The 60,948-nt window shown below is 40.8% G+C and overlaps 4 protein-coding genes across 8 annotated transcripts; 2 read left to right on the top strand and 2 right to left on the bottom strand.

Moving 5' to 3' along the window:
- Window positions 1-3,767: 3,767 nt before the first annotated feature.
- On the bottom strand, window positions 3,768-8,581 carry LOC306704824 (cornifelin homolog B-like). Of its 2 annotated transcripts, XM_079171359.1 has the most exons (5): window positions 8,495-8,581; window positions 6,332-6,429; window positions 5,593-5,706; window positions 4,921-5,075; window positions 3,768-4,181 (listed from the first exon to the last, which is right to left on the bottom strand). In XM_079171359.1, the coding sequence occupies exons 3-5, from the start codon at window positions 5,696-5,698 to the stop codon at window positions 4,059-4,061; spliced, it is 384 nt and encodes a 127-aa protein (XP_079027485.1). In that variant the 5' UTR covers window positions 5,699-5,706; window positions 6,332-6,429; window positions 8,495-8,581; the 3' UTR covers window positions 3,768-4,058. The 2 variants fall into 2 exon arrangements, with proteins under 2 accessions (XP_079027485.1, XP_079027484.1); XM_079171358.1 differs by lacking the exon at window positions 8,495-8,581 and having other exon boundaries at window positions 6,332-6,463.
- Window positions 8,582-19,958: 11,377 nt separating this feature from the next.
- Window positions 19,959-30,578, top strand: ncf1 (neutrophil cytosolic factor 1). Of its 2 annotated transcripts, XM_079171283.1 has the most exons (12): window positions 19,959-19,969; window positions 20,067-20,134; window positions 20,274-20,354; window positions 20,473-20,548; window positions 21,980-22,145; window positions 22,274-22,332; window positions 22,836-22,958; window positions 27,442-27,549; window positions 27,620-27,737; window positions 27,850-27,963; window positions 28,410-28,585; window positions 29,310-30,578. In XM_079171283.1, the coding sequence occupies exons 2-12, from the start codon at window positions 20,078-20,080 to the stop codon at window positions 29,459-29,461; spliced, it is 1,230 nt and encodes a 409-aa protein (XP_079027409.1). In that variant the 5' UTR covers window positions 19,959-19,969; window positions 20,067-20,077; the 3' UTR covers window positions 29,462-30,578. The 2 variants fall into 2 exon arrangements, with proteins under 2 accessions (XP_079027409.1, XP_079027408.1); XM_079171282.1 differs by lacking the exon at window positions 19,959-19,969 and having other exon boundaries at window positions 20,075-20,157.
- Window positions 30,579-32,664: 2,086 nt separating this feature from the next.
- Window positions 32,665-47,199, top strand: st6gal1 (ST6 beta-galactosamide alpha-2,6-sialyltranferase 1). Of its 2 annotated transcripts, XM_079171431.1 has the most exons (9): window positions 32,665-32,861; window positions 34,057-34,151; window positions 39,775-39,981; window positions 40,892-41,260; window positions 41,347-41,611; window positions 41,737-41,834; window positions 42,423-42,524; window positions 42,624-42,798; window positions 43,053-47,199. In XM_079171431.1, exons 2-9 carry the CDS (start codon window positions 34,140-34,142, stop codon window positions 43,322-43,324), a joined length of 1,500 nt encoding a protein of 499 aa, XP_079027557.1. In that variant the 5' UTR covers window positions 32,665-32,861; window positions 34,057-34,139; the 3' UTR covers window positions 43,325-47,199. The 2 variants fall into 2 exon arrangements, with proteins under 2 accessions (XP_079027557.1, XP_079027558.1); XM_079171432.1 differs by lacking the exon at window positions 39,775-39,981.
- A 5,685-nt stretch (window positions 47,200-52,884) lies between these two features.
- On the bottom strand, window positions 52,885-60,587 carry LOC306705519 (heterogeneous nuclear ribonucleoprotein A/B-like). 2 transcript variants are annotated; one of them, XM_079172292.1, is made up of 9 exons: window positions 60,501-60,587; window positions 59,159-59,475; window positions 58,048-58,216; window positions 57,473-57,631; window positions 57,172-57,303; window positions 56,123-56,255; window positions 55,468-55,614; window positions 54,816-54,906; window positions 52,885-53,880 (listed from the first exon to the last, which is right to left on the bottom strand). In XM_079172292.1, the coding sequence occupies exons 2-8, from the start codon at window positions 59,449-59,451 to the stop codon at window positions 54,836-54,838; spliced, it is 1,104 nt and encodes a 367-aa protein (XP_079028418.1). In that variant the 5' UTR covers window positions 59,452-59,475; window positions 60,501-60,587; the 3' UTR covers window positions 52,885-53,880; window positions 54,816-54,835. The 2 variants fall into 2 exon arrangements, with proteins under 2 accessions (XP_079028418.1, XP_079028417.1); XM_079172291.1 differs by having other exon boundaries at window positions 55,453-55,614.
- Between the last annotated feature and the right edge of the window lie 361 nt (window positions 60,588-60,948).

Here is a 60,948-nt window from a genome sequence, read left to right on the forward strand (position 1 = left end):
TGGTTTTACAGCTCTTAAAGACTCACAAAACATAAAATAAACTACTACTCACACACACACACACACACACACATCACGGAGGGATCAGATAATTCTTGCCCTGCATGCCCTTTTGCCCCGGCCCTCTGCCTCCCCTACACACACACACACACACACACACACACACACACACACACACACGGCAACATCACCGACCTGCACCTATCCGTCTCCCGCTATCAGCTGCTCCCTGCTGCCGTTGTTTTGAGAGGTCAGAGCTGTTTGTTTGCCCGGAGGCCTTGCCGTTCTGATAGCGTGTGTGTGTGTGTCGGACTACGCCTCCCTCCTCAATTTAACCTGAGCCGTTATCAGCCGACTCCCCGGCAACTCCAACCTTGTCTTTTTAAAAGGAACACTTCCCCCTGGAAATTATGGACAGATAGACGGCGTCTCTATCTGTCATGGTGGAAACCTCAGGACAGACAGGACGACACGTACACCGGGTTCAAATCCATCTCATGACCTCTGATTTACATCTCAGGATTCTCTCGTTAACATAATCAAGGCTCTTCCGCACTTTTTACAATTTCTATGGAAAAATACATTTCTGAAAGGAGCAGGTTGAAGATGATTTAATGAGCATTTTGCGCCCCCGCTTCCTCCATGACCCCTGATGAAAGCGAAACGTGAAGGTCTAAACAGTAAAGTTGTTCTCTGTACTCCAGGTGTCGCTGGAGTTTTGACCTCCTCACACTCTTTCCCTCATGCACCCCGGAGGTATACGCTTCTTCCTCCCCAAGCATCTAACAGTTGTTGTGTTTCCTGCGGACACACTGAGTGGAGGTCAGACGGGTCTTGTGGCGAGAACAGGTCTGAAAATCTCTCCTTAATAGAAAACTAGGAGAAAAATAAGGTTGGAAACCCAAATGAGCTGCAGACGTTGAACCTGAATCCCTCTGCTGCGAGTAAACGAGACATGCTAGCGACTCTGTGATGATGTGTTCTGTGCCGGAGCGCACTTGCATCGTCATCTGTGGGACATTTGTTCGCTTAACTTACCCTCATGCAACGGTTTGTATATCTTCTGAAAAGTTACTCCTTATAATTAATGCGTTTTCCTAAGAATATGTGTAAACTGTTCAACAACTGTTCGGTTTAAGTAAGGTTTAGGAAAAGATTGTGGCTTCGGTTAAACTAAGGTATCTATATATAACTATAAGATATATAGAAGTGATGGGTGAAAAACACAACAAGGATAATTGATAATCAGACTTATTCTGCACTAAAATGTTTATGAGTTTGACTGTGAATACCAAAACAAGTTCTTCTGTTGTGCTTATTTATTCAATATTTCCAAATAATAATAAAAAATGACACTAATCCCATTTGGGCTTTCACAAACCTCCGTCACCTCAGCACGGAGTCAAGTGAAGTGAAGCCGTCCGTGTGACCCACAAGAGTAACGGGGAAAAAAGTGTTATAAAATTACTCCCCCAACACTGGATCAAACCCAGCGGGGGGGGGCAACCACCTGATTAAGCAACATGGAGGAAATGAGAGAAGCAAAGGGGTCCAGGACGGAAAGCCTGAGAAGAAAGAATGGGAGGGGATGACCGAGGGGGGGGGGGACAAGCGTTGCACATATGTGTGTGTGTGTGTGTGTGTGTGTGGGGGGGGGGGGGTGTCGGAGGGTGTGCGGGGTTAAAGTCACAGATTTTAAATCAGTTCTTTGGCCTTTAACGGGCGCAACAGAAGCCCACTATGAGAGAGCAGAACAAAGGAGGGCAGCGGTGGCCTCGACCAATTAACATTCCTGCGGCCTTTACGAGCCGCCTGGACCCGCCCCTTCACTCACACCTCGTAAAAGTCACAAACATCAATTCTTGCGAACCATAACTGTCATTATAATCCCATTAAAAAACAACCCGCTGAGCAATTTACAGTGGACACCATGGGCCAAGTGTGCCAGCGGAGGGGCGGGATCGTCTGGACTAACGGGAAGGTTTATTGGGAGTAATTTGACAAAATATGACATGACAGTGACTCCATAAGTTCACAGCGCAAACTGAACACAAAATGAGCTCAAAGCTCTTATTCGCCGTCCTCTTTGCAAACATCCAGCTGACCACACAGTATTGGTGTCATTTAAATCCGTCAGGTTTTGGCCACTAGGGGCCAGAAAAAAACACTAAAACTAGTTGACAAATACATAGCCACCACTTTTATAATTGCATAGTACAATATTTGCTCTCCCCCAACTCCTGACAAAGAACATCTGTCTCTTTAGCTGCTTAATGCTCCACTTTTTTCACCAACTACTTGCTAACTTTGTCTGGTTTTTTTCTGCTGGAAACAGATGTCTATAAACGTTAGGTGTCTGAAACTCTCATGCTGATTTTAAAACAAAACCAAAAGGTTGTACGATTATTCTCTTTTATTTCAGCACAAATGCATATCGTAATATTAGCATTCCACACCTGAGGCACGCCAGCTGGAGGCAGTGGGGTGGAGGCCCGTTTTTTTCAACTTCATATATTTTTGTTTTCCTGGAGAAAATGAGCTGAGTTAAGTCTGAAAAATACTATAATTGCCACCATACAGAGGGTGGACAAAATAACAGAAACAATCTAATTTAACCCTGTAGCGAAGTTAAAGTCATATCCTGTTCGTTTTTGGTTGAGACCTGATTGAGACACGATTCAACCTGTGATTTACAAGATGTGGACAAAACAATGACGGCATCAAAACAATACAAATGTGGAAGTGAATGAACTGGTAGTGCATTATTTTACATGTGCAGAGGAAGTAAGTATTTAAGTATTAAATAAGAACTATGTCATTTGTTGCCAGTTCTAGAGAAAACAGGGTTTTCCCAGAAAGAAAAATATATATATATATATATATATATCCATTATTTATTAATTACTGGAAGCTGTCCTTCCTATAGATATGGAATTGCTTGCCTGTGGACACATTTACATTTTTTTCTACGCTAGCAAATAATCGTGAGTGTACCACTTCTTCTGTATGTTCTCTTATAGTAGTAATAGGAAACTGTGTCACCACTAAATCATAATACCAAGGAAGCTGCTGAGTGCCACTTAGCAGCGTGTGTCAGCTTTAATAGGTCCGAGAGTCCCTCATTGTCATGAAGTGAGATTTCAAAGCAGCGCGTGAGACGTGACTTAAGATGCTGCACATCATTGGTCTGATGCTCTGTGACCCCACACGGCCTCAGCCGGCTTATTGTGAAGTGTGTGGCTCCCTCTACCAGCTGTGTGAGGCTTCACATTCCTATTTGAAGTGAACTGAAGGTAATTCAAGTTAAAGGTGGTTTTCTGTACATTTTCTCTGCAGTAATGCCCTTTGTGTCTTATACATTTGTTAATTATATTTATACATAAATATATATATACACACACATTTATTTATTTTAGGGCTGTGTGGATATACAAAAAAATAACACATTTTATCAATTTTATTAAAAATAAATCAATAATTAATGAAACTCAACTCGTTAAATGGTGACACTAACAAATTTGCCAAAAATCTGAAAAATATTTAAAAAGTAAACGTTTAAGTTGAGATTTATTTCAAATTGCACTTTTGATACATTGTAGCATTGCCAGTTACAATAACAATGCTAACAAAAAGCAATACAAACTTTTACAGCATCTATAAAGCGGGCTGCCTGATAATAAAACAATGCTTTTATACTTTTATACTGAACCCAGCAGAACGCATCAGTTAATCAATGTTCTTCAAGAACAGTTGACTACAAGTCAGAGGACAGTTTGAATGTAAGAGCTTTATTCTGAGGTGGAAAAATAAAAACACAAGGGAAAGACTTCAAAAAATAACATTTCTTGCAGTTATTTTATGATGCTGGGAGTTTAATGTAGGTTAGCCATCGAAGCTAACCTCAATAGATTTGCATCACAGGGCGCACATTCATGGCTAGAGTTATTCAGTCTTTTTGAGCATTATTATTGTCTCTCAAAGGTCTTCAGTCTAGAGTGCAGTTATAACATGTTACGGGTGAAGCAGGTTGCGGTGAAATATGCGAGAGGAGAGAGAGGTCATGTGGTCTTGGCGCTGATTAGAACGATGGGGATTTTTCTTCTGCTCATCTCTCTGGACATCTGGCACCAGCTGCAGGACATACAGAAGGTGGCGTACAAACAGTCCCTGCACATGGTGTCCTGCAGGAGGAATACAATGAGGTCTGGTCAACAGGCGTATCATCTGATCTACAAGGTGGATCTAAGACATCTTTCCTCCCTCTGCTCAGTAATTCTTTCTTTATGTTGTCAAAACATGCTACCTTTTATGCACATCCACCGGCCAAAACTATGAGGTCAATCTAAAGGATCAAAGTCTGGAAAATGGTTCATATTTGAAAAAAAGGAAAATAGAAAAATATGTGCATGTAGGAACCCTTAAATCTGGGAAACTGAAGCGTCATTCTTGGTTTAATTGATATTATATAAACCTTTGCTATGCTGTTATTTTGTACATGATAATAAAGGTTCTCAAACATCCAAAGAGTAGCTTTAATAACACGTTACATCATGTTTCAAGTTTAAATCAAGTAGTTTTGTTTGTAAACCTTTTATTATCGGGACAGTTGAGAAAACACAAGTTTTCAAAGCCCAATGCAAGGTGGGTGATATCTGTCATAGTGTTGGGAACGTAACCCATTCATTCAGTACGCTCTTCTTCTTTTCACTATATGGGAATTGTGAAATATATCAGTGCCGGTAACACCGGACACTTCCTGAGCTTCAGTCTTGTTATATTAGTTAAAGAGGCCTAGTAAATGATTTATTTTAAACATTTAGTGGCTGACATTTCTCCATTAAATCACAGATTGGGATGGGCTCGAACAGTTCTGCCAACAACAACAACAACAACAACAACAACACAGAGTTGTGTCCTTACTTTGATGCCGTAGCGGTGCCGCATGGAGACCCTCATGGACATGGTGATGGGAGGGATGATGCCGAAGATGTCCAGCAGGGGGAGACAGGTGCACTGGCCGTATTTCTTGGTGGTTTTACAAGCGAAGCAGGGACAGCACCAGAAAGCGAAACAACCTTAAACCAGGAGAGACACGAGCAGAGAGCCAATGAATAAAGACAAAAGAGACACACATTGTTTTGAGATACAGATCGAGATATGAGGAAGTGAACGGATCAGCTGATCGTTCTCAGTCTTCTGTCTTTCCAACGATCAGATTTGTTGTGATAATCATAAACATGGATTTTTGAGTCTGTTTCATTTTGGAGTTTCTTTGGTGTTCAAATTAACAAATTAGTTACAGATTGAATTGGTGAGTAAATATAATACCAAGTGTTTAATAAGATAAAGTGAACGAAGTAAAGATACAACTTTATTGATCGTGAGTTTAATCAAAGATTACAACAGAAGAATAACAAAACATAATAGAATAAACATATATGAGCAATACAATTACTATTATTAAGTGTAAAATGAGTAATACTGACACCATTGAAAAATAGAAGAGCAATAAGACGAAGGTCAATAAATACTGATTAATAATAATGATTTCATAAACGCATTCATCAGCACTCGTGTGTTGATTAAACTCACACTCGGGCATGTCTTGACAGCAGTCACATATCCCAGATCCCCACTCATCAGATCCTTGGGCGTCCATCATAGGCTGAGGCTGCCTGATGACCATCTTGGAAGTCATGACGGCTTCTACAGGAGGAAACCAAGGACGTAGAGTTCACGTTTACGCGCGTTCACTAATGTCGTATAAACTGCAAAAAACCTAAAAAAATTGTGTGAATTCGTGGGAGCTGAATATCAACTGTGTTTTTGTAGTTTCAGGAGGATGTTGTGGTTTTAGAAGAATAGAGGTTTAATTAATGATAACTCACTCTTCAGAAATGTAGGAGGATAACGCTTAAATAAAATGCTAAACTCAGGACATAGTTTTGAGATTTGTTTGTGTTTTGTCTCTTTCCGATGTAGAGGAGCTAACATAGTGTGAAGACACACTATGATACGAGATAGTCCACACAAGGTGGGAGGGCTCAAACTAACACAAGACTCTAGTCCAGGAGACCGCGGTTTGCGTCTCGTGCAAAACTAAAGCTAAGTCTAAATAGCACACATTAGACCTATGGACACACAAATAAACAAATCTAAATTCTAATAATATTTCATAGCAAATTGCTTTGAAGTTAATTTCATGAAGTGCTTTACAAAAAAAACTAAAAAAACAATCATCGCATGAAAGAAATAATTTGACACCCATATGGACAGGTATCTGTGTAATATAATGGAGGTGTGCTCCTAAACAGCACAGGTAAGGTCTCACCTGTGTACGTGTGCGCTGAGGAAGCTCTGAGTCCGATGTCTTGTGAAAGCTGATATCTGCACTGTTATGCTGTCATTTCTCAGTCTCTTCTGAAACACCTGCAGACAAACAGAACACCTGAGAGAACAAACTGGACAGACCGGTCCATCCTGTGCTCCTCCGGCTTTGCTATTATTTATTCCAACAAGCAGAGGGCGGGGCCAGCGCCGCCCAAACACACGTCATGACATTGTTTTCCCTCAAACACAACGTTCATGATGTGAACTTCCTGTGATTATAGGATGTCGACATGCTAATCAAAGACAAGCAGTGAGCGGTGTTTGAGCGTATTTTAATTGCCGAGGTTGTGTAAAACGGCTCGTTCACAGCTGGTATTACCATGTGATCTCTATCCGGATATATTATCCGCTTACAGCTGCTCACAACGTCTTTGCATTGCCATGAATACCTCGGCATTTAGGCAGTCGCCATCTTGGTTTTGGGATTTTTACATCATCCCAGTGTTATAGCTGACAGTTTGAGTTTGACTTTGCTCATCTGTTGTTTCAACCCGATTGCAACAACATGCTTGTTTGCATCCAAAATGATCCATATCACTGATTATAAAGTTACTTATGCAAGAGTTTCCTCTCCTCTATCGTTTAGTTAGGTTTTAACAACTATAAATTACTTGGTTAAGGTTTCGAAAGTCAAAATCACACACGCCTGAGTAAGCCCAAGCACCCACCCTGACCTGCATGAGAGATCATACACCGGTATAAACACTTCACACGTCTTTTGTACTTTATCTGGCAGGAACAGTCTCTTCATGGTGAACTTTGGTTTGTAATCATGGGGTTGGGGAGCAGCTACATTTATTTTTTTATTTCATGATTATGTGAATAATTGAACAGGTAGGAAGTGAAGCAACTTGTGGTTTTGGGACCAAAAAGGTCACCTGTTTGTTCTCCTTCAGGAGTCTATAGGCAGGAATCGCGAAATAAAGAAACCTGTCTCATCCTTTAAAAAAAAACTTTTAATGACGCACAACAGCAACTGTGAGCCACAAGCCACAGTGAAAGGCTGTGGCTTTACAAAAACCCTCGGGGAGATACAGGCTGTAGTCAACTGAACAAAGCAGCAACATAAAGATGATGACAAGTAAAAAAGTATAGAAGGGCGTTTCAAATAATATTGACAGACAAATGCTGAGGAATATGTTGGTGGTTAGCTCTTTCCTCACCAGAGCCTGTAAAGATTTAAGAACGCTGCCTCAATACTTCCTGGAAAATGGAATGTGACAAACAAACAAGGCAAAGATTCAAATTCACATCGGCAGTCAAAAACAAAAAGGCCATCTCCGTAGACACACGCCCCACCCTGCATTCCTGTTCGGCTGACGAAGAGAGCCGAATGCCTGAGTGATTACCTGCTCTAAATCATTTAAAGAGTGACACATTCAGTGTTCCTCACTGGAGGATTAACAGGAAACACTGAGTGCAATGTCATTCACGGGAGCATTGTGCCCATAGAAATAAAATAGAAGTTGAACCGACATTCCAATAAAAACCAAAGTATAGCGGGATGGTCGGAGCGGCGGCCATTTTAATGCGAATTGTAGGGGGTCGACTTCCTAAATCGACCCGCGGCAAGTTACGTACTCACTGAGGTTAGGCTTAGCAGTAACGACTAAAAACGAATTACTTTATCCACACACTCTTGGCACAGCTATTGCCAAACTTTGTTCAGTAACCAGTGTGGCATTAAAGCGTGGTGGAAGTAGCTAGCTAGCTTGTTGGTGAACGTGACAACTTTTTCAAATCACTTGTGGTCAAGAGAGAATGTCTTTGCACAAAGGGTTCAAGCATGAGATCCCATGGTGTGTGTGTGTTGAACCACACACAGAGGCGATGACGCGCTGAACCCTGCTCCTCTGTTGCAAAGAATGGTTGTTGAATATGTGGTCACTCAACGGAAATGCACACCTTAAAGCTTGTTGTCCGTCGGCTAAGCCGGCTAACTTGCGGACAGTTGGCTAGTTAGCTAATGAATTGTTAGATTTGTTCTTTTCAAGGGATTTGTTGACAATAAGAGTTTGTATTCAGCAGCTTTCCCCATTACCTTTGACCCAGATCGATGGCTACCGTGAGGCAGCATAAAGTGAGTGAACTGACCGAACTGTACCATGACGTGACTCTCGCTGGTTCTCCTCCGTCCACAGGGCCCACGTGTTTCCAGTGTGGCCGATGACCTCGGGTGTTTCCACTCTGCTGATGACCCTCTGCCACGCCCACCTCCAACACCTGCAGGGAAAGCAGCCACGCAAACGGAGTAACAGGCAGACAGGGCCATCGCATAATAATGCAAAAAAATTAAATACATACATTCTCAGCTGTCGTTTAAAAACGTTCACACAGCCCGTATCTATTATAGCTTTTAGTAAAGTATTCCATAATACATTTTTTTAAAGCTGTGTGGCCTGCGTACGGTTAAATGTTGAACCCAAAAACCCCATAAGAGTAACAAGAAGAACTTAACGTTGTAAATGTTAATATAGGTGTCAGCTCTGTCATAGAGGGGCGTGGAGTTAGATGCCAAAACATGCTTTAACATAATGGTCGATGACTAAAGTGGAAGACTATCAAGATTGTCTTTCATGTCTAAGGGGAACTTTTAAATACAAGAAAATTGGTGGATGTGATAACTCCTCTCAAATCACTCGTAGGAGAATCTCTCTCTGTACAAGGGTTCCAGCATGGAGTCCAATGTGTACATTGAACACATACAGGCGATGATTTCTGGTTAAACCAGCTGAACTCAGCAGGTGAAGACCAAAGAGCGAATGTCTGAACAGTGCAAACAGAGAGCAGAGCAGCAGCCCCGAAGACTGAGGTCACAGTTCATCCACAGTCAATATAATCTTAATCTTTTGTCCAAAAGCCCAAAAAAAAGTTAGTTTTTTTCCGGGGTTGTCCAAGTTCAGCAATAAGCCAGATGAGTGCAGATAAAACAGGAAGATTGTTTTAATTAAAAGCTGCATGTTCAGCAACCCTGTCTTCTAAGTGTTCTGCTTGTTAACAACTAATTTGCAACAAATATATTTGGAAAGAAAAGCAATGGCGCTCTAAATAATAAGGGCACGTTTTCACGGACAACATTTTTTATTTGTTTTCCCATAATATCCATTTTGGCTTAAGCCTGCATGTTTTTTTTGCCACTAGGGGGCAGTGCAACACGTAAACACTGATATAGTGTAGTGGCGAAAATGTTAGCAAACAGTGTTAAATATCAAGTAGACACGGAGCAACATTCATTTAAAATGATGTTTCTGGCCGCCTGATGAAGTCTAATGTTAACTATCTTTTAAGCTCTGTTTTGGTCTCCACCAACTCCTGAGAAAAACATCTGGCTCTTTAGCTACTAGTTGATGTGAAATGCTAAATGTACACAGTATGACATGCATAGAAACAAACATAAATGAAGTAATTTACTGTGGCACTACTACTGTTGCACATTTATAGTTGTGCATAAGCCAGTTTCTCTTTATTTCATTTCATTACCGATATCCACCAAAAGGTCGATAATATTTAGAACTGAACTTTGCACCAGTAAAGCTCACTTAAATGGGCAGAGAGGGGGAGAGAGAGAGAGAGAGAGAGGGGGAGAAAAAGAGAGAGAGAAGAGAAGGGGGCCAGACAGAGAGCAGTGGTGACTCAGTCTCAGTCCCGAGAGGAAAGAACAGACGACAGAAATGAGGATCTCCCACGGAAATCTGGTATTACCTGAATCTACAGTTGTGTGACAATTTCTATGTAAAAATCAATGTAGATGCAGAGACACTGGGGCTGTTTGCATGGTTGCTAAATGCTTTTAGAGAAATCTTTACATAATTATGCAGATAAGATATCTGATGAAGAAACACCTCTGAAGCTGGTGTGAGCGCACACGTAGCTTAGTTGGGACATTTACACGTGTGATTATTACTTACATGGAGTCAAATATAATGGTTACCATCCTCTCTGACTCCTGGAATGTCTTGTTGGGTAATTTGCTTGCAGCTGAGGTTGTTGGTTTAGCTTTTTGCAACTTTTTGAAGCTGTTGAGTCTCAACAACCTCATCAATCCTTCCTGATTACAACAGAGGGGATGAATGAAATGCAATCCTGTCTTTATTTCCCTTTAAGTAGCTTAAAGGTTGTACAAATCTTCTCCACTGTCTGAAAACACCAGGTGTATTCTGCATGACCTTGTTTCAGCTCTTCACTGAAGCATTTATGATGTTTTCACTGAGTGAAGTACTTAAACTCAAGACTTTTTTATTTTAATGGTTGCCCCATTCCATCAAATGGAAATTATGTATTTTTTCCCCAAATTGCAGGCTGATAAGATTGGGTATAGTTTGGAAACCTTTGGATCTCAACTATTATTTAAATATTTGTCTTCCAGCACCTCTGCAGCCCAGAGCCAGCTGGCACATCCGGCACTTCCTCAGTCTGGTCTCCACAACTGACGGATTGGACACATTTGACTCTTGTCCAAACTTCTGCATCAACCGCTTCAGCACCAACAGGTTCGTTTAGCTCGGTTGGTTCATTTACACACTGAAACACGACTAAACACAGATGAAAAGGAGAAAAAGATCTTTCTAGGACTTGGTGCTCTGACACTGACCGTGTTGGTTTCTCTTGTAACACTGTTTCATGGGACCTCTGCCTCCTCCTAGTGGAGAGCTGATGGAGACACAGGGACTGTCTGAGCTGCAACCCTAACCGTGCCTTCTTTTTCTTTTCCTTTTAATCTAAAAATGCTTTCTTAGCGTTCCAGGATGACCTCAGGCTCCTAAAAGGGTTTTTTAAGAGATGTTACATTTTAATTATTTTGGAGTATTTGGAAAAACATATAATATAATAAACTTTTTGTACCAGAATTGTATTTGTGATCCTTTGCGTGCATTTCGACCCCCATGTTTGGAACCAGTCTAATCTCATTTAATATTATGTCATCTAATCTAATGCGTTAATGTGATTTGCAGGTGCTTTAGTACCTGCAGGCGTTCCTGAGACTCGGGACATCAGGGGGATGGAGGGCTGCAGTAAGCCAGAGCCTGCGCCTCCTGGCCCGGGTGGGACGTCGGCCGTGTCTGGGCCTCTACTGTCAGGCGCCCTGGAGAAGCTGCACCACCAGACGGACTCCGTCCTCACTGCGGCCCGGCTTGTCCGCAGAGGATGGACGGAGGAGGGGAAGAAGACAGGGTGGCAAGTTTCCTATTTCAACTCCCCACGTCAACCCCCTGTCTCCGGGTCAGGTGGAAATCAGGGTCCAAAATGTGCTGAGATTTTCTTGAAGGAACCCAGGAGCAGGCGGGTCCCCGTCGTGAACAACGGGAAGACGGCTGGGGACAGATGGACGGGCTCTGACAAACCGAGAGACGAAGCAAAACAGACTGAAGGTTCATTCTCAGCTAACAGACAGACGGGCCTTCGTGTCGTGGTGTCTGGCTGTCGCACCACATTCAGACAGTCCAGGAGGTTTAAGGCCCCGATGCTGCCAGTCATTGCTGAGATGTAGACAAAAGGTGGCCTTTGTTCCAGAAAGGACAATGAAATAAAGGCACGAGCATTAAAAACATTCTTGGTTATGATAAGAGTATAGAATCTGACTTTATTTAAACTTTGTGTTAAATGAAGGGCTTTGTTAAACATGCAAATGTAACTGTGACAAAAAATTGACAATAAACAACATTATTTTAACGATCTGTGTCACTGAGATCGGTCGTGTCAGTGATTCCGGTTTTACAGAGTTATTTTCTACTCCTTTAGTTATTTATTCCTGTTTGTATTTTTCCACTTTTTAGATGCATTTATATAAATAAAGCTCATTAAAATGCCAATGTTATATACTCGGAAGCTGGTAATGAAAAGCAAAAACTGTTTCCGCCCGGTCTCGAACCGGGGACCTTTCGCGTGTGAGGCGAACGTGATAACCACTACACTACGGAAACCATATAACTGGTGCGTTTAGGGACAGGAAAAAAATAAGTGTTTTCAGTATATTAAAGCGCCCTGAATGATCTGTGTCACTGAGATCGGTCGCGTCAGTGATTCCGGTTTTACAGAGTTATTTTTTACTCCTTTGGTTATTTATTCCTGTTTGTATTTTTCCACTTTTTGAGATGCATTTATATATATAAAGCAACAATATTATATACTCGGAAGCTGGTAATGAAAAGCAAAAACTGTTTCCGCCCGGTCTCGAACCGGGGACCTTTCGCGTGTTAGGCGAACGTGATAACCACTACACTACGGAAACCATATAAGTGGTGCGTTTAGGGACAGGAAAAAAATAAGTGTTTTCAGTATATTAAAGCGCCCTGAACGATCTGTGTCACTGAGATCGGTCGCGTCAGTGATTCCGGTTTTACAGAGTTATTTTTTACTCCTTTGGTTATTTATTCCTGTTTGTATTTTTCCACTTTTTTAGATACATTTATATATATAAAGCAACAATATTATATACTCGGAAGCTGGTAATGAAAAGCAAAAACTGTTTCCGCCCGGTCTCGAACCGGGGACCTTTCGCGTGTTAGGCGAACTTGATAACCACTACACTACTGAAACCATATAACTGGTGCGTTTAGGGACAGGAAAAAAATACGTGTTTTCAGTATATTAAAGCGCCCTGAACGATCTGTGTCACTGAGATCGGTCGCGTCAGTGATTCCGGTTTTACAGAGTTATTTTCTACTCCTTTGGTTATTTATCCCTGTTTGTATTGTTCCACTTTTTTAGATGCATTTATATATATAAAGCAACAATATTATATACTCGGAAGCTGGTAATGAAAAGCAAAAACTGTTTCCGCCCGGTCTCGAACCGGGGACCTTTCGCGTGTGAGGCGAACGTGATAACCACTACACTACGGAAACCATATAAGTGGTGCGTTTAGGGACAGGAAAAAAATAAGTGTTTTCAGTATATTAAAGCGCCCTGAACGATCTGTGTCACTGAGATCGGTCGCGTCAGTGATTCCGGTTTTACAGAGTTATTTTCTACTCCTTTAGTTATTTATTCCTGTTTGTATTTTTCCACTTTTTGAGATGCATTTATATATATAAAGCAACAATATTATATACTCGGAAGCTGGTAATGAAAAGCAAAAACTGTTTCCGCCCGGTCTCGAACCGGGGACCTTTCGCGTGTTAGGCGAACGTGATAACCACTACACTACGGAAACCATATAAATGGTGCGTTTAGGGACAGGAAAAAAATAAGTGTTTTCAGTATATTAAAGCGCCCTGAACGATCTGTGTCACTGAGATCGGTCGCGTCAGTGATTCCGGTTTTACAGAGTTATTTTCTACTACTTTAGTTATTTATTCCTGTTTGTATTTTTCCACTTTTTTAGATGCATTTATATAAATAAAGCGCATTAAAATGACAATATTATATACTCGGAAGCTGGTAATGAAAAGCAAAAACTGTTTCCGCCCGGTCTCGAACCGGAGACCTTTCGCGTGTTAGGCGAACGTGATAACCACTACACTACTGAAACCATATAACTGGTGCGTTTAGGGACAGGAAAAAAATACGTGTTTTCAGTATATTAAAGCGCCCTGAACGATCTGTGTCACTGAGATCGGTCGCGTCAGTGATTCCGGTTTTACAGAGTTATTTTCTACTCCTTTGGTTATTTATCCCTGTTTGTATTGTTCCACTTTTTTAGATGCATTTATATAAATAAAGCAACAATATTATATACTCGGAAGCTGGTAATGAAAAGCAAAAACTGTTTCCGCCCGGTCTCGAACCGGGGACCTTTCGCGTGTGAGGCGAACGTGATAACCACTACACTACGGAAACCATATAAGTGGTGCGTTTAGGGACAGGAAAAAAATAAGTGTTTTCAGTATATTAAAGCGCCCTGAACGATCTGTGTCACTGAGATCGGTCGCGTCAGTGATTCCGGTTTTACAGAGTTATTTTCTACTCCTTTAGTTATTTATTCCTGTTTGTATTTTTCCACTTTTTGAGATGCATTTATATATATAAAGCAACAATATTATATACTCGGAAGCTGGTAATGAAAAGCAAAAACTGTTTCCGCCCGGTCTAGAACCGGGGACCTTTCGCGTGTTAGGCGAACGTGATAACCACTACACTACGGAAACCATATAAATGGTGCGTTTAGGGACAGGAAAAAAATAAGTGTTTTCAGTATATTAAAGCGCCCTGAACAATCTGTGTCACTGAGATCGGTCGCGTCAGTGATTCCGGTTTTACAGAGTTATTTTCTACTACTTTAGTTATTTATTCCTGTTTGTATTTTTCCACTTTTTTAGATGCATTTATATAAATAAAGCGCATTAAATTGACAATATTATATACTCGGAAGCTGGTAATGAAAAGTAAAAACTGTTTCCGCCCGGTCTCGAACCGGGGACCTTTCGCGTGTGAGGCGAACGTGATAACCACTACACTACGGAAACCATATAAATGGTGCATTTAGGGACAGGAAAAAAATAAGTGTTTTAAATATATTAAAGCGCCCTGAACGATTTGTGTCACTGAGATCGGTCGCGTCAGTGATTCCGGTTTTACAGAGTTATTTTCTACTCCTTTAGTTATTTATTCCTGTTTGTATTTTAGATGCATTTATATGAATAAAGCGCATTAAAATGCCAATATTATAAACTCGGAAGCTGGTAATGAAAAGCAAAAACTGTTTCCGCCCGGTCTCGAACCGGGGACCTTTCGCGCCCGCGGGGGCGGGGGCCTAAAATAGTAAGCCTTAAATCTCTTAACTTTTACCATTCATTCTCTATGGTAGTTCTTATCACTACGGGTGTCATATATTTCTGGCCACAAGCGAGATTTTGGGGGCGCTGTTTCTCACCTTCCATACCAGTAAGGAGACCCTGCTTTCCCCTTTGAGTGACAAACGTCCCAGCATCACATAGACTACAGTAAACAAACTTTACACGGAGTTTTATCACGGCTCTATCTTCGGACAAACATATCAAACGTAGGTACAGCTCATTGTTTCTAGTACTAAATGAAAGCTTCTCAGTTGTATTTGTGGCTAAACTGTTTTTATAGTTTATTTACGTTTTGCTGTTTAGCATTGTCAGGTTGTAACTCTGTCTGTTGTTAGCTAACGTAGCGTTAGCGCATCTAGGTTATGTATGTGACGTTGTGTTCATTTGCTGTATGTATGTAACGTTCTATTGCAGCATTAACAGTGTGCATTTCAAATGGGTAAATACTACAATATATGTCTCTTATGGTTTCAAGTGCTATGAAAGGTGAGCACTGAACACTTTGGTTTCCTGTCTGTGTGATATATAATGCTGTTACCTAGTTATTACAAATGCTGATCGACGTTAACACAAGGACAGGCGGACGGCAGGACCCCTCTGATGAGGCCATGAGAATTAAAAACGACACGTCGCTTCAGGACAAGTCTCCCGCTCAGAGACATGATCTGGTGAAGACCAACGGTCTCACTGTGGTCCTTCAGCGGGGAGGCGATGTGTCAGACCGACAGGAGGTGATGGGGGAGTACGTGCTGCAGTTTGGCAAATACAAGGGTAAATTATTCAGATGGCTTCTAGAGAATGATATTGGCTACACCATCTACCTGATGAAAAAGGTAGAAGAAGCGGAGAGAGATGGGACTTTCAACCCCCAAGGGAACAGTAAGGACAGCCTGCTGTCATTTCTGGACTATAGCAGGAGCTTCCAGGAAATTGAGGACCTGAGGGAGTACCTACTCTCCAGGAAGGCTGCTTCACCAGTGGCATCAGAGGGTGACAATATTGTTGGCTTTGGAATCAGGGCCAAGGACACCTGGAGGCAGATCTGGGAGAGCAGGGCTGATGGTTATGCTGCCTTCATTTTAGGAGTGAAGTGCATAAAAAACAGCAGGATGTGTAACCTGCAGCAGTACATCCTCAAGCAGCAGAGGGCTGAGTCATGTACATTCTGTAGCTCATCATTTGAACTAAATACTGGAGGTTTAGTTTGGGTAATGTGGGAATCGAACTGGCTCATGTTGGAAGGGCTTCTGGTCATGAAGATGTCTTCTACAGAAATGAAAATGAAATTAATCGATCAGGATTTGTGCCGCAGATACAAAGGTTTCAAAGTTGATCCCGAAGTGGAAAAATGTGTTTCCGCCCGGTTTCGAACCGGGGACCTTTCGCGTGTGAGGCGAACGTGATAACCACTACACTACGGAAACTGGCGTACTCTACGTGATGACGTCATACATTAAATACAGTAACTGATTTTGTGTGTAATGTCAAAAAACGTCCAGCAGATGTCACCATCTCCCCACTAGAGGGGGTTTGTTCGTCTATTGGATCCACGCATTCCACCACACGAGCACGAGCCATTCAAATACTATTCATAAAAACGCCACGATAGACAAATGAACAGTAGAGGTAAACAAACGAAGTTCACTTACCAAATGCTGTCTATGCTGACAAAGAGTTTAATCCCAGTGCATCAGTTCCAGTAAGAAGTCCAACCGGATCCGCCGCGGGTCGGTGGTCCGCCGCTGTTCGGTCGTCGTCTTCGACCGACGTTCGGTTGTCTTCCGCTGCCGGTCGCTTGTCCGTCTTCCGCGGCCGGTCGGTGGTCTGTTTTCGACCGCGTTCGGTGGTCGTCTGCGGCCGTGGACCGGCGAAGGGCGGGCCGCGGTTGTGAGTTGTAGATCCACTCGAGTCTCTCCAAAAGTACCGACGCTCAGTTAAAATGAAACACATTCACAGCCATAACATGTGCAACGCTTCTGGCTGCATACAAATCCTTTTCCTGGCTGGGTCAGGGCTGCTAGCTGTGGGGTCGATTCTTACTGTCCAGTTTGTTCAGAAATGTCCTTCTTGAGAAAAGCGTTCCCAGTAACTCCGCCACTAAATCCGTTTCTCCTCCTTCCGCCATTTCATATTAAAAAAACAAAGCTAGGTAAAATGTCTTTCAAATATTTCCACTTGAACTCTGTCTGCTACAAAGCTCTGCTAGCAATCATGTTTCGCGGGCACATAGTCACGTGCCCGCCCAAAATAAATCCCCAAATAAAGATCTGATTGGTTGAATCAACAATATCGTCCCCATTTAATTTAAACTGCACATGGCAGCACTGGGTGAGTCTGCAGGCTGGGGCCTCTCTTCTTACTAGAGACACAGAGGTGAAATCTGATTGGATAAAAGCTCTACTTAAAACAAGCTGCACTGGAAGCAGAGCAACTGAGGAGCACAGTAGCTGTGCAATGAGAAAATAAGATAATGGGAAAAATATTTTTATAAATTATAATACATATAAGAAAAAATTAAATGTATTTAAGAAAAAATATTAAATTATAAAATAGCTATAACTTTGTGATTCTGTTTAGGCCAGCAGAGAAGGCTTTGCAGGCCCTGACGGCCCGCCACTGGTATATATATACATGTATATGTAGTTTACCATATAGAACTAGTTTGAATATGTGTGTGTGAATCTGTGTATGGGCGGATCAGTATGTATGTATGTATTATTCATAATAAGCAGTGAAAATAAATTGTGTGATTCTCTCTAATCTTATCATGAGTCCACCTTAATCATTTTCTACAATAATGATATGCTATGGTGTGTTGCTATGGTATGCCATATAAACGTTACGAACAGCACGGCATGCAGCGGCTTTCCCGATGTTCTCCGCATCGCCGACACTGTACAAAAATGTACCACTCGCAAAAAAGAGCGAGGCTGCATCCAGTCGATGCTCGGCTGCAGCGTGTGGTGTTCAATGTGTGGCTCGAGAAGGTCTCGTAAATAAATGCTTCCTTGTTGGCAGAATCGATAGCGCTCGTACAGGAAGTCATCATGATGTGATAACGGATCTTGGCGATGTCGAAGAACTCTCTCCCTATGAAACGTTAATCTAACTAATAGCCTCCTTCATCAATGGGATCTCTGAGGAAGGGAGCTGACACTTTTTTTTGGGGGAGTGGCAAGTTTATCCAGCTCACTTAAGTTAGCCTGCGCTGGAGCAGGTTCAAGTTTATGGATGTGTTGCTATGGTGATTTTGCCAAACTTGCTTCGTGGAACCGAAAAGCCTGACTTATGTAACCCTAACCCTAACCCTAACCCTAACCCTAACCCTAACCCTAACCCTAACCCTAACCCTTATCCTGAAAATTATCCGGCTAACTCAGTTAGCCAGGTACGAGGAACAGGGCCCTGATCTGTTACATAATTCTTATTTCCATCAACCGATTGATAATTTGTTCTTTAAAATGTCACAACATGGACAATATTGATTCCCGGTTCATGTTTCGTCCGACAAAACAGCCCAAATCCAAAGACCTTTACTTTATAATGATGTAAAACAAAACTATAAATATTCATGATTGAGAAGCAGCAACAAGGAATGTTTTTGGTATTTTTGCCTCAAAAATGACTCAAAACCAATGAAAGTAGTTGCGTGTTAGTTTTGTTTTGATGGTAAAAGTTGATTTCCACTCTTCACATTCAGTCATTTTTATTTTTCTGCATCGGTGACCGTCTGAAATATAAATAAACCAAATCTCTGTTCCTCTGCTGCTGAAGGAGGAAGTTGATTCGTGTGGGATTGTTTGCGTTTCTTTTCTGCTCGTGTTCCTCTTCGTCTGTCTGCTAAACAAGTTGAGCTGAAAGTCACAGGAGAGACACAAAGATCAGAAACAACTGAGACTGTTGTGGATCAACAGAAACAGCTGAGAGGGGAATTCTCAACTTCCAGGAAACTTTTTATTTTACAACCACATCAGTAATAATAAAGATGATATATTCAATAACAAACTACAACCAGACACACACGTTCAGATTATAATGTTTACTATGTTAAAATCAGCTGTAAAACATATTTCTCTGTGATTCTGCGTCTTTAAAATCAGACAAACCGAAAAACAGGAAGTTCATGCTTGAGTAAAGGCATTTAAATATGTTCCTGCTCTGTTTTCAGATGTTTTGTAGACCAAGATATTATTTTACTATCGCTATTCAGCGTTAAGAGGAAGTATTCAGATCTTTTATTATTAATACGACATTCATAAAACTACTATTATCTAAAGATGTGGAGGAGTGAAGTCTAATGACCTGTGTGCTGTTGTCACAGCTTCTCCTTGCTTGGTTGACGCTGTTAGCTGCAAACCACCGGCTCAGCTCGTCGCCATGTTGAGAGCCATATGGAAGCAATAGATGTGCTCTGAATCTTGAGTTTTAGCATCTTTAAATAAATTTAAAAGTACCAAAAATAATGCTGAATATTATACATTTTATTATTGTATTATATTATTGATGGATTCATGTGTTCATCACTTTAATGTTGCAGCTAGACTGGAGCTGCTTGTAGATTAATCTATAATAATAGTTCATTTATTCGTGGATTTACAATTTATATTAATAATCAGAGTCTGTAAAGTAGCTAAAGAAGCAGAAAGTTGCATAAAAAGGGGAATACTTAAGTAGCAAATGCAGTATTTGAGTAAATGTACTTCTACCAGTACTTCTTTCATTATTATATTTAAATATTAACATCGTCATTTTTTCAAACAGATGTTGATTAAAAAGAAAAAGTAGTTCCTTGTTTCTTTTTACTCTGCGATAAAGTGAAATGACTTTCGTCGACGTGTAAAGAGGTAGTGACTCTTTTGGTGCGTTGACACAGACACAGACACACACACACACACATACACACAGTATATAAGCCCTGTACTCCGCTGTGTGTCCTCTCAGTTGTCGGTTTTATGTCACCATGGAGGAGACCTACGTCAGACACGTGGAGCTGTTGGGCTTCGATAAACGTTCGTACCCGAGTCAGCACTACGTAAGCTTCAGATACGCGCTCTCAGCTGATTCAGAATATAGAGACGTTGTGTTTAAGTGTGATGTAATGTGTGACGTAATGTGTGATATGTGATATGTAATGTGTTATGTGTGCAGGTGTACATGCTGATGGTGAAATGGAGCGACCTGTCAGAGAAGCTGATCTACAGGACGTATCCTGAGATCTACACCTTGCACGTGAGCTCCCCTCTGTCCTACAAAATAAAAGTTCGGCTGACCAAATGTTAAGTCTAAAAACTGATTTAAGATGTTAGCTCTTTGATAAAGAAAAGTTTGGATGGTTTTTTGGTCGCAGAAATTGCTGAAGGAGATGTTTCCCATCGAGTCCGGTGAGATCGAGAAGAAGGACAGAATCATCCCGTCACTACCAGGTCATAATAATAATAGTAGTAATAATACTACTACTACTATTAATAATAATAATGTTGCCTATATTTAAGCTGTTTGCATGTAAAATAATGCAGATTGTGTTTGTTTTCCTGTCGTCACGGTTGTTCAGTTTTAGTTTTTTAGGACGTCAGCAAGTGAAGAAGCAAAACTAAGTGAAACACTATTAATCACAGACTGGTAGTAAAAAGATAACTGGTATAAATGTGAAGCAGCTGCATGAGACGTTTTCAGGATGTTGTTTTTTTTGTGAACCGTTCTTTCAGGAAGCACCTGAGGTTGTTCAACACATGCATCACTTCTCCTTTCTGTGTTTGTTGAAGCAACAGAGAAAAGCTGCAACAAGCCTGAAGTCACTGATTTCAAAATGAGGGGTTTTTTGGGTTAAAGTAAGAAGTGACAAGACTGAAAATGAAGAACAAGGAAAGTACAATATGAAGAGACAGAAATAATGTTTAAAATAACAAACACGCTGATTAATTATCTATTATTACAAGTTTAATAGTAGTGGAGCTAAAAAAATAAAGTAAACCAGACTCCAATGACAAAAACAGTAATTTGACCAGTTCTCTCAAAGAAAGAAAAGATTGTCTTCAGTGTCTAGTTGAGCGAAGTCGCACAGTAACAAACTAACTGAGTCTGGTGTCTTTGAAGAGAGCACAGACAATATTATGAATATAGAGTCTACACTCAAACATGTATTTAGCATGTTGGTTTGTCATCATGCTAACATCCAGCATTATGTAGCATTTAGCATCTAGCGTTAACACATTAGTGTGTTAGCTTCATGAAAGTTTTAATTACAAAACTAAACGTGTTGCAGCGTAAAGACGAAACCTCAATTCTGATGCAACAGCAGCTTAAACAACGGAAAGTCTGGAAACTTCCACTTCTCAAGAGCAGTGGAAAGTAACTAAGTAACTCAGGTACTATGAGGTACTTTTACTTTACTTGAGTATTTAAATTCTCTGCTTTCATACTTCTACTTGACTACATCTCAAAGGGAAATGTAGTTTTTACTGCACAACAGATTGAGATTTTACAAACATCTGGAATCTCTGACTAGATTCCAGATGTTAGAACGGTTGGAATATTTTTTTGGAGTATTTCTATACAGCATTAAATACAGAGATCACAATCAATACTTTGTTATATTTCTCATTCAAAACTCAAATGAAAAAACATCCAATTTAATGTATTTTACAATAAAATGGACTGTTCTCACTGTAAAGACGTAGATTTCACTGTTTGTTACCAGGATGATTTATTTGTAGGATCAAATAAAAAGACATTTCTTTCTACAGAATCTTAAAAAGCGTCTCTGGGAAACCGTCCTCCAATTCCTCTGTTGTTGTTGTTGTTGTTGTTGTTGTTTATTTTAAATAACCTGTGACTGTTGTTGTTTGTGTGCTCAGCTCCGCGGTGGCTGATCAGTGAGAAGTCACCAGAGACCAGACAGAACACGCTGGCTGAATACTGTCACTCACTCATCAACCTGCCGCCTCACATCTCACGATGCAGAGAACTCGGAACCTTCTTCAGGGTCAGGAGAGAGGACGAGAACCCCCCCAACCCAAACACGTCAGTGTCACACACACACACACGTCTACGTCCACTACAAAGCATTAAAGATGAATCACTTCTAAAAGATTAATAATTCAAACAATAAAGACAAACTGACAAATGAAAACTATAATTTTTCTCTTCAGGCTGAAGAGAAACGAGACAGTTGTGATTTCCAAAGAGTCGACCAGAGGAAACGTATCCGGTGAAAATAATATTTATTTATAAATTGTCGTATTTTCTGTTTTATTTGCTTCATATGCTTATGTTTTATGCTTTATAGAAATCATTTTGAGTTGCCTTCGTTTATGAAATGAAATGCTGCAAAGCTTCTGAAGGTCTTTTCTTTGCATGTTCTTCTTTTTTTGCTGAGTAATTCAAATATACACGTTCATCTATAAATGTATTTAATGTTTTAATAATGAGTTGTAACTGTTGTACTTTCAACAACGACTGGATTTTAATTTTATATCCAGTAAAAGTTTTTGTGTTTTTTCTTGATTTTGCCGAACTTGTCCCCATCAGTCGAGTCTTTATGATCTATGATTTAATATTGCTTTGTTTAGATCTTGGACTCCAGATATGTGGATATACTTCAGGTTTTGGCTGTTTAACAAAATGGAGTGTTTTCACTGTAAAAACGTAGATTTCACTGTTTGTTACTGTGACCAAAAGAGATAATTATGTTTATAATTGTTTACCTCTCAGAGATTTCCGGCCCCATCATATTGGACACCTACAGAGTGATCGCAGACTTCGAAAAGACGTCCAAACACGAGATCAACCTGCACACCGGAGACCTGGTGGAGATCGTGGAGAAAAACCAGAACGGTGAGAAGAGCTTGACTCTGAAACATCAACGTCGACTTTGTTTATTTGTAGCCGAGATCAACAAAGAGTTTAATAAAGATACAAAGTCTCAGTTTGAATGAGTGAGACCAGGGCCCTATTCCTCGTACGTGGCTAACTGAGTTAGCCGGATAATGTTCAGGATGAGATTACATAAGTGAGGCTTTTCGGTTCCTCGAAGCAAGTTTGGAAAAATCACCATAGCAACACATCCATAAGCCTGAACCTGCTCCAGAGCAGGCTTGAGCTAGATCCGCTGGACAAGCTGCCACTCCCCCGGAAAAAAGTGTCAGCTCCCTTCCTCAGAGATCCATCGATGAGGAAGCGATATTAGTTAGATTAGCGTTTTATAGGGAGAGAGTTCTTCGAGATCGCCAAGATCCGTTATCACATCATGATGACTTCCTGTACGAGCGCTATCGAGTCTGCCGACAAGGAATCATTTATTTAAAGACCTTCTCGAGGTACATTGAACACCACACGCCATCTACTTTCTCACGGACTGTATCACAGCCTCGCGCTTTTTTGCGAGTGGTTCATGTTTGTACAGTGTCGGTGATGCGGAGAACATCGGGAAAGCCACTGCATGCCGTGTTGTTCATAAAGTTTATTTGGCGATTAAGAAACTTATGGATGTGTTCATTACATTACCATGGCACATATTGTACTGATCACCATTCTGAATAATGTTTGTGTGCTTAGTTTTTACTTGCTCCCGTGTCCTCTTGATGGCTGGTTGAACTACATGATGGTTGAAAGCACTCATAATGATATGACAGTATTATTAGTACACCATAGCATATCATTGTTGTAGAACATGATTAAGGTGGACTCATGATAAGAATAGAGAGAATTACACACAATTTATTTTCACTGCTGATTATGAATAATAGGCTACATACATACTGATCCGTCCATACACAGATTCGCACACGCATATTCAAACTCCTATTCTATATGGTAATCTACATATACATGTATATACACACATATATATATATAGTACACGATACATACGTGCATACACCTACATATATCCTCATAAGTATCTATTAATTCGTATCAATTAGATACTCTTTGGGCTTGTTTTTATCTACTTATTCTGAAAGAGTTGATATAATTATGTTCGCTATAGATCTCATTGGATGATGCATTCCATTAAGCCTACTGCCAGCAGGCACATTTAAAGAAATATCATCTGATTGATTGGGGTGATGAGGCGCTTAAAATTAGCCTATACATTTTCCAAACACTTGCGCATTTAACGAAGTCTGCGATATTTTGCCATGCTTCTCGTCTCGCCCTCGCAACGTTAGATTTCGCCATGATTATGGTCTTGAATTCCTCATATGCGTTCATGATCATCTCCTGCTCGTCAGCGGAGAAAAAAGAGGCTCTTTCTTTGAGTTTATTTGCCGTTGTACTGTTAGAAAATCATGGTTTCGGTGATCTACGCTTCCCCCTTTTGAAGTAGGACGGTCACGCGCAACAATCCTGATGACTGACATCTGGTTCGAATTAACGAGACTGTTTGAGCGCGGATCAGCCTTTGAGGAACCGAGATAGCCTGATGTCAATCATCGAGTTAATTTAAGCTGGATAATAGGACATTTGATTGACTTAGTTGAGCCACGTACGAGGAATAGGGCCCAGGTCTTGAGGTTCCTCGTAGTAACTTTAACGTTTAATAAGTGAGACCGGGTCTTGAGGTTCCTCGTCGTAACTTTAACGTTTAATAAGTGAGACCAGGTCTTGAGGTTCCTCGTCGTAACTTTAACGTTTAATAAGTGAGACCAGGTCTTGAGGTTCCTCGTAGTAACTTTAACGTTTAATGAGTGAGACTAGGTATTGAGGTTCCTCGTCGTAACTTTAACGTTTAATAAGTGAGACCAGGTATTGAGGTTCCTCGTAGTAAATTTAACGTTTAATAAGTGAGACCGGGTCTTGAGGTTCCTTGTCGTAACATTAACGTTTAATAAGTGAGACCGGGTCTTGAGGTTCCTCGTAGTAAATTTAACGTTTAATAAGTGAGACCAGGTCTTGAGGTTCCTCGTCGTAACATTAACGTTTAATAAGTGAGACCGGGTCTTGAGGTTCCTCGTAGTAACTTTAACGTTTAATGAGTGAGACCAGGTATTGAGGTTCCTCGTAGTAAATTTAACGTTTAATAAGTGAGACCGGGTCTTGAGGTTCCTCGTCATAACATTAACGTTTAATAAGTGAGACCAGGTCTTGAGGTTCCTCGTCGTAACTTTAACGTTTAATAAGTGAGACCAGGTGTTGAGGTTCCTCGTCGTAACTTTAACGTTTAATAAGTGAGACCAGGTCTTGAGGTTCCTCGTCGTAACTTTAACGTTTAATAAGTGAGACCAGGTCTTGAGGTTCCTCGTCGTAACATTAACGTTTAATAAGTGAGACCAGGTCTTGAGGTTCCTCATCGTAACTTTAACGTTTAATAAGTGAGACCAGGTCTTGAGGTTCCTCGTCGTAACGTTAACGTTTAATAAGTGAGACCAGGTCTTGAGGTTCCTCGTAGTAAATTTAACGTTTAATAAGTGAGACCAGGTCTTGAGGTTCCTCGTAGTAACTTTAACGTTTAATAAGTGAGACCAGGTCTTGAGGTTCCTCGTAGTAACTTTAACGTTTAATGAGTGAGACCAGGTCTTGAAGTTCCTCGTAGTAACTTTAACGTTTAATAAGTGAGACCAGGTATTGAGGTTCCTCGTAGTAAATTTAACGTTTAATAAGTGAGACCAGGTCTTGAGGTTCCTCGTCATAACATTAACGTTTAATAAGTGAGACCAGGTCTTGAGGTTCTTCGTAGTAACTTTAACGTTTAATAAGTGAGACCAGGTATTGAGGTTCCTCGTAGTAAATGTAACGTTTAATAAGTGAGACCAGGTCTTGAGGTTCCTCGTAGTAACTTTAACGTTTAATGAGTGAGACTAGGTATTGAGGTTCCTCGTCGTAACTTTAACGTTTAATAAGTGAGACCAGGTCTTGAGGTTCCTCGTAGTAAATTTAACGTTTAATAAGTGAGACCAGGTCTTGAGGTTCCTCGTCGTAACATTAACGTTTAATAAGTGAGACCAGGTCTTGAGGTTCCTCGTCGTAATTTTAACGTTTAATAAGTGAGACCAGGTGTTGAAGTTCCTCGTAGTAACTTTAACGTTTAATAAGTGAGACCAGGTATTGAGGTTCCTCGTAGTAAATTTAACGTTTAATAAGTGAGACCAGGTCTTGAGGTTCCTCGTCATAACATTAACGTTTAATAAGTGAGACCAGGTCTTGAGGTTCTTCGTAGTAACTTTAACGTTTAATAAGTGAGACCAGGTATTGAGGTTCCTCGTAGTAAATGTAACGTTTAATAAGTGAGACCAGGTCTTGAGGTTCCTCGTAGTAACTTTAACGTTTAATGAGTGAGACTAGGTATTGAGGTTCCTCGTCGTAACTTTAACGTTTAATAAGTGAGACCAGGTCTTGAGGTTCCTCGTAGTAAATTTAACGTTTAATAAGTGAGACCAGGTCTTGAGGTTCCTCGTCGTAACATTAACGTTTAATAAGTGAGACCAGGTCTTGAGGTTCCTCGTCGTAATTTTAACGTTTAATAAGTGAGACCAGGTGTTGAGGTTCCTCGTCGTAACTTTAACGTTTAATAAGTGAGACCAGGTCTTGAGGTTCCTCGTCGTAACTTTAACGTTTAATAAGTGAGACCAGGTCTTGAGGTTCCTCGTCGTAACATTAACGTTTAATAAGTGAGACCAGGTCTTGAGGTTCCTCATCGTAACTTTAACGTTTAATAAGTGAGACCAGGTCTTGAGGTTCCTCGTCGTAACGTTAACGTTTAATAAGTGAGACCAGGTATTGAGGTTCCTCGTAGTAAATTTAACGTTTAATAAGTGAGACCAGGTCTTGAGGTTCCTCGTCATAACGTTAACGTTTAATAAGTGAGACCAGGTCTTGAGGTTCCTCGTCGTAACATTAACGTTTAATAAGTGAGACCAGGTCTTGAGGTTCTTCGTAGTAACTTTAACGTTTAATAAGTGAGACCAGGTATTGAGGTTCCTCGTAGTAAATCTAACGTTTAATAAGTGAGACCAGGTCTTGAGGTTCCTCGTAGTAACTTTAACGTTTAATAAGTGAGACCAGGTCTTGAGGTTCCTCGTCATAACGTTAACGTTTAATAAGTGAGACCAGGTCTTGAGGTTCCTCGTAGTAACTTTAACGTTTAATAAGTGAGACCAGGTATTGAGGTTCCTCGTAGTAACTTTAACGTTTAATAAGTGAGACCAGGTCTTGAGGTTCCTCGTCATAACGTTAACGTTTAATAAGTGAGACCAGGTCTTGAGGTTCCTCGTAGTAACTTTAACGTTTAATGAGTGAGACCAGGTATTGAGGTTCCTCGTAGTAACGTTAACGTTTAATAAGTGAGACCAGGTCTTGAGGTTCCTGCTGTTGCCTTCAGGTTGGTGGTTCTGCCAGTGTGAGTCTAAGCGAGGCTGGATTCCTGCGTCCTACTTGGAGCCTCTGGACGGACCAGAGGAGGCCGAGGAAGATGAGCCGAACTACGAAGGTAAGCTGATGACATCGTCGTGTTGATTAAATAAAGTTTCAGTGTTTGTGACGCGTTTGTTCCTCCGTAGGAGAAATGTTCGTCAGCATCAAAGCCTACAAGAAGGAGCAGCCGGACGAGATCTCTCTGGAGATCGGAGAAACTATAGAGGTGATTCACAAGCTGCTGGATGGCTGGTGGGTCGTCAGGTATGACACACACACACACACACACACACACACACACACACTCTGTCCGTTTAACATCTTCTAAAATGAATCCTACAGTTGTAACTGTTAGTTAATCTGGATATTTTCACAGGAAAGGAGATGAGACCGGTCACTTCCCCTCTATGTTCCTGCACAAAGCCGGAAAGAGAGAGATCTACGAAGCAGAGAGGACCAACCTGCAGGGACACAAACCACCTCCTCGCAGGTACGGACACATCACTCAGATTTAAATTAGTTAAATTAACCTTTATGTTACCACAAAAAAACATAGAAAAGCTTCTACACATCTCACACACACACACATTTCAGGAATTAGATCAGCACTTTAGAAACAAACAAAAGCAAAGAGTTTATACAATCAAATGAATCTGCTATAAAATAAAGCACTTTACTTTATTTAAAATAAGTTTTAAAGTGAAGCCCTTCGACTGTGAGGAGTTGATGTTTTGCTCAAAGTTCCTCTTTGGTCACTTTGCTGTTGAGTCACTTCAGACTAAAGAGAAGTTCAGTCTGTTGCACAAGAATTCCTCCTTAACAATATTTAAAACACACACACACATCCCGTCCACGACAGAGCATTAAAGATGCATCACTTCTAAATAACTTTATTGACATCACCACCACCTTTACAACTGCATGTCCTCGTCTCAGGTCCACCATCCGAAATGCAAAGAGCATCCACAACAAGGCTCGTCAGCGGCTCAGCCAGGACGCGTACCGCAGGAACAGCCGGCGCTACCTCCAGCAGAAAGGAGGCCACCTGGCCGAGCCCACCGGCAGCTCCAGGAACACCGGCAAGTCACCGCTGAGGGAGAGAAAGAACCAGGGTAAGGAAGACACGGTTCTAGGGTGGAACATTTAATATTAGTGTCTGACAATCACAGCAGTCTACCCACAAAACACGCTCTGAACACACCTCATGTTTATAAACCGGTTGAAGCTTTTGTATAACTCATATAACAACAATGATAAAATAAGAGGAATTATACCTCCGGTAGGTCATAGAGCAGTTTGCAGATGATGTTAACCTGTTTGTTAAGAGACGTAGGAGCTTGGATAAAGTAATACAAGATTTAGAAAGATATGAGAGAGCTTTGGGAGCAATATATACATATATATATAAAAAAACTCATATATATTATAATATATATATATATATATATATGAGTTGTTTTACTTAGTAATTTGTGAGGGAATTGTTTCATATATTTGTTACTTTAATCTCAGAAATGCTGAGGTTTTTCTTGTGTATGTATGTTCTCAGACAATATATTTTATTCTCGTTCATTTGTGAAATTTGTAAATTTTTGCTTGCATATTCATGACTTAAGATCTCAGAGAATATTGAAGTTTTTTCTAGTTAATTTGTGAGTTAAATGTACAACTTGAATTGGTTCTCTGAATATTATCCCGTTCCCAGGCTACATATTTATTATCATAGGTATGTATATGTATATACTGTATATAGGTAAGGATGAGAAACAATGGAGAAGACATTATGGAAAACCAAAACCAAACACTCCAAACAACAATGTTGTTTCTAACCGACAGACAACATTCCCGAGACGTCCAGCTCCGGTTCGGAGAGCGAACCGAAGAAGGAAGCTCCGGTCGTTCCTCCTCGACCGAGTCCGGAGCTCATCCTGGAGCGCTGCAGCGACAACACCCGCAAGAAAGTCAGCATCCACAGGTCCAACACATAGAATGTCGCATTAAAAAAAGACAAAAAAGAGATGCAATGGGAGGTCAGTTTGAGGGAGAAAGGCAGGCGGCCATTGGAGTGTAAACGTTATGGAATTTAGGGAACATTAGTGATTTTGGGGGGGGAAATTGTGACTTTAGAGTATGATGATAATTTATTTTATATGTTTTCTGTGAATATACCAAAACCAACAACGTGTTATTCCGTCTCTCATTACGGTCTGAGATTATAATAGATTAAGGAGGGGGAGGGGTGTAATATTCAGAAGAAAAAATAAGGATTTTAAAGATTAAACTCGGACATTCTCAGAGATTAAAGAGGTTACATTCTACGAGAAAAAGTTTAAGTTTAATAAGTTTAATAAAAAATAAAAAAAGAGATTGACAAGAAAACAAATATCAACAGATCAAAATCTTGACTTTGCTGCCAGCTGGTGGTCATATTAAGAATAACAGTGTGGCAGACGGCTTTTCTGATTTTTCTAATTCTGATTTAATAAACCCCAAACATTTCTGAGTTTAAAAAACAAAACATTCCTGGTTCCTAAACAAGATCTCAGGCCAATTATCTTGTGATCCCAATGTTCATTTTTGCAGCTTATATTCATTTTACAACCCTGAAGCTGTCGTTTAGTGATAAGACATCATTTTAAATAACAGTTTTATTTCTTATTTATAAATGTGCTGTTTTCTTCTAAATATATCTGATTATCTTGTCTAGTCAACCAGTGGAGACTCCAGGAAGTAGCTGGTCCCAGGCTAGCTGTTTCCAGTCTTTGTGCTAAGCTAAGCTAACATGGTTGAAGTCTGTATAGCATATTTGTTTTAGAAAGCGAACGAGCATATTTCCTGTTATCAATGTCAAACTATTCCTTTAAAACCTGATCACCAAAAACTATATTTAATTTCTCCAGAAAACATTTAATTATTAAATATTTAAGAAGCTGCATTTCTTAGTTAAAGTTGAATTATATTTGGTCGCAGTGTATTTATATTGAGAAAATAATTATATGTATGTTTTTGCCTATAATAGAAGATTTTAGATTTATTTTCGAGCATCAATAGAGCTTTGTTTTATTTTATGTATTTGCTTAATAAATGTATAATAAAACATTTATATCTGCACTCTTTCCTCAAATTATTCTCTGCATACACTTTGAATTACAGATTATCTGCTTATAATATTTAAAAAAATGTATAAATATTTATTTATAAAATGTATAAAATTAAATCTATCATTTTCACTCTGTTTCTGCTGTTCATAGTATAAAGTACCAGAAGAAAAAAAAGTAATGTGCTTGACTAAATGTACTTACATATTAAATATTAACCAGTAGGCCTACTTTTGCTTGGACTAGTGAAGGATTTGAATACTTCCTCCACCACTGAGTATTTCCACACTGTGGTATTACTTCAGGTATCGTGCATATATTGTCGTTAAATGTATAACAAAATATGAAAATATAAAAGCATCCAAAACGTTTGACCCCGACGTGATTTGAACACGCAACCTTCTGATCTGGAGTCAGACGCGCTACCGTTGCGCCACGAGGTCCCACACTACACAGCCTGATCTGTCATTATTTAAACATGGACGAACAATTTTCGTAACTCTACATGTTGAAACTTTCAACAACTGTACGAAAACAGCTAACTAAGCCAGCTAAAAGACAGTCAGCCACAGAGCGGGGAAGAAAATAACCGTTAATTCATAATGTTACCTGTAGCGTTCATTCTTAAATGTCCAAAAACGTGGAGCATTGAGATAGTGAACACGGAACAAGTAAGAAGAAGCACTTAACGTTTGGCTACGATAACCAGATTTTCCACTCCGTCAATGAAATAAGACGAAAAGTTCGCGCAGAACGTCAGATGTGTGCATAACACGCGAGTAGTGGTAGGTGGGTTGTACTACTAAAATGATGATGTCATCACTGCGTTTAACCTTCCCTGGTGGTCTAGTGGTTAGGATTCGGCGCTCTCACCGCCGCGGCCCGGGTTCGATTCCCGGTCAGGGAACTCATCTTTTGCTTTATGACTTCTTTTGTTGTATTTATTACATTAAATGAAGCTTTACCTCGGGCCTACATCTTAACAGTATTTATTGCACTGCTAGAACATCTACATTTATATTTATTTCTTTATTACATATATATATATATATATATATATATATATACAATTTTAAGTACATTAGCGTAATCAAACCAAAATGAAAGGACATGGTTTATGTAGAGAAATACATTCCCATCATCATTGTTTAAATATAGTATGATGACAGTATTGGTAATAGTGATGACATTCAATAATCAATCAATCACTGGTACAGGATAGATTGGTCTGTCTGTCTCTCTTTCTCTCTCTGTCTTCATCATCTTCTCTCTGCAGAGAAATTGCGTGTCTTGGTTGCTGCAGAGAAATATGTCAAGTTACACAGAATTCAGTAAACCAGGACAGGATATCAGGTGATTATCTCTTCCCTTCAAAATAAAATATATATAAGAGTAATACGTCATTTCTCAAACCAAGCAATGTGGAAGTTCCTTACAGGCAGTGGTGGAAAAAGTATTCAGAGCTTTTATTGGAGTAAAAGTATCATTACTATAATATAGTAATGTTGTGTTACAAGTCAAAGTCCTGCATTAAAATTATTTAAAAGTAAAAGCACTCATTTTGAAAATTGGCCCATTTACTGAAATACTACTATACTTTACTATTATTCACATCCTTTTAATGATCGTTTATTTCTTTAATTTTGTATTTGTATCGGATTTTTATGTATAAATGTATTCATGCTTACTATTTTATGTCCTCTATAATATATGTAGCTTGAAAAGGGGAAGCTACTTAAAATCTAAAATATTATGATTAATTTTTTGTATGATCAATCTTAATCGGTAAAGTAAGAAGTATCTAAAGCTATGAAATAAATATAGCTAAGTATATTTATGATGTACAATTTATGTACAATATTTCCCTCTGAGATGTGGAGTAGTAGTAATATTGTAGTACTTAATTTAAGTAAATGTACTTCCATTTTGCTATCAACGTCAGACTATTCACAAACTGTATTATTTGTACTACTATTTCTATGTCATGCCATTACATAAGGAAGAAACCGTCACAAGCCATCTACCGCTCTTATTTTGGAAAACCTCGACGGAAAGGCTGTCTTCTTCTTCCTGTCGCTAGCTTGACTCTCGGTGCGGCGGCGGAGAGGAGAGAGGGAGAGAGAGGACTCGCAGACGCTCCGGTTCTCCAAATGCCACCGGACACCGACAGCGGCCTCGGACCGGACCGGGAAACATGGCGGCGGTAACAACAACAACCTGCTCGGTACCGTGGCGACGATAAATCCAGAGGAAGGACGCGCGGTAGACGGAGGCGCATCACTTAACACAGGTCAGCGAATATCAGCGTCACAACGCAGATGAGCTAAACACAGATAAGATGGAGACGCATGAACACGTCAATGTATTTATCAATGAATCTATCAGTCGATCGGTCTCAGTGTATCGTAATGATGATGGCCTGCCTGTAATACATTATTCTAAATATAGATTCATAATATATATATTTTTATATATATGTACAGGTATTTTCCTTTCTTTCTACCCCATTTTCTTGTTACATTTTTATTTTATTATTTAATACACACGAGTGTGTGTGTGATAAATGAAAGAAAAAGTGCAACAATAAGCAGAATAGATGTGGTTTAAGCGGGTTTATTACAGTTAAGATGTGTTTACTGCACGTAGGCTAGATGAGCACTTACTTGCCCGCTGCACAATTTCCTTGAGAAAAACGATGATGGTCCACAGAAGATAAAACTATCATGTCCTGAGATAAAGAAGGACGACGGAAAGATGTACATCATATGTCTGATTTCTGGGGAAAGTCACAGAAGCTGAAGGTCAACGGTGACGAAACAAGAGTTAAAATAACAGCTGATATATATATAGACAAAAATGTGTGTAATGGACATCTCTGCCTCACGATGAATTATAACAGTTAATTTAACAATATCAAGGAGATCAACAAGCAGAAAATCTGATTCACCCGTTAGATAAGTTAGGATGTATGTGAAGGGTGACTTAAAGAAAACTACACATTTATTAAAGTACACAATAAATGTTAAAATCTGACTTTGTGTTGCAGCTAAAATAAGAAGTTAGGAATCAGAAGGTTTTATTTTTAAAGTAAGAATCTAAACATGAAGATTTATTTTTTGGGTAAAAGATCTGCACACTGTACAAAATCTGATTTCAGAGAACATTTAAATGAACTACAATCTTAGAAATGAACCATGCTAACAAAGTAGCATGAATAGAAGGTACTCAAGTAATGTACAAGTACCTCAAATTTGCACAGTACTAGAGATCGCTGGAGGGTTGCAAAAACAAGAAGTAAAACCCATTTTTTAAAAATACATATCAATCGTGACCAATTCTGTTTTTTTTGGGAGCTTCTGTTTTAAATTGATGTTTTAAGTCTTAAGAAACGTGATAAGTAGCTTTTATGCAAATGTTTAAGAGGAGAAGTGAAAGATGTTGTCACGCAGAAAGCTGAATGTTTATATGTGAACATATATTTCCAGAGGCGATGAGGGGAACCTGAAGGCAGCAGACCGTTTCTAAGCAACATCAACAGCAACACAGCGTGTGGTACCGCACACACAACATGGGCTATAAGGTAACATCACCACTTCATCCTTCAGTTTATCACAAACATCAACACACAAAGGAAACACTTCATCCTTCAGTTTATCACAAACATTCAACATCAACACATAAATGAACACTTCATCCTTCAGTTTATCACAAACATTCAACATCAACACAAATGAACACTTCATCCTTCAGTTTATCACAAACATTCATCATCAACACATAAAGGAACACTTCATCCTTCAGTTTATCACAAACATTCATCATCAACACATAAAGGAACACTTCATCCTTCTGTTTATCACAAACATTCAACATCAACACATAAAGTAGTGGTTCTCAAAGTTTTTCTGTCGCGCCCCACTTTGGAGGAAGAAAAATGTTCATGCCCCACCGCTCCAACAAAATTGTAACAAAATGGTCCATGTTGAACTATTGTTGAAATAACATTTTGTGACGCCATATGCTCACACATACCAGGAGAATTTAATTTTAAATATGACCTTTAAAATGTAGCATTCTGGTGAACTCTGAGAAGAAAATTAAGTGATAAGACATTTACTTTAAGCAAAAAACGAATTTATTATTCAGTTATTAATCAGTATTTCAGCTCTATTATTATTAACCTTGAAAAGCTTTAGTCATATAAAAACAAAGATAGCAAGAGTAGCGAGAACCATCGCCTGTACAAATAAAGTGATTAGTTTTCATTACTGTATGGCTTCATATTAACTTCTACTGTTACTGTACAGCTGTTAGGATTGTGGCCAATCTTCTATTTGCAATTAATATGCATTCAATCCAGTTCTATTATTTAAATGAAAATGATGATCTACTCTGGCTAAGGTAGCTTATCAAGAGTAAAATAATAGCTGTGGAAGTCCACTGGCTGTGGTCATCACAGTGAACAATGTCTGCAGTGTGATGAGAGGGCACGTGAGCCCTTGTTGCTGTACTTTATCTCCTTGGAGCAGAGGCTGCATTTAGCATACCCTGCCTTATCAATGGGGGGGCATGTTTCATCACGTTACGTTTTTTCCTCCTAAATCGCGATAATGACGAACGTTAACAGTCCACAGAGTTCCGCATGCAGTGAACGTTAACTTAACCCAGCAAGTCTGAACTGTAACGGTACATAACGTAACTTAAACTGTAACGGAGGGAAAAGACGCTGTAGACATCTTAACGCTGATTGGCCAAGACTCCACACGTCAAAGATGTTTTATTGTGAAGATCACCACGTCACCTTTTCTCCTCGTTTCACTCCAACCTGAGAAACGCTGGCTGGCCAGTTGTAACCTCTGAGATGTAGTACAGTAAAAAGTAAAACAATAATTTTCCCTGTGTCAGCATTTAAAAATGTGTGTTTTGTGAGCGACTGACAGCTTCAACAGTTGTAACAGTTTCTGTGTCATGATTCATTCACACCGACATCGTATAAATTGTTAATTTGTTTTCAGCTGACAAAATAAAAGCTCAGAAAGGCTGCACAAAAAAACAACACACGTTTTAATAATTGTTCGTACGTGTTAGATCAGAATGAATGGATTCTCAGTTTGTTTGTTTCTGTAATAATTCATATATATATATATTCTGCCATTAAAGAAGAGAACGAGATATTTAGCTGGATTCTGCTCTCTGATTGGCCGAAATCATGAATGTCACGCTGCAGCCGACCAATCAACCGGCTCTGTGATTTGATTCCAGAGCTTTGCTGTTGCTGACACACACGCACACAAACACAGACACAGACACAGACACACAACCATCTAACTCCCTCTCACACCGCCAGGCCAGATTAAGGCACATGCACACACACACACACACACACTGCAGCAACACACTCATACCTTTTAATCTTGGGTAGTTTATGGCTCCATAAACCCATACATAATTCACACGCACACCTCTGGCTGCGCGTGTGGTTTTGTGGTTATGTGTGTCTGTGTGTGGTTGTGTGTGTGTGTGTGTGTGTGTGTGTGTGTGTGTGTGTGTGTGTGTGTAGGCTGGGGATTTAGGGTAACATCTTTAAGCAGATATATCTGGTGACAACACCATCTGTCTGCAGCTCTGCAGCCGTTAAGATTTCCTTCATTCAGGCCTGATATCCGTCCACAGCTGTGTGAGCCACACTCAACTTCTAATGTGCTGATATTGATTCAAAGCTGCTCTAATAGATGTATACAGTATATATATATATATTTCTCTAATAACAGTAATGTGTCGTGTCTCTCTGGTAGATCGTTTCCGTCACTTAGTTTGTATCTCAGCTGGAAGTGCAGATGGTTCATTCAGTGTGAACTTGACTTCAATAACCTCACGAGTGATTTCTATTTCTTACTCTTTAATGACGCTTTTCTCACTTTTGTCCTCGAGTTTTTGTTTGAAGACTTTAATTCGGTGAGTTATGATGTCACTTTTCATTATTTGTTCCATTGTTTCAACAGATGAATCTAAAGCTGAAGCAGTTAATTCTGATTAAACAGTTGCTCAACAGAAAAATAAACATTTTTGATGATTTATAATAGTTAAAGTCATTTTTAGCCACGTCAGCGGCAACGTCAGAGGGACTATGGGATGGATTGTTATAACTTTGGTGAACCTCTCACTATTTTAAATTGTCAAATTCTTTGTTTTATGACAAAATACCTGTAGAACCGTCGCCATCATTTCTGCAACCGGTGAACGGAAGTTACTATATTTAGAAATGAGGAGGAGTGACGTAGAGACGACGTATACGTCTCTGGTAGAGACCTGTCAATCACCGTGTAGCCCCGCCCTAAAGCATCCCCTGCTTTATGGTCTGTTTGACTCTAAATGGACCATCATTTACTAAATGAACGTCATGCTGTATTGAAGAAGACTTGAAACTAGAGATTGAGACCATAAACTCATAATAATAATAAATCAGTTCCTAGCACATGGACCAGCATTAAAACAGGAAGTCAGGGGTAAAGTAGTAAAGCCCGCCTCTTGTTCGATTTGATTGGCTGCCATCAATAAAGTGTGACATTGAAAATATTTTTAATAGTGTGAGCGTCTAAAAACCACTGCATTTTAGTTTTATTTTCTGTGACAATAAACAGAATGAATGTTGGTGAACTATTTTCACTATTTTCAGACTTATAATAGAACAAACAATCGATTAATCGATAGTGTAAATAACCGTTAATTGCAGACTGAGACTAATCATCAGATTAATAGATTTAAAAACCTCCGGTCCCGTTTAAATCAAGTGATATCGATGAGAAACTGTGACAGAACTCTGGTTTGTTTATATATTAAGTGTTCAGGTTCAGGTTCTTCATGCAGCAGCAGAGTGGAGCTCGTTGAGCTTCTGGCTGTGATCAAACCAGCTGCTGGATGTTTAGAAATAACACCGCGGGCAACATATCGATTTTATAAGTTCTCTGCTCTCGTTTGCAGCCAAATGGGGTCCGACGTATGCGATGAAATTGATTTCTCGTCTTCTTTCTGGTCCATTTGGCCACGTTGTGTAGCAGCAGGGAAAATACACACATGTATGTATATATATATATATATGTATGAGATATAATCCCTCCAGCGTGTTCTGGGTCTTCCCCGGGGTCTCCTCCCAGTTGGACGTGCCCGGAAAACCTCCAGTGGGAGGCGTCCAGGAGGCATCCTAATCAAACTCCTTCACTTGAGGTAGGCACTCCGTCCCCACCTGGAGGGAGCAATCCACCGGTTTCCGGCAGAGCACCATGGCCTCGGATTTGGAGGTGCTAACTCTCATCCCCGCCGCTTCACACTCAGCTGCAAACCGCCCCAATGAATGCTGGAGGTCACGATCCGAGGAGGCCAACAGGACCACATCGTCTGCATATAGCAGAGAGGTGATCCCGAGACCCCCGAACCTGACGTTCTCCACCGCCCGGCTGCGCCTAGAAATCCTGTCCATGAAAGTCACGAACAGGACCGGTGACAAAGGGCAGCCCTGGCGGGGGCCAACACCCACCGGGAACGTGTCTGACTTATTGCCGAGAATGCGGACACAGCTCCTACTGCAGTCGTACAGAGACCGGATCGCCCGTTGTAACGGGTCCGGCACCCCATACTCCCGCAGCACCCCCCACAAGAACCCCTGAGGGACCCGGTCGAAAGCCTTCTCCAAGTCCACAAAACACATGTAGACTAGTTGGGCAAACTCCCAGAACCCCTCCAGTAGTCTTGCGAGGGTGAAGAGCTGGTCCACTGTTCCACGGCCGGGACGGAATCCGCACTCCTCCTCTTGAATCCGAGGTTCGACAAACGGTCGGAGCCTCCTTTCCAGCACCCTGGCATAAGCTTTCCCCGGGAGGCTGAGTAGTGTGATACCCCGATAATTCGAGCACACTCTCCGGTCCCCCTTTTTGAAAATGGGAACCACCACCCCGGTCTGCCAGTCGATGGGCACTGATCCCGACCCCCATGCGACACTGAAGAGGCGTGTCAGCCAAGACAGCCCAACAGTGTCCAGCGCCTTCAGCATCTCAGGGCGGATCTCATCCACCCCCGGCGCCTTGCCACCAAGGAGCTTTTTGACTACCTTCGACCTCTGCCAGGGATATGGGTGAGCCCCCCAGGTCTTCAGGCGCTGCCTCCTCTGCAGAGGACATGTTGGTCGGGTTTAGTAGTTCCTCAAAGTGTTCTTTCCACCGCCCGACGATGTCCCCCGTCCGGGTCAACAGTTCCCCCCCCCCTGCTGAGAACAGCCTGGGGTAGGCCCTGCTTTCCCTTCCTGAGCCGTCGGATGGTTTGCCAGAACCTCCTTGAGGCCAACCGAAAGTCCTTCTCCATGGCCTCCCCGAACTCCTCCCATGCCCGAGTTTTAGCACCCGCGACCACCGCAGCTGCAGTCCTTCTGGCCTGCCGGTACCTCTCAGCTGCTTCAGGAGACCCCTGGGCCAAACAGGCCCTGAAGGCCTCCTTCTTCAGCTTGACGGCTTCCCTCACCTCCGGTGTCCACCACCGGGTTCTCGGGTTGCCGCCACGACAGGCACCGATGACCTTCCGGCCACAGCTCCTAGCGGCCGCGTCCACAATAGAGGCTTTTAAGTGGCTATTAAGTGGTCATTAATTATCATTTCACCAGATGTGCTGAAGCCACTCAGTTCACCAGACTTGTTTACTTCCATTAAATGTGACGTCTGTGGGATAAAAAGGAAACCACTGACTCCAGTAATGGACTTCCATTATTACCCTCATTCTCCTCAGGCCTCTCTGGTCCCTCCTCTAATGAATCAAGACTTCTTCCTCCTCCTCTTCCTCCTTCCCCCTGATTTCACCCATCCCCCGAGGCAGTGATGGCTCCCATGTCCTTGTTCTTCTTTGTTGTTTCTCTCTCTCATCTTGTGTTTGAAGGAAGTAGCCCATATTATATTATTATTAGTGCTGGGCAAGTTAACGCGTTATTATCGCGTTAACGTATTCATTAATTAACGCCGACAATTATTTTATCGTGCGTTAAAGCAGTTTTTTTTTTATGAATTAATAAGAACAAATTACATGTTGGTTCTCATTTTTTTTTTTATCTGACAGCTTTTCTTGTGTTGTTGTAACTGTCGCCGAGGTGACTTTACGTGTTGGATGTCTTTCAGAAGTTTGGAAAGACTTACCGCAGACTGACGTGTGAATGTCCTCTGCAGATCCCCGGGGCGGCGATGGACCGAGTCAGCCTGCTGTGGCGCCTGAGGCGTCGGGCTCGCCGCGGCGTCCTCTGCATGGCCTTCTTCTGCATCTCCATGGCTCTGCTCTACGCCATCTGTGCCGAGAACAGCGTGCCCGTCACCGACGCCATCTTCGGGGTCCGGGCGCGAACCCGGGCTCAGCCTCGCACGCACTCCGTCGTCAAGGTCTGTCGTCCGCCATCCCAGAATCACTCCAGGAATCACACTGACAGCTAAAGCAGAGTAGGACACGAGGCTTATTACTGACAGGACGACTCAACGTTTAAAGATGATGATGATAACGTTTCAGACCGCTGTAGGTTGAACGATGTTGTAAAACAACTAAACCCACAAACCACGTATTTGAGCTGAAAACCAACGTGTATTTAGTAGCGTTTTCGTTGGACTCAGGTCCTAATCTTGACATTTTAGTGCAAAGTATTTGATTTCTACAAATAGTGTTATTAAGCAATTAGCTAGCATACAACATATCCAAGTCTTGCATGTAAACTCAAATTCACAAATGTTTAGTTATGACTGTATTTTGTCACCGTAACAATCCCTTTACAGCACTCCTACTTAACCATAATCACAACAGTCAGCATGATAGCTATTAGCAATAAGCTGTTTGAAATGCTAACGGCTATCAGGAACAGTTAAGAGTCCGCCTACATGGTGAAGTAACGTAGGCCCAGTAGTTCATGCAGTGCTTCTTATACTCTGAAAGTGTAGCATTAAAGCATGGTGGAATCAGCAAGCTAGCTCGTGAACTCGCCAGCTGCTAAATGAGTAAAACTGTAACAAACCTAACGCTTCATTACCGCTCTTGTCGCAGCGTAACAGTCGTTAACACCGATTACCCAGATTTTTTAAATGTGCTACATTTTCCGCGTTTATGGGATGATTCTGTAAATATGTTTTAAAAAGTTTAGCTTCATCAAGGGTTCCAAAAACATACCTCCTCCTGCTAACAGGACTCCTCTGAAACACGTATCGGAGTGACTGTGGCTGGTTCGGAGTGATTTCCTTCTCTGAGACGCTCGATGAATACAGGATCTGGGTGTTGACCTTGTCGTCCCCCTCTCGACTCACACAGGTGCTGAGAGGCGGAGCTAAGCCGATGTACGTGGACCCCCAGAAGCTCCCGGGGGTCGTCCCAGGTGACCCTCGCCGTCCGATCCCCGTCCTCTCCTCTCCGAACCACACCCACGAAGCCGGGGACTCGACTACGAAGAAGAAGCCCAGAGAGCGGGACCACCCCGGGTTCTTCGCCCGGCTGCTGCCACGCCCCTTCACCCGCGCGTTGGAGACTCTGTTCGGAGGCCGGCGGAGGGGTGAGATGAGCGGCCGAGTCGGGGAGGCCGAGTTCTTCGGGCCTCACGGGCTCTTGGGAGAGGTGTGGGACGACGAGATGTCCAGCAGCATGCTGGGAAGCAGACTGAGGAAGGTGGTGCAGAACTATCAGGTGAGACTGAATTCTAAATATTATAACTTTACTGTCTTATACTTTTATTTTGGCCCTGATTGTCTTCTGCATCTCTGGTTGTTCAGTCGATGAATAAGTACGGTGTGGAGTTCTCCGGTCCTGGCGGTGTGTCCAGCAGGCCCAAGCTGAGCGGCCCGAAGCTCCTCTGTCAGCTGAAGGACAACATCGAGGTCGCTACCTTGACCCCCGACCTCCAGCCCTTCTCCTCGCTGCCCTGGGCCGCACAGCTGCCAATGAAGCCGCTGACCTCTGACCTCGGGCCGTACAGGAGCTGCGCGGTGGTATCGTCCGCAGGGTCGCTCCGCTACTCCGGACTCGGCAAAGAGATAGGTGTGATGTTTTTTCCAGCATTATCATGTTAAAGAACTCAGAAATCCTTTAAACTAATCCTGAACGTCACTTTAACAACATGCCCCGTTTCTACTCTACATGTTATTACCGTTATTAAATTACAGACTCTCACGACGCAGTGCTGCGCTTCAACGCCGCGCCGACCACCGGCTACGAGAAGGATGTCGGTTCTAAAACCACGATCCGCCTCATCAACTCACAGGTGAACACAGAGATGCACGAGAAACAATTAAACTAAATGATGATTTCTATCCCTTAGTTTGAGGAGATCCTGGTTTGTTTTTCAAAGTTTGCATGAATGTTGTATTTTGTATGGAGGTTAGCTTAGCACACATATGATAACAGTTATAATATGATAATATGTTTTACATTGTTTTACTCCCGATTTATTGAATTGTTATGCATCTATAATATGTCAGAAAATTGTGAATTCTCTCGCCATGTTTTCTTTTCACTCTCAACTATCACAAGCAAACAAAAAACAACAGTTCCGGGGTTTAAAACTCCAGAAGCTTCTCTCTGTGTAAACTAATATAACAGACCTCTCTACAAGTCATAACAATTAGTTATAAATAATAATAATTTTAGGCAAATTCTGCAGGTATTTCTAAGTGTTACGACTTCTATTAAAGAATAACCTGTCATGATTTGTGTTCCTACGGCTTCTTAATAAACACTTAAAAGAGGATTTATTAAGCTTAATTTATGTAATGAGATATGAGTCAAGTGTGTACTACAGATACGATGTAATGTATTTTGTTTTTAAACTATTTGTTTCCTCGTCTTACAGGTGATGGCGTCTGATGACCATCGTTTCCTGTCCAGCTCTCTGTACAGCTCAGGTGCTCTGGTGGCCTGGGACCCCGCCCCCTTCTCCGCTGACCTCACTCAGGTGACGTTTACACACGAGTTAGAAAGGTCGAACCTTTTATCGCTGTTACTGAACGACCTTTTTTGACTAATTTAGCGGTATGTGTCCCTCCCTCTGCAGTGGTACAACAGGACCGACTACCCCATCTTCACCCAGTACCAGAGATACAGGAGGCTTCATCCTATGCAGCCTTTCTACATCCTGCACCCCCGCTTTGAGTGGCAGGTTTGGCAACGAATACAGGACAACATGGCTGAGCCCATCCAGAAGAACCCGCCCTCCTCTGGCCTGCTGGGTATGTACAACGTCAGCACTCTCATTGAAACACATGAGGACGGTAAAAGATATGCATTAAAGGACAGTAAAGATACACGTCAAAGGACAGTAAAGATACACATTAAAGGACAGTAAAGATACACGTCAAAGGACAGTAAAGAAACATGTTAAAGGACGGTAAATACGCAGTGGAGGACTATAAAAAAAACACGTTAAAGGACGGTTTGTATTAACATTATAAACCCACTCCCCTCTCCCTCGTGTCCCACCCAGGAACCGTCCTGATGATGTCAATGTGCGAGGTGGTGCACGTCTACGAGTTCCTGCCGTCCCGGAGGAAGACGGAGCTCTGCCATTACTACCAGCGCTTCTACGACGCCGCCTGCACGCTCGGCGCCTACCACCCGCTGCTGTACGAGAAGAACCTGGTCAAACGGATGAACCAGGGGCCCGACCGCGACATCTACACCCACGGACGCGTCACGCTGCCTGGGTTCGGAAAGCTAAACTGCACCCAGGCTGCTGGAGGTTCAACCAACCACTGACTGGGAAACACGGAAGCAGTGTAGCTTACAAACACACACACACACACACACACACACACACAAAGCAGAACCCTGCATGAAGACACGTAAACAAGAGGACAGCTGCATGAACACTTTATTCACCCTGCCGAAACAACAGGAACGCTGTGTCACTCACTATAAATATTACATGTTGTTACTACAGGCTGTAAACAAACACACACACACACTGGAGTCCAATCAACTGATAGATGTGCCTGCTGTTCACACATACATATACTTATGAGGACATGCCACAGATAATCCCTGTTCATCACTGAAAGCAATCCTTAAAAAAGGACCAGAACGCAGTTTTTGAAGGTTTACTTTTAAGAAAAAATAAATTCGATTTTTCATCGCGTACTATCACGTTTTAGACAGAAATCTGCTCCTGCACACTGTCGACTCTTAAAATAAATGTATGGAATAGCTTAATTTCTATATTTTCCTCATTATGGAGCTCTTAAATATGTGTAAACATGTGAATCCAGACAGCTTTGTTCTATAACGCTAACCTACAACACTCATCCGACTCTGGAGAACACAAGAGAACCAGAGGGTTTCACTAAAGAATGACGGACTGCACCTTTAAGAAACCTGCTGATGAATGTCTCTACATCACACACACACACACACACACACACACAGACCTGCACACACACACACACACACACCTCGCTGAATCTATTTGTTAAAGATAAATGCTGCCTGCGGACGACTTCTATCCATACAGTGATCCAACAATCCAGTAAAAACACAAGTTAAAACAGACAAACTAACGTTTTGTACCCACGTTGTCAAACCTGTAACGAGCTGTTCCTAATAGTCTTTTTTTATAATTCTTATATAGTGTATATATTAATGCAATAACACTCAGGAGGACGGTCTTTAATGTGATTCTGTGACTCAGCCATGTGAAGCAGAACTAGAGTTTTATCTCCATAAAATAATCCATATTCACAAACCTGCTAACGTAGCTGCTAGTTTGGAATTTATGTCTGGTGGAACATCAAAAGAATGTTGGTAGTTTTTTTATTTTGTTTGTTTTTTATTAGATATTATATATATCATGCCATTCATGAATACATACATCGTCACCCGGCTGCGTTTGAGGTTTTTTAAAGGAACGGAGAAGAATGACACCAGTTTCACATCTCTACGCTAAATCAGAGCCAGAGGGGAGAATTAGCTTAGCTTAGCATAACGACTGGAAGCAGGTGGAAAGAGCTAGCCTGGCTCTCTCCAAAAGGCAAAAAGAAACGCTGGCACGACTTTCATGAAACTTGGTGGAAGGGTGCAGCACATGAAAAGGAAGAACCGTTTACATTTTGGAGGGTCCGAGTCATGTAGCGGATACACAAAGTCGTTTTTACTGAAGTACTTAAGTGTCCTTCTAGTAAACACATCATATCTGTTTTGTTTTATCATGTGCTGCTAGCTGCTCCCAGGCTTTATGCTAAATTAAGATGATCTAATAATAGCCAATGAGACATTCCTCTTTGGGTACGGCTAAAAATAGTTTGGGAACGATGTTGATGCCAGTTGTGCTTTCCACTGGGTTTGTTTTTTCCCCTCAGATCTCACGAGGACTAGTCATATAAACTAGCAGCTATAAGCTAGTAAGCTAGCATGTTTACCTGCAGAGAACATGAGTGCTATGGTCATACATTAATGACAAACATGAACTAATTTCTCCTCATATTTTCTGTTTTCAGGAAGTAGAACTGCAGTTTGCTCACACTTGTATTTTTCAGTATCACAGTTAAGATCGGCCTCGAGGGTTTTATGACTTCTTCTACTCTTATTACCAAACGCATGTGTAGCAACAGGAGAACACACTCTACGTCTCTGATCAACAGAGACATGATCCGCATGGCACGGAGTCTGCTTTTATCCCATAATAAGTCCATAATTTCTTCACTAAACGTGATGTAAAACATTTCATATTGTTTGCGTGTGAGCTAGCTCATTAGCATGCAAACGACAACAACGACCCTGTGTGACGCTCCTTACAGATCGGAAGTTATGTGTCTCAAATATCAGATTTTCAACTACCTAACAGTCCCAGGTTAACCATGTGTCAAAATGTTTTGGTAATATGATTAATTGTACAACGCCTCAGATTCAACCTAAAATGCTGGATCGGGTCGTATTTATTAAATGAGACATTATGAACAACAAATCTGTGTTGAAATCAGCAGGATGAGCGCTAGTTAACGTTAGCCGTTAGCTGTTAGCCGTTAGCAGCTGGTGGGCAGCACAGTCCTGCTTGGCTAAATAATAGAGCTAATGGCTAACATTAACGGAGGTTGCATTGAGATACATTATGATGCGTTCAAGCTCCATTCAGCTCAAATGAGTATTGGGGCAAAAGGTCAATTATAACTTTATCATGATGTTTTCCAATGTTTAGTTTATGCCGAAAAACTTGAATAAATCCATGTTTTCACATATAAAATAGTTATTTAAGAGGTAATTACGACATACTTAACTTTCTTTGTCTGTAACACACTGGTATCGGATCGGTACAAGAAGAAAAAGTAAATAGCTTGTTTAAAATAGATTCTTAAATAAGGGTTTAAAATTGGTCCTAAAGTTACAATCCATTTGTTTTTTTATCATGTCAAACTGCTGTATCCATAAAATGTATTTGCATTACATACACAAACACCTTCATAAGATTACTTTTTACTCCTAAATAAAGATGTTTGATCAAATGACCACAAACCTGGGACCAGGTAGTGTTAATTCAGATTGTAGATAGACAATATTGGCCCAAATATACGACAGATTTTGAGACAAAATCTTTTCCAGCAGCTGTTTTTTTGCCTTAAAAGAGCCACAAAGATGACTGTAGGCTCTCAGTGAAGTTCACATGTTTAGATATTTGGGTCAATATGTTCTATGTTTCCAGTTTCACTTCAGCCTGAAGCAAGAAATGGCTCCGCTGTTGTTTTTATAATCATTTTAGTTTCATGTTTTAAACCAGAACTTTGTTTATTCAGGAGGTAAACACTTGAATAATTGATGTCATTGCATTTCAGAAGAGAACTAGAATATTTTTATCTCTATGCAGTTAAACTCTTCTTGTCTCAGCTCCTGCTTGCTAATTTCATGTGAAACATTTTAACATTCTTTATTTTAAACTAACAGATTTTTCTCTACTTTGTTTGCTTTCTGAGCATTTTGGTTAAGTTGTTGACTGTGTTTTATGTGGTTGATTGAACAAATATGTTTTCATATTTCCTTAAAAACGTAAAAATGACTTTTAAAACCATTTCATATTATTAAGAAATTATCTGTTTTTTTAGGGCAATACCATCAGATTTCCTTCTAGTTGTTTAGTTGTGAAACATCAAGAACTGAAGTGTAAATGCCAAAAGTAGTTCGCTGGTCCAATGTCTGGAGACATTCATGGTCCTCAGGGGATGAACTGTAATACACTTCTCTTTGGTTCAAGACCAAATTCCTGCAGAATTGATGAGATTCCTATCAGCTATTAGCGTTTAGCTAGCATGCCTGCAGACTCTTTTAGTCTTGTTTTCTGGTGTAAGTACTTTCCTTAAACCTGATTAGCCAGTTTAACCAGTGATGACAGGAAGCTTTATTTTGAAAAGGATCACCTCTGACTTAATGTCCCCACTGCCTGAACATTACATTTCACATTCATCCAGACTTTAGAACAAAGGTCATGCTCCCTCTCTGGTTTCATAACGGTATATTTTTAACCCTGCATGCATGCATTAGATTACAGAACCGATGCTGTAAAAGTCAAAGCTTCTGTTGGATTATTATTATGATGAATGTTGTATTTTGAGGATTCCTCGTTGTATTACAGAAGTAAACTGTTACCTTGTTTGGTTATTGACTTTATGTTCCAGGTGTTTTGTCTGTGTGTGAGCAGGAAGTTGTGACAATCACACAAACAAAATATATGTAATTTCAAACTTCAAAAGTGGTCAATAAAGATCCGACAACAAGAAGACTCCGGAAACCATCCTTGGAGAGAATATAGATTGTAACATACATAAAACAAATAATAATACAAAAATTAAAATGTGCTAAACTTGTCTATATACGCTTTAGGAAGTCCAAATGTACCGAAATATAAAACACATCTACAGTAAAAACAATAAATTCTCCCCGTCGGGGAATCGAACCCCGGTCTTCCGCGTGACAGGCGGAGATACTGTCCACTATACTAACGAGGAGGGATACATGTTGAAACACGGGTTCCATTTTTAATACACGTGTTGTACATGTTTTGGTATGTCTCCATTATCTGTCACGTCTTATCCTATTGCATAGTGTGTGAGTGTGTGAGTGTGAGTGTGTGAGTGTGTGTGTGTGTGTGTGTGTGTGTGTGTGTGTGTGTGTGTGTGTGTGTGTGTGTGTGTGTGTGTGTGTGTGTGATGTGATGTGACCAGGTGGTGATCAGTTGACAGCTCTGCTCCTCTCTTCATCCGAGTGTGCAAGACATACGGCCGCAGATCAGATGATGCAATTACAAAGTCGATCATTGATCTCCGGCCTAAGGTGTTCTGGTACCAGGTACACTTATGAGCCACCTTATGTTCGAACATGGTGTTCGTTATGGCCAAACCATGCCTAGCACAGAAGTCCAATAACGAGACACCACTCGGGTTCAGATCGGGCAAGCCGTTCCTCCCAATCACCCCCCGCCAGGTTTCTCCGTCATTGCCCACGTGAGCGTTGAAGTCCCCCAGGAGAACTATGGAGTCGGCAGGCGGCGCCCTTTCCAGGACCCCTCCCACCGACTCCAAGAAGGCCGGATACTCCGAACTGCTATTTGGTGCACAAGCACAAACCACAGTCAGAGCCTTGCTCCCCGCAACCCGTAGGCGCATGGAGGTGACCCTCTCGTTCTCCGGTGAGAACTCCAACACAGCGGCGCTCAGCCGGGGCCTCGTGAGTATCCCCACTCCCGCCCGGCGCCTCTCACCTTGGGCAACTCCAGAAAAGGACAAAGTCCAACCCCTCTCCAGGAGCTTGGTTCCAGAGCCAGTGCTGTGTGTGGAGGTGAGTCCAACTATATCTAGCTGGTATCGCTCCACCTCCTGCACCAGCTCCGGCTCTTTCCCCGCTAGCGAGGTGACGTTCCACGTCCCTAGAGCTAGTCTATGCTGCCGGTGATCGGCTCGTCCAGGCCTCCGGCCTGACCCGCCGCCCGGTCTGCATTTTTTTGCATATCAGTTATTCTTTAATCCAGCCATTATTTACTTGAAATGAGAAGAACATTTATTTATGTATTTCTATGTATTATTTATAATCCATCCAGTTAAATGTGAAAACTGAGAATAATAATATTAAACAAATATAATTGATGTGTACTTTGTTTATTTGATTTGACAGTTGTTGGCTACACAGAGACGTGGTTACTACTACTAGTCTTCTTGAAAATATATATATATATATATATATGGCACTAAATAGTGCAAGTTAGATATTATTGTAATGTTCCAGACCTTTGCACGAGGAGATTTTCTCAATCTGGACCTTTTGGAATTTTAATTGAATACCCCTGGCTTAAATGATACAATGCACAACTAAAGGGTAAAAGATAAATCGATTTAAATTCATTTGTATGTCTTCACAGCATCCAGTGTATAAGTATGCAACACATGGGACACGTCTAAGAATACAGACTCACAAGTCCACATAAACAAATCAAAGAAATACATTGCCCAACATACATTTTCGAATTATAAGTAGTTCAAAATGTACTACATTTGTGTATATATGTTTTATAAAGTCCAAGTGTTTTTAAATATATTACGCATCTACAGAAAAAGCAATAAATACTCCCCGTCGGGGAATCGAACCCCGGTCTTCCGCGTGACAGGCGGAGATACTGTCCACTATACTAACGAGGAAGGATACATGATGAAACATGGGTTCCATTTTTAATCTCACTGACATATCTATATATGTATTACTGTAAAGATGTACAAAAATGTGTACGACACATGTATTAAAAGTGGAACCCATATTTTAACATGTATCCCTCCTCGTTAGTATAGTGGACAGTATCTCACGCGGAAGACCGGGGTTCGATTCACCGACGGGGAGAATTTATTGTTTTACTGTAGATGTGTATTATCTTTGGCTAAATTTGGACTTTCTGAAACATATGTACACTAATTTAGCACATTTTTAACTACTTGTAATGCTTTTACGTCACTCGTCAGCATTCAGCTCGCTTTTGTTTTGTTTCATTGTAAAGTAGATGAAGTAAAACTACAGAAAGAAATGTTACATGAAAAATGAGAGAGTGAGCGAGAAAGAGACCATAAGGCAATATATTGGTGTTATATTGTCTTCTGCAGGAATGTTTTTTCCATTTTCGCAGTTTCTGTTTAGTCATTCCACCTCATGCACCTGTTTATTTTGTCCACCAGATGTCGCTGTTGTGCCTATTGTACTTTAGTTTTCATGGTTTTAAAATGAATTCTTGTTATTAGTGTGTGATTAAAAAGACTTACCTTCAGCTCTCTGTGGAGTCGGTGGTTGAAGTGATGGTTAACGAGAACATCGTCGGTTCCTCTGACACTGTACAGAATATTAAAACGTTTATTATTATTGACAGCATGTTACAGAAACAATGTAATTTACACTTTAGCATCTAGACTGTAATCATATTTTTGTCCTAAAACTGCACTCTACTAGTCTTCTGCAACTATTTAGAGAAGGTTCACCTGATACTGTTAGTTATTTAATTAAACAGACTTTAAAGGATTTATAACATTTATGATGGACACCTAGATGCAGTTCAAATAATACACAAGTGATACTGTGACAGTCCCAGAGGAAGGGGCACAAGTCTATCTACAGTTGTTAGAGCTTTAAAATACAATACTTCTGTAGTGTGTTGAAGTTGCCAAAGGAAGTAAGTGGAAAAACCTGTTTACCGCAGTTTGGCGTGCTTTGGGGTTCGATTCCCCGTCCGGGAGACGATGTGTTTTTATTACTAATTGTGGATGAACCGTGAAGACAGACGAGCTCCGAGCTTTTGTCAAGAACAATGTGTCACACCAGCATTTAAAACTGATGTTTTCTGTCAGATATGACAGATGGGTTACCAGTAATGTTAAGATTTAAAGATTTCTGTCTGTGTATATACTGTTTCATTATTTATTTATAATACTTGTTTTGATCTTGTTTTTTACTGTCTCTTGTTTGTTTCCACTTTGCTGTAATCCTGTAAATGTTATCTTATATCTTATCTTATCTTATTTTATCTAACAATTGAATAGTGCTCAGAGTTTATCAGCAACTAACACGCTTTTTAACATGTTATTACGCATTTTAAGCATATAAATGAAAGAAAAACAGTAAACATGTCACATGAGATGGAGGCACAGACGCCCAGTTTATATAACTATTACATTTCTTAACAAACTTAAACACATATATTTAAAAACTTAAGGACATATATTTTAATGAAAATCTACGAGACAGACACTAAAAAATTAACAACTTTAGCTGGCTATGGTTAGCTAAGTTTAGCTAGCTAAGCTAACTACTTAGCTAATTAATTAGCATGTAGCTAACGTCAGTGTCAACAGCTAAAGATAGCTTTACGTATTAAAACGTTATACTAGCTCTATTAGCCGTGGATATATCATTTTCAGCTTCTTAACGTACCGTCCACAGCGCGCGGTGATAATTAGCATCCACGCGGTCACATTCGACGACGACGTGGCGTTAACCGTTAATTACCTTGAGCCGCCATTAAAAAATGGTCAGTTCGTCATCCTCGAGCTAACACTGTGGTAAATTTCGTTTTTGCGCCCGGACTTGCGTCAGGTGTTGCGTCGAAATTGCGAAACCAGTCTAGGTGGTGACACGGCCTGCCCCCTACTCGGTCTCTGATTGGCTGTACTCGAAAGCTTTATTGGGGAGATGGCAGGTATTGGACAAAGTCAATCAGTACGTCACGGTAAGCCAATCAGAGGCTGAGAAAAAAATGTGTTTCCGCCCGGTCTCGAACCGGGGACCTTTCGCGTGTTAGGCGAACGTGATAACCACTACACTACGGAAACTCGTGACTACAGTAGAGTTCACGGACATATAGGAATATTCCACTTTCATGCGTAAAAGAGGCGTAAAAGAAGCGTAACAGAGGTAGCAGGAAGTATATATTTATATTAAATGTATATTTTATAAGATGTACGTATGTTTTGACTGTAAAATATGAATCTAAATTAACTAGTAACTATTTGATATATCAGTATGTATGTAGAAAACGCTGACATTTATTTTATGTAACATTCATGGACACTTAAAGTGTCGTTGCACGAGAGAAAATGTGGCTACGAGTTATAACAAATAAACGTGATCATGAGTTCATCCGGAAATCAGTCTCAGATCAACGGATGTTCAACCTACATATTTATGAAAATTTTTACTAAAGGATGCAAATAAAGAAGCGTTAATTAACCTGACCGGAGGAAGCAAAAGGACCCTGAAGACAGCTGAAGAAAGGCACCAGCCGGCAGCAGGGTTCGAACCCACAACCCTCTTTATGTGGAGAGTATAAAAGTACACGATGTCCTCTTTGGGACAGAAATCCTCATGCCTTTTCTTAAACAGCAGTCTGTTGATGCGACACTGAATAATAACGTAATTGCTTCACTGGCTGTGGACGACTCTTATTTATGAACTCATAACCACAGAGCGCATAGGATGATCTCCATCCAGCCCGATGAGAACATACCTGTAACTGAACAGGTATAACGAGACTTTAGTCCAGAGGTTTATGGTCCACAGATGGACTCCAGCACCACACGTTCGGCTCTGAAGTGGATCTTAACACATTTTAATCTCCATTATTTTTTACTTTACTAGAAAATATTTGCTCAGTCTGAGTTGTGTGTGATGGGACATATTTCTGTAGTACAACAGGAAGTCATCACTGGATTCTCTATTTGAAGTTAGATTACAAAAAACATGATACACCTTTAGATCAAGATAATCTTCACTAATGAACTCTACTTAAAAAAAAAGCTAACAGTCTACAGAGGAAGTCCACCAAGGTCACATGACTTCACATCTCCACTAAGCTAAAGGACTAGTGTTCTAGTGAGGACGCTTAGTCATCTCCTTTAGACTCCAAGATTCTCCAGAGGGGCGTTCACTGACCTGTTTTATATCAGACAACTAAACGATAAAACTCATGCAACCACAGACTTGACCCAGAAACATATATACATATACTCTCTCACACACACACACACACACACACACACACACACACACCTCATTCCTGAACTTGGTGATAAAACCGTAAACCAAGACTCACTTGCAAGTGATTTAATTCACCAATTTAACCTTCATAAATTTATGTTCTAATTTTTTTGGCTCTCTGCTCAAATAATCGCATCATTTAATGAAATTGTGATGTAATAAAAAAAACAAGGTGTAGTTTACTGTAAGTGTTAAGAACTTCAAAATAAAAAGCTAGTTTTCTCTTCAGGTACCACAATTAACAGTAACATTAAGCATTAGAAGTACACAAAATATTACAAACGAGAATGTTTATTACTAATAAATTGCCAGAGACACTAGCTTGAGGAGACTCCAGTGGTCTGAAAGTCTGTAAAGACAAAAAACAAAAGAAAAACCTACGCAGACATTTAACTTCAAAGCGGTTACTTCTAAAAAACCAGTGACACTTGACAAAAAACACAAACTAAACCAGCATAGAAACTTAAACAAGTTGCTTGTTATGTAAAAAGGTATGTAGATTTAAACAGGAAGTCATGCCACAGTTGCATGAGGCCGAATCATTTTTTTTTTTAAGCCCGTCCCCCACCCCCCCGCCGCATTACATCATCTGTGAGCTCTCCAAATGTTTTCAATACCTTCGTGAATTCAGGACGTCCTGGAGGAAATAAGCGTGCAGGCAGTCGTTGCAGATTTAAGGAATAATAAGAGTTAAAAATGATCGTGGTACACCGGGTTCACCATCGAGGGGAAATACCAAAACAAAGGAACGTGAAACATTTGATGTTCCTTCGTTACAGATCATCGGGTTGTGTGGCGACAAAAGACCGAGAGAAAAAAATATAATGTTGATAACTGAAATTAAATCCTAAACCTGTTCCAATAACTTTCACCCCCCCGAAAACCTGGAAGCATCCAAAAAAAAAAAATTACTGAAAACTGTTTATTTTGTCAAAAAAAGCTCCTTTACAGCGCCAAGATTTCCACCTGTAAAGCCAGCAAACATGTAAAATACAAGCCTTACAATACATTAGAATCAAAACAGGTACCAAAAAGTACAGTAAAAATTACACTTCCATTGATGGAAATGTGGAAGGACGACGAGAAAAGAAAAAAAGAAAACAAAAAACACCAAAGGGACAAAAGTAAAACCTAAAAATGAAAGGATAAAAAAAAAAAAAAAAAAAAAGTTACATTTCAGATGTGTTCTGTACAAATGGTCTTCTGTCATAAAAGAGGTTGAGTCATCACCAGTGTTCCATCCAGCCGTCGGTCTCTGGATCACTGGAGTCCTGAGGAACACACGTGGAATTCAGTTAGTTTAAAACTCAGACGTTCAAACATCGTGCTACAGGAAACGTTTATTGTTAGTTTGGTTTTCATGAAGGAACAAACGTTGAGTGCAAACGAGCAAACATTATTTTTTAGAGATTCCCGATTGTTTTTTGCAGCTGATACTAACTATTGATGATCCTCATTAACAGATTCAGATCCTTTGTTGTTTGATTACAGCAGCTGGTCGACAACGATACAGAACATTTATTGATTTCTCCAACGTGAAATCATTTCAACGCTCTGAAGTCATTAAACCATCGAGAATACTAAATGTTATACTTTTAGTAGTAATTTATAGTGTTTTCTTTACAAACACATTTTATATTAGGAAATAAAAGATTGTATTTTTACGGTCATTATTTTAATGAAGTATAATGTTAGGAAGTTAAACAGCTCATAATTCATCTCATATCTATTTTATATTCATGTGAAAACATCTCCTTCAAACTACTGGATTTATTCAAGTTCATCACCAAAACTACATTTTACAGGTTACATGTGAACACATCATGATAACGTTATAATGTACCTTCAGCCAGTACTCATGTTCACTGAGCAGAGCCTGAAGGCATCATAATGTAACTGAAGTGAACCTCCGTTGGTTAGCCGTTAGCGGTGCTGCTAACATTACTAGCCGTTAGCGGTGCTGCTAACGTTACTAGCTCTCCTCCTGTTGGTTTAAACACTGATTGGTTGTTTACAATGAAACATTATCAGAGATCAGAGACTAGAAACACAAGTTCTGCTGAGTCAGTAAAACTTTATTTACACTGGGATGGTTAACGTTAAACTTTATTTACACTGATGGATCTATGTTGTGTGTAGAGTGTGAAACCTGAACCATGACTTCATGTAGTTGTGGTTTTAAGCATTTAAAGGTACGGTGACGTACCTTTGCGCTTCCTGTGATCATCAGTATGGTTTGTAGCCGGTCTGGTGTGCCCCCCGTCTTGGAGTTTTCCCGTAGCTGCCGTTGCCCTGGTCTGTGAGGGGTAAACGGGTCAGACACAAATCTCACACCGGTCGGCTGGAAAAGCATGTATTCTTTTAACAATCGTCATTATAGACAGATTTTCATCTGTCTAACAGCCCTTGAACACATCATGTGTGACAAACGCTTCAGTCAGAAGAAGCTGAAACTAAGCTTTCATTTGGGTTTCATCTAAAATCTTTAACCAGATTGTGTAAAAACATTAAATTGTGAGCTCCTCAGTGAAGCTATGACGTCATGATTGATTCATCTGAGACCAACAGTCATGTGACAACAAATCAGAGAAACGTTGAAAACCTGTGAAACCAAATATCTTACAAAAAAACATATGAACAAACGCATCGTTGACATCTGAGAGGAGGAGAGCTAGTTCACGTTAGCAGTTAGCCGCTAGCAGCTAAACAACGGAGCTAACGGCCAACGTAGCATTTAGTCATCATGATGCGTTCAAGCTCTGCTCAGTAAAAATGAGTACCGGAGATGTTTTCACAGTATACACAATAGAAAATAGAAAAGAGATTTGGGGTTTTTTCGGTACCTTGTGAGTACTCACTGTAATCGTATCCGGGCCCATATCCATAGTAACCAGAAGAGTAGTCGTAGTTGCCATAGCCACCGTATCCACTGTAGCCGTAGCCCTGGTTACCGTATCCGGGGTTCCAGTAGTTCCCATAGCTCTGGTTCCAGCCCTGACCCTGACCTGAGACAGTCCACATAGAGGCTTTAGTCTAAAGACTATAAACCCAGAACCCGTTAGCCTGTGTGCTAGGTACGCAACGTTAGCTATTGTTCTACTCTCAAACTACAGCTTCTTCAACACGTTTGGTCACATTGATGTCAGACCTTTAAATTTACTAATCAGCTAACAAGATGAAAACAAACTCAAGTTCTTTTTGGGGTAAAATGATGAACGTTAAAGTAGAACTTTATATATAACCCACTTCTCCTTTCTTACATTTCATTATGACTACTACTCGTTCTTCTTAAAACAATTGCACAATCAGTCCCGTACGTGTCCGTCTGTGCAGAAGTGTTTCGGTTTTTTATTACCCAAAAATCAAATAACCTTCGTAGATTCGTTATTAATGCCATTTTTGTGGGGAAATGGGCTTTTTCTTTACGGACATCCAGCCGGTAAAATGTAACAGAATGAGAGGCAGCTCATCTTTTACTAGTGGAGACGTGAAACAGGTTTTGTATTTCCTCACCTCCACGTCCTCCTCGACCTCCCCCCCGGCCTCCATAACCTCCACCTCCTCCTCCTCCTCCACCACCACCACGTCCAGCTCCGTACTGCTGCTGCTGGTACACCTCCTTAGGCTGAGCGATCTTCAGCTCACACTGTGGAACAAAAAAACTATTATTTACATGCACAGAGGTCGTCTGCAGAGTTGCTATACATGTAGTAAAGGTCGGGCACAAACAAGAGTTTTGTTTAAAACAAGAATTTGTTCTTTTAAAAGGTGTTACAAATTCTTATAGCAGCTGGTCTAAAAGGCGTTAAGACGTTTTCTTCGCCACCGTCCCAAAAAACACGTTAACTTCTTTTAAGTCTCGAAACATAATAAAATTCAAAATGTTTTCATTTTCCCTTGTTAGTCTGTTTTTATCATAAAAAACCCACAATTCTAAATACTACAGAAATGAGTGATTGTATTTTTATTAATTCAAACAAATCTTCTCACTAGTAGTTTCAAAGATTTAATAAAATCTGCGTAGAGCTCGTTAAACAGCTCATAATTCATCTCCAATATTTATTTTATGTTGTTTAAACATATTTATTCAAGTTTCTCTCCAAAAAACGACATTTTACAGATAATGTAACTGAATGGAATACGTTTACCTAGTTAGTTACTTTAATACTATTCTATTTTATTGTATAAATTGTGCATTTTTCATACTTAATATTTTATTTTTACTCCGTTGCTTTGTTTGCTGAAGTATATCTTTGCTGCTGTAACAAACAAATTCCCCCTGGGGATGAAGTATCTATCCATCCATGTACGTTCTAAAGCACAAACAAATGACCATCAAACACTCACTGCTCATTTCTATTCACTACTTTGTGCATCAGTAAATACCGTGCAGCCGTTAACGTCGTCACAGTGAGACTAACCCTAGAACTTTCAGGAAACTCCGCTTTAGAGACTGAGGGGTTAAAGGTCACAGAGGCAGCTTTAACGGTGACTCATCGACACCTGAAAACCTCCATGAACCACCAAACAAACTGCTGAAAGATAAAAGTGTGTGTTCGTACCCTGCCGCCCTGGATGGTGTGGTATTTCTTCTCCAGACACTTCTTGACGCTGGCTTCGTCTTTGTACGTGATGAAGATGAAACCCCTCCTCTTCTTCGATTTGGGGTCGATGGGAAGCTCAATGGTTTCGATCTAGAAGGAGATTTGGGTTGAAATGTTAGATGCAAATTGACGTCTTTGATGCTCAAAGATTATCAAACACGGACGTTTCCCTTCAAATTTCTGTATTATAACAACGCACAAGTTTACATTTGTGTCCATTTAACTGCTAATTAATTTGTCTCCATTGAGTAAAACCGACCTCTCCGAAAGCCCCGAAGTATTCCCTGATGGCGTCCTCGGTCGCCTCGGGGTTCAACCCCCCGACGAAGATCTTCTTGGCGGGCTCCTTCTTCATGGCCATCGCCTTCTTGGGGTCGATCGGACGTCCGTCCAGTCTGTGTTCCTTCTGCTCCAGCACCTGCAGACCAGTTACTAAAGTTAGCATAGCGTGCTAACACAACGACAGGGTCTGTGCATGCTCATTAAGATCACTTTGATTCTAGTCTTAACGTTCTTATCAGGCGTGTCTGCTGTCTGTGTATTAAAACAATGTTCTGCACACAATTCAAACCACAACCTTTAAAGTAACATAAATAAAGAAGAACCAGTTGTTAACCCTCTGAACCCAAAGACCTGCCGGTAGGATTGAAAAGCATGCGGTAGGATTGAAAAGCATGTTTCTTTAAACAATCCCCAAAACGAACGTTAATCACAGCCAGACATTGAAAGAACCCACTGACGATTACATTGGTCCTTGAATAAATCCCAAACTGCTCTGTGTTCAGCGTGTTAATCACGTCTGCATTTCTTAAATCGACCACCACAGCGACGCACCTTCTCCACGCTGGCGGCCTCTTTGAAGAGGACGAAGCCGAAGCCTCGGGACCGGCCGGTGTTGGAGTCCATCTTGATGGTGCAGTCCGACACCTCGCCGAACTTACTGAAATAATCCTTCAGGTCCTTTTTACTCGTGTCCCAGCTGAGGCCGCCTACGAACATTTTCCTGCAAACACACGGACACCTTCCTGTTAATGCTTTTAATTTGTTTTAAAGTCACTTATGTACAGGCTCACTCAAAACTCTTTTCCCCCATCTGCACATGACATTAGAAGTTCATGCACAAGAACATGGTCGAGTAGTAATACTGTTTTTTATTATCCTGTTATTAATCCTACAGTTCCTGACATCCCTCGTTTAATTCAGCCAAAACTGAAACTGTACATTTTGTTTTTAACTAAAAACAAAACCTGCTGATTAGAGTGCGACGGGTCTCAGACATGAACCGATGATCCATTAAACACTCAATTACTTTAAGGAATTGATTATTGATCTGATAATAAACTCTTCCGTCTCTGAATGATGGATATAAAATACTAAAATCTCCATAGTTTGAGACCATTTTCACAGGTTGCTAAGCAACTGCTCGGGTCCTTGTTTACTTCCTGCCAGCTCATGATGTTCACATTAGAAAAGTTTATTTACAAACATGAAATGTTCTCTCTCAGACCTTATTCAAGCTCATCGTTAATTAAACCTGCAGATGTGTGTCCGTTTTGACTGACAAACGCACTACAGACTATATAAAAACAAACTGAACGGCAGAAACGGCTCCGTCTGTTTTCTCTCCGTTTAAGACGATTTAATGTACCCGGGCGTCTTGTTTATAAAGAATTAACTGATGTAATTATCTTCATCAGAGACCCTGCAACGTTGATCAAACAAGAAAACTCAAGAGATTTGTTTATTGTTAAAATAGAATCTGTATTTCTTCGTGAACACTTTAAAATGCCTCACCCAGGGACGTCTTTCTTACCTGTACTTCAACACATGAGCTACAAAAGCCCACGATTGTCTCGCTCATCTATCACAACATTTCCCAACTAACTGACGACCAGACTCACCACCAGCTATCTTCATCGATAAGGTGTTGCAGCCCAACACTCACCCAGCGTCTTCCTCTCCTTTGCTGGCGTCGATCTTTCCTCCGTCGGCTCCTTCAGCTCCCTCGGCTCCTTCAGCTCCGTCAGCACCCTCGGCTCCATCAGCACCCTCAGCTCCGTTGTCCTGGATGTCTTCCTGGATGTCCTCTTGGAGCTCCAGGCCGTCCTGGCAGTCCTCCTCTTCTTCCTCCTCTCCGGCCATCAGTTCCTGCTCGGCTCCGTTCTGGTCCTCCTCCTCCTCACCATCGTTGCCGTTCTGGTCCGATGTCTCCATGAGGAGATTATCTGCATCTGCCATTCTGACGGTGGGCTCTTCAACAGACTGAGATGAGAACAAATTTAGGATTTATGAGTAACTAAAAGACAAAGAGCGTGCACAACAAATTCTGATAGGGGGACGTATGTGGGACGATTAGATACGGTCTTTTTAACACTTTGTCATGAGGGAAAACAAACATTAAGATTGTTTCATCTTTAATGCATCTTTAAGACCAACACATGGTCGATCAGGGCATTTCTTTTTTTTTGGGGGGGGGGGGGCGGATCAGGGGCCGGTTGTTAAAAACATGATACATTTGAGGAGCCAATTCATTCAAATGGAGTCATGTAGCATGTGTCTGTATTATACATAGTTTATGCCTTTTATCTGGGACATGAAACTGCAATCCAGCTGTGATTGATTAATAAAACGGATTTTTTTTTAAAACAACAACGTGCAGATGATGCTAACAGAAAGCTACGATAGCTAGCATCAATGATCACATTGTTCATCGGCTAGGTAACGGTTTAATTCTACCGTTTTCTTTCTTATCCGTGCAGCCGTAAAACTAACTTAATGTCGTAACCGTGCACGCGACTCAGTACTTTTTAACACACGTGCACATTCAGGCTTTTGTTAGCCAACAAAAAAAGCAGCAGTAATCAGATTAAAGTCTAAAATGTTCGAGGTGTTCAAGCGGACCGCGCTTTGCTCGGTTGCCGCTCGGAACGGAGTTAGCAGGCCTCAAGCTAACATGCTAACAGTTAGCACGCCAAACGTGAATCAAAGAACCACTATAAATAGAAATTGAGGAACATATACAACGAACTGCCTGAAGCACACTGTGGTATTTTGTACTACAGCCGATTACAACCTCATTCAATCAGCACAATAACCGCGTTAACGGCTAACGGCTAACACACACAGAGCTAGCTTGGTCTGCTGCAAACAAGACACTTTACGTATAAAAAAAGCAGGACGATTGCAAAGAAACAGCGATGAAATAAACCGCGCGCGCGCATTATAATTAAATCCCCTCGTTTTCTTAATTTAAATAAAATAAAAACAACAAAAGAAAGCGTGCTTACTTTCTGTGTGAGGAAAAAGATTTATACCGGAGACGCCGACTCGCTGCTCAAAATGGACACTCTCCAAATTTCGCCGCTAACTCGTGGCAACATATATACGACCGGATGTGAGGCGGGCGCTGGGTGACGTCGCAAGGACGAGATCTGTGATTGGTCGCACGGCGAATGAAGTGAATGAAGACGTCAGGCTATTGGCTGATTAGCTGACGCACTGATGACAAAGAGGAAAATACAAGCAGCCGAACGTCCTTTCTTTGCTTTCTCTGTCCTCTCAGCCCGTTGTTTGATATTTAAATTACATTTTAATCGATTGCGGTGTATGCGGTGTTTTTAATAACCACGACAACGGTTAATATATGTTGATATTTCTTTATTTTGATCGGTAAATAAGAAAAATAAACGTCTTTAAGCTGCTTCATAAGTGAAACACTGCAGAGGTTTTTCAAGT

This window comes from Pholis gunnellus, assembly GCF_910591455.1.
Source record: "Pholis gunnellus genome assembly, chromosome: 13".
Taxonomy (NCBI): Eukaryota; Metazoa; Chordata; class Actinopteri; order Perciformes; family Pholidae; genus Pholis; species Pholis gunnellus.

Bases quoted from the DNA above. Each gene is read 5' to 3' on its own strand.
- LOC306704824 (XM_079171359.1), bottom strand. From the start codon at position 5,698: ATGACTTCCAAGATGGTCATCAGGCAGCCTCAGCCTATGATGGACGCC. The intron at 5,076-5,592 runs GTGAGTTTAATC...TCCTGGTTTAAG, and splicing joins CTGTCAAGACATGCCCGAGT to GTTGTTTCGCTTTCTGGTGC. The intron at 4,182-4,920 runs GTAAGGACACAA...TTCCTCCTGCAG, and splicing joins GGCACCGCTACGGCATCAAA to GACACCATGTGCAGGGACTG.
- ncf1 (XM_079171282.1), top strand. From the start codon at position 20,086: ATGGAGGAGACCTACGTCAGACACGTGGAGCTGTTGGGCTTCGATAAA. The intron at 20,549-21,979 runs GTCATAATAATA...TTGTGTGCTCAG, and splicing joins AATCATCCCGTCACTACCAG to CTCCGCGGTGGCTGATCAGT. The intron at 22,146-22,273 runs GTCAGTGTCACA...TTTTCTCTTCAG, and splicing joins AACCCCCCCAACCCAAACAC to GCTGAAGAGAAACGAGACAG.
- LOC306705519 (XM_079172291.1), bottom strand. From the start codon at position 59,451: ATGGCAGATGCAGATAATCTCCTCATGGAGACATCGGACCAGAACGGC. The intron at 57,632-58,047 runs GTGCGTCGCTGT...ACTGGTCTGCAG, and splicing joins AGGCCGCCAGCGTGGAGAAG to GTGCTGGAGCAGAAGGAACA. The intron at 54,907-55,452 runs GTACCGAAAAAA...TACCCCTCACAG, and splicing joins TTACAGTGAGTACTCACAAG to ACCAGGGCAACGGCAGCTAC.
- st6gal1 (XM_079171431.1), top strand. The intron at 39,982-40,891 runs GTCTGTCGTCCG...CGACTCACACAG, and splicing joins GCACGCACTCCGTCGTCAAG to GTGCTGAGAGGCGGAGCTAA. The intron at 42,799-43,052 runs GTATGTACAACG...TGTCCCACCCAG, and splicing joins GCCCTCCTCTGGCCTGCTGG to GAACCGTCCTGATGATGTCA.